The 71,608-nt window shown below is 45.4% G+C and overlaps 2 protein-coding genes across 4 annotated transcripts; both read right to left on the reverse strand.

Annotated features, from left to right (window-relative positions):
- Positions 1-10,255: 10,255 nt before the first annotated feature.
- RBM28 (RNA binding motif protein 28) lies at positions 10,256-52,031 on the reverse strand (the record flags this gene model as incomplete). Of its 2 annotated transcripts, XM_080701646.1 has the most annotated exons (19): positions 10,256-10,390; positions 14,504-14,603; positions 15,209-15,468; positions 18,412-18,486; positions 18,861-19,010; positions 21,202-21,360; positions 24,245-24,309; positions 26,126-26,261; positions 27,483-27,556; positions 31,153-31,262; positions 34,766-34,838; positions 37,723-37,865; positions 38,037-38,247; positions 40,152-40,223; positions 41,007-41,099; positions 41,525-41,600; positions 42,259-42,353; positions 42,859-43,017; positions 51,914-52,031. In XM_080701646.1, 19 exons carry the CDS (start codon positions 52,029-52,031, stop codon positions 10,256-10,258), a joined length of 2,304 nt encoding a protein of 767 aa, XP_080557772.1. The 2 variants fall into 2 exon arrangements, with proteins under 2 accessions (XP_080557772.1, XP_080557773.1); XM_080701647.1 differs by lacking the exons at positions 41,007-41,099; positions 41,525-41,600; positions 42,259-42,353; positions 42,859-43,017.
- Positions 52,032-59,593: 7,562 nt separating this feature from the next.
- On the reverse strand, positions 59,594-70,634 carry PRRT4 (proline rich transmembrane protein 4; the record flags this gene model as incomplete). 2 transcript variants are annotated; one of them, XM_080702018.1, is made up of 4 exons in its annotated part: positions 59,594-61,413; positions 69,334-69,459; positions 69,809-69,913; positions 69,998-70,634. In XM_080702018.1, 4 exons carry the CDS (start codon positions 70,632-70,634, stop codon positions 59,594-59,596), a joined length of 2,688 nt encoding a protein of 895 aa, XP_080558144.1. The 2 variants fall into 2 exon arrangements, with proteins under 2 accessions (XP_080558144.1, XP_080558143.1); XM_080702017.1 differs by having other exon boundaries at positions 59,594-61,434.
- Positions 70,635-71,608: the final 974 nt, after the last annotated feature.

Genomic DNA, 71,608 nt, shown 5'->3' on the forward strand with positions numbered 1-71,608 from the left:
ACTTTTGTGACTATGGAAAACAGCCATTATCTGACCTCCAGGGGAATGGAGATGTCTGCGGGTTCCGGATTCTGGGAAAGGCAGTTAAAAAAGTGAGGCCAATCCACCCCTGCCATGTATTAGCAACTCTGTCTCAAAGCCAAGGTATGGAGGCCGGCTACAGCCAAGAAAACCACAAAATAGATATATTTAAGGCTCAGACTCTCTTCTGACCTATTTATATTTATGAGTGCATTTGGCTTGATTCTGGGTAGTGCGGGAGAGGGAGGAAGGTAGAGAGAGAGAAGGGGGGGGGCAGCACATGTAAAACAAAACAAAAAACAAAAATATTGGTGACCGTTTTCTTTTGCCCTGGAAGGAAGAGGCAGGGAGCTGGCCAAGCAAAGGACTTACCTTTTTTTTTTTTTTTTTTTTTTTTTTTTTTGGTGGTACTGGGGTTCCTGGAAGCCCTTCTACCTCCAGGCTACACTCCCAGACCTATTTCACACTTTTTTATTTTTGGAAACAGGGTCTCTTAAGCCAGCACGGCTGGCTTCAAACCTGCGCGATCCTCCTGTCTCGGCCTCCCAAGCGCGGGGATTACAAGCATGCACCACCATGCCCGGAGTAGGACTTACCTTTTTGCATTATTACATGAGGAAAGTTTTCAAGGGTTTCAGCACCCAAAAAATGTTAAAATAAAAATATTTTTCCTTTTTTTATCTCCTGACTTGAAAAAGATAAACCATTTCTGTATCCTAAGAACATCTGGTGTACCTAGCAAAAATGTTTTCAAATACAAGATCGTTTCTTAACTCGTCTCTGGAGATAGCACTCCAAGCCAGGTAGGAGCCCTGATCTGCTCCTAGCTCGGGAGGCCGAGGGGGTCTCAGGAGAGCGGGACTTCTCTTGGATTGGTTGTCACACAGGAAGGTCAGGCCAACACCTCAATGACCTTTGCCAGACTTGATGTAATGCTCATCTGAGACAGGAGATATGAAAGGCCTTTCTTGGTGGTGCTAGGAATGTGCATGCTAGGCAAGCACGCTGACTGAGCTAGGTCCCCTAGAACCTGAGAGCCTCCTGCCTCCTGTTTCAGCCTCCCAAGTACTGGGATTACAAGTGTGTACCACCACACCCAGCCCTGCCTGGTTTTTTTTTTTTTTTTTTTTTTTTTTTTTTTTTGGTGGTACTGGGGTTCCTAGAAACCCTTCTACCTCTGGGCTACACTCCCAGACCTATTTTTATACTTTTTTATTTGGAAACAGAGTCTCTTAAGCCAGCGTGGCTGGCTTCAAACCTGCGCGATCCTCCTGCCTCTGCCTCCCAAGCGTGGGGATTACAAGTGTGCGCCACCACGCCCGGCCCTATTTTTTATTCTTTATTTTGAAACCAGGTCTCACTGAGGTGCAGAGGGCCTCACTAAGTAGCTGAGGCTGTCCGTGAACCGCAATCCTCTGGTGTCAGCCTCCTGAATGCTGGGATTACAAGTGTGCGCCACCACGCCCGGCTCTGGTTAATGTTAACAAGGGCTCTCTGGAGTAAAAATATATACATGAGTGTAAGTTTATTACAAATGTCACTGATAAAAAGCATGTGCAAAACTGAGGCAAGAGGATCACAAGTTCAAGGCCAGCTTCAGCAACTTAAGAGACTCTCTCTCAAAATAAAAAATAAAATGTGCTAGAATGTGGCTCAGTGGTAGAGTACTCTTGGGTTCAATCTCTAGTATTGCAAAAAAAAAAAGCAGAATACATAATTTACAAATAATAAAGTATACAGTGCTCTTTATTGCAATTCATATAACCAGTCTTTATGGAACATTTTTAATGAAATGAATCTTATTCAAATTTTATTTATGCAACAAATTTCTCATTCAAATTTAGTTGTCTCAGAGGAAGAGTTTGCAAAATTTTTCTCCCATTCTGACTAGAACTTTTCAAAATTTGCCAACTCCTGTATCTGCAGGGAACCTGTGATTGTGTTTCACCTGTGACTTAGCACAACTGGACTCCAGATAAATGTCTGATTACTCTTGGATACAGTCGGCATCCAAGTCATCGAATGGATGTGGGCTATTTGTCAGCGGGAAGACATGTGAAATGATTCAAGGTCAACATGCCACCTGACGGGAGTTTCCTCCTAAGTTTCCTGAGACTTAGGAGAGCCATCCAGGTGGGCAGAGCTGGCCCTGGGACAGTGCCTCACAGCTGCTATCCTGAGAAAGACAGAACCTGGCTTCTAGGGGCCCCTGCTGACACGGGAGGTTTCTCCTCTCATGGATTAGGAAAGCCACCTTTGGAATTCATGTGGACTCTTCAGGCTTGCAAGGAAACAAAGTACTCTGCTTCCAAAAGCTATTCCTCATATTGTTTGTGTTGTTACCTACCTCTGATATAACACAAGGCTGCTCTGCTCCCCAGAGCCATGCTGCTGAGCTGTGGCGTCCAGGGCTGAACCACTTCACTACGGCAACCAATGGCCACTGTGCTGCTGGAGGAGGGAAGTCTATCATGGCACTTTAAGAAGTATTTATTATTATTATTACTACTACTACTACTACTATTATTGTGGTATGGGGGTTGAAACAAGGAACATTCTACCTCAGACCTACACCTCCACCCCTATTTTTATTTTTGAAACAGTTTTGCTAAGTTGATCAGTCTCACTACTTGCTGAGGTTGTCCATGAGCCTGTGATCCTCCTGTCTCAGCCTCCTAAATATTGGGATTACAGGAATGCACCACTCCATGCAGCTTTAAAATAGCATTTTATTAATTGGGCACAGTGACGTATGCCTGTCATCCCAGCTGCTGAGGAGGCTGGGGCAAAAAGATCACATGTTCATAGCCTGCCTTGGCAATTTATCAAGACCCTGCCTCAAGATAAAAAATAAAACGGGCTTGGGGCAGCCAGGTGGTGCACACTTGTAATCCCAGTACTAGAAAGGCTGAGACAAGAGGATTGCAGATTCACAGCTAGCCTCAGCAACTTACTGGGACCCCATTTTAAAAAAAGGGCTGGGGTGAGGGTGGCTCAGAGGTAAAATGCCCTGGTTCAATCCTCATACCACATAAAGTGTATGTGTGTGGGGGGTGCAGCTCAGTGGTAGAGTGCCCCTGGGTTCAATTCCCAGCAACACACACACACACACACACACACACACACACACACACACACATAAAAAATGGTATTGCAACCAAGGCACACCTTAATCCCACCCCCTTGTAAATAGCATGGGAACAATGTTCTGAGTCTCTCCACCTGGGGTACCAAGAGTCACGATAGGGTCTTCTCCACCAAGGACCATTCAGAATACAAAGAGAGCATGTTTCCTATAGTAGCCCCCAAAGGGAGAGAAGGGCTTTTGCCAGGTACAGTAGTACATGCCAGTAACCCCAGTACTTACCTCAGAGGCAGAATGCAGCGGGGTTCAATCCCAATCCCAATAACAAACAAACAAAAAACATGGCTTGGAGTCTCTTTCAGCTGAAAAGCAATGCTGACAAGGGAGAGTCAGCCCCTGGGTAAAGGAGCGGAGGGCAGGCTGGAGCTGGGCTAGGGCACCTGAGTGCTCCTGCACTGTGGTCCTCACTACCCAGCCCTGTGCCCAGGCTGGGAGTCCCCTAGGTGGCAGGGGGCAGGACTGGGTTTTGGCCACCAAGGCAGACTAAGCAACATCAGAGGGGAGAGGAGTTGCTGGCGAACTGAGGCCCAGACACTAAGACAGGAGAGAAAACGGAGTAGGAGAGTGAGGGGAACTGACATTTTTTTTTATGTCCCCTATAATGGAAGGAATGAGGCTCATCAAGAAAGAAAAGAGAAAAATACTTGAAATAAGGACAGGTTGAGCACAGATCACCGCGATGGCTGCCTGGGATGTCCTTCACCTCCATCGTAACCAGTCACAAAGGACAGAAATGGGCCAGGCCCTTGGCTGGGCCAATAGGGAGCTCGGAAGGTGGCAGGCCCTAGAGAAAGGACAGGACACCACAGGACGTGCCACCGAGTGAGAGGGTGCCAGGAGCTCAGGAGGCGTCAATGCGCTGGGTGACCGAGGGACAGATGGTACTTAAGTGGAGAGGAGGGCAGAGAAATTGTCCAGACTGGCATAGACAAGGCACAGAAGAAAAGATCTAGTTGGTACATTCAAGGCACTGTGAACAGCAGTTGATTATTTTTATATATCTGGGTTTGTCCTTCACAAACCCAGCTATGAACCGGAAGGTTCAATCGCATCACATGAACTTCTACTATGGGTAAGTCAATGTTAGGTGTTGTGGGATTTACAGGAAAGCATGAAACGTCGTCCAGGTCCTTAAGGACAGAAAGCACTTTCCTCCTGTCAGATGCCGTGAAGGAGACTCCACATGGCTCCGCAGCAGTGAAGTCTCATGTCTGATAGAGGCAGTGGGCTTAGCAGGGTACAGGGTACACATCTGTAATCCCAGTACTTGAGAGGCTGAAGACAGGAGGATCATAGGTTCAAGGCCAGCCTCAACAACTTAGCAAGACGGCTTCAAAATAAAAACTTAAAAATAGGGCGGGGGCTTAGCTCAGAGATAGAATGCCCCTGGGTTCAATCCCCACTACAGGGGGAAAAAAGAGAGAGAGAAGGTGCTGCTGCCACCCACACATTCAGAATTCATAGCTTATTTAAAACAACCATTTCACATCTAAAGGCTCTTTCCCCACAAATTAAGCACATGCTTCTAATCCCTGTACCTGGGAGGTTGAGACAGGATCACAGGTTCACAGCCAGCCTCAGCAATTTTGTGAGGCCCTCTGCAACTCTGTGAGACCCTGTTTCAAGACAAAGAATAAAATAGGGCTGAAGGTGTATAGGGCTGAGGGTGTAGCTCAGAGGTAGAATCCCCTGGGTTCAATTCCCAGTACCACCAAAAAAAAAAAAAAAAAAAAAAATCACCCCATAAACAAACAAACAAAAGAATATGGCAGTAGGTTCTAGCCACATGGACAAGTCCAAGTCAAACTAGAGGATTAGGTGTGTGTGTGTGTGTGTGTGTGTGTGTGTGTGTGTGTGTGTGTGTAAGAGAAAGAGACAGAGATTATATACCGGGGATTGAACCTAGGTTTGTTCTACTTCTGAGCTACACCCCCAGCCCTTTTTATTTTGAAACAGGGTGCCTCTAAGTTACTGTTGGCTTTGAACCTATGATCCTCCTGTCTCGGCCTCCCAAGTATTAGAATTACAGGTGTGTACCCAGCTGGGCTTGCCATTTATCAAGATGCTCCATTTGGAGGTGATCCAAAGGTCTTGAGGTAACTCAGCAGTTTTCTTTTCAGAATTCGTTCCCAGGTTGTGTCCAACAGTCAGAAATATATTCCTTCATCAGCACAGAAGCTTGTATGCAGCCGATCACCAGTCCAGACTCAGAAGCCAATGTAATCACACACCATACGTGAATGTCGCCTTTGTCTGTGCTGCTGAATAACCCAAAGGGCTCCCTCACTCGGCAAATAATCCTGGAAAGGAAGACTCAGCAGGACAAGAAGGAAAGAACCAAACCAACTCAGCCCATGTAGACAACTTCTACACTGGCCACGCTGTCAGAGAAATCTCATCCTGGTCCTTAAAATACCAGTCAGAAGTGAGTTAAGGCCAGGCGTGGTGGTACACACCACCACGATCACAGGTTGGCAGCCAGCCTCAGCTACTTAGTGAGGTTCTCAGAAACTTAGCAGGACCCTTTTCAAAATAAAAAACAAACAAACTAGGGCTGGGCATGTAGCTCAGAGGTAGAATGGCCTTGGGGTCAATCCCCAGCACCACAAAAAAGTGAGTTGAAAATAGGAGTTGAACATCACCGAGACAAAATGAAATACAAACTCGCCTGTGCCCCACAGCACAATGATGTGTTCTACCCATGAAGGAGCAATCTATGAAGAAGTGCAGAAATGTACAAGGTTGTGTGGGCAGAACTGCCCCTTATATTACAGAACTGGAAGACGCCGTCAGTCACTTCATAAACAGTGGGTAGCAGGAATACTGAAGGGAGCTGCCTATTGGGCTCAGCTAGAGAGCTGAGACTGCAGATTCTGGGGGTGGGGACTCTGTGGCCCATTTGACACCCTGCCTCCTCAGCAACTAAAGCCAAATGAGAAGAGATCTCTGGAGCTTTGAGGCTTCAACTCTGAATTTCTAGTTGGAAAACCTCTTCCCCTTTCCCTTCGCCCTTTCCTTTCTCTTTATTTTGTGGTGGTGGTGGCAGAACTCAGGAGTGCTCTACCACTGAGCTACATCCCTAACCCTTTTTATTTTTTGATACACAGATTTGCTAAATCCCAACGCTTAAGAGGCTGAGACAGGAGGATCGCACAGGTTCGAAGCCCACCTCAGCTACTTAGTGAGGCTCTTAGCAATTTAGTGAGACCCTGTTTCCAAATAAAATATAAAATAGTTCTGGGAGTATATCCCGGAGGTAGAAAGCCCCTGGGTTCCACCTCGAGTACCACGGGGGGGGGGGGGGATAAAAAACAGGACAGGGATATAGCTCAGAGGTAGAATGCCCCTGGGTTCAATCCCCAGTACCGGGGGGGGGGGGGAGCTGGGCATGGGCATGGTGGCACACACTTGTAATCCCTGTGCTTGGTAGGCAGAGACAGGGGGATCATACAGGTTCTGTTTCCAAATAAAAGTATAAATAGGTCTGGGAGTATAGCCCAGAGGTAGAAGGGTTTACAAAAACCCCAGTTACAACCAAAAAAAAAAACAAAACAAAAACAAAAACAAAAAAAAATACTGAAAGATATTTGGAAGTATAGCCATGTGCTACTTAATGAGATTTCTATTAAGGATGAACTGCACATACAGTCAGTGGTGGTCCCATTACACTATAATCTCTAGTGACATCATGGCCATCTTAAGTATACTCTGTAATGTTCTCACAGTGACAAAATGACTACCCAAGCCGGGTGTGGTGGCGCACGCTTGTCATCCCAGCATTCGGGAGGCTGGGACCGGAGGATCGCGGTTCGTGGACAGCCTCAGCTACTTAGTGAGGCCCTCTGCAACTCAGTGAGACCCGGTTTCAAAATAAAGAATAAAAAATAGGGCAGGGGGTGTAGCTCAGAGGTCAAATGCCCCTGGGTTCCATCCTCAGACCTGAAAAAAAAAAAAAAAAAAAAGACTACCCAAGCAGGTCTCAGAACATGCCCTGGTCATTCAGAGACTTCTGACTACATTTCAAAGAAACAATCATGTGCTTTAACTTTATGAGAGGAAGCCACAGTTTTCAATAGCTAATACATATTTCTTGCCACAGCTAACTCTGAAAGAAGGAATGTACAAGCTGGAATGGAGCATTCTTCACTACTCCCCACTAACCAAGGAGAAAGCAAGGCAAAGAAAAAGTTGCAGCCCTCTTTATTTAGAGGTCTCCTTTCTGAGCCAGGCTACTGTGCAATCAGGCAGGAAAATGCCACTGAAATTCAATGGCTTTGATTGGAGCCTTCATCTTTCTTTTTTTCTTCCTTCCTTCCTTTTTTTTTCAGTACTAAGGATGGAATCAGGGACATTTGTACTTCTGAACTACATCCTAGCCCTATTTTTTTTTTTTTTTGTCTTTTTAAAATTTTTTAAAACTGGGTCTCACAGACTTGCAAAGGGCCTCATTAAGTAGCTCAGGCTGTCCGTGAACCGCGACCCTCTGGTCTTAGCCTCCCAAATGCTGGGATTACAAGCGTGCACCATCACGCCCGGCTGGTGCCTTCATCTTTGATGTTAACCAAAATGTTTGCTATTGTTATTAACTAAACGGTTTATAACTCAACCTTCCTGTTAATTCAGAAACCGTCTTTCCTGAAACATCAGGCTCTGAAGTGAAGTAAAAGTGAGCACGACTTTTGCTGCGTTAGTCCCCCATGGTAAGGGGTCAGTGAGCCGGCCAAAGAGCCCATGGGAAGGCGTCCCAACGGAGGACACCACATATGGAGCCTGGTTGTTGAGAAAGCAGCAATCCGTCCTCACATCACTCTTTTAAAGAACTGTGCAATAACAACTTTCTGAGCAACTCACTGATGTTTTAACACACTGGGCTGCTAAAGCTGTGAGGAGAAATATCTGGATCTAAGAACATCTGGCAATGCTATCTGAAAGAACACCAATTTTTATCTATCCTAAATGTTAAGATATATTTTTGAATGTTAAGGAATGGGGGAGGAGTGGCGAGTACAGTCAGCTAAGGGAAAACAGATCAACTGGCAGGCTGTGGCTATTCTGACACCCTTGATAAAGTATCCCACTTCCCCCACACCTAGGACAGGTGTGTTGCCGGGCTACCGCAAAGTGTCACCACACGGTATCACGGGAACCCTGGAGACAGCACCCATCCTTCTGATCTCTTCAAAAGATCCAGAGATTTTCACGGTCTCTCTTCCATTCGCCTCTAGACCACTGAAGGCATTTTGGAGCACTTAACTGTTTTCCCAAGATATTTCTGTCCCTAGCTCGGCAACTAGTTAGGACTGAGGAATCAAGAACTCTGGGCTGTGCGCCTAACTTTCCGTCTTGTCAACTGAGTACTGTTTCTTTCTTTCCTCCCTAATATTTCTGTTCAGTAAACATTTATTGGATACCTACTATGTGCCAGGGTCAGTACTGGGTGCTTTCTCTATAGAAGCAAACAAGAGAAAGTCCCTCTCACTAAACAGACATTCTAACTGGGGAGACAAATAACTTCAGATAATGATTAGTGCCAGGAAGAAAACAAACCGGGTAGAAGAATTCAGTGTGAAGTAGGGTAGAGGGGAAGGAAAGAGAAGCCCTACTTTGGTGGTGAGGGAAGCAATCCAGGAGGTGACAGCTCAGCTCCCCCACTTGAGACCATGCGCCTATTAAGACAGCCTGGCAGTCCTGTTGCACGTGTGGTGGCCACACTGTCACCTCCTAACATAACTCTCCCACCAGAAGCTGTGCAGCCAGGCCTTTAGATTTCAGAGCCGAGCCTGGGGACTCGTGTTTGTCCCCAGTGATTTTCACCTTTCAGACTCAGCCATCAGGATCCTGTGGACCTGCACTCTCTAATATGCAAGTTCCCTGGCCACCAGCCATTCTTTAGAAAGAGCTTCAAGCTGGGAAGGATCAGAGAGAGTGTCTAGTTAAGCTTCTTATTCTACAGATGATGACACCAAGTCCCTGAGAGAACCCACACGGTGATGCGCCTTTACACTGCTGCCTGGGCCTTGTGCTCACCGCTTTTTCTGCGACTCCTATGAGCTCCGAATGCTCAGCAGGGGGTACTCCGTGAGAGAAATGGGCAGGTCATCACTGGCCAGGTGAACATCTGCGTTCACTGCACACTGACCTCGCCAGCTACCGGCCATGACCCTCTCACAAAGAACACACCAGGGCTGCTCCGTGCTGGGCCTCTGCCCTCACTGCTTTCCAAGTCAAGTGTCTTCCACCTGCAAAATGAGGTCAGTAAGCATTTCTCTCTGCTCTTACTTAGCCAATTTCTGCAGGATACTGAACTATGTAACTCAATTAGTTAGGAATGTCATAAAGAAGTTAGGGGCATATGTAACTCAGTGGGAGAGTGCTTGCCTAGCATGTGAAATGCCCCGGGTTCAATCCCCAGCACTGGAAAAAAAAAAAATGTTCATAAATAAAAAGGATTGCCAGGTGATGTACACTTATAATCTTATTACTTGGGGGGCTGAGACAGGAGGATCACAGGTTCGCAGTCAGCCCCAGCAACTGAGCAAGGCCCTCTGCATCTTAATGAAACCCTGTTTCCAAATAAAAATAAGGCTAGTGGTATACCTTAGAGGCAGAATGCCCCTGGTTTCAATCCCTAGTACCACACACACAGAGAAATATTACTACTACTAAAGGATTTAAGAGATTAGAAATGAGACAGTCTGTTATTCAAAAAGCCACATAATTTATCATTTAGAAGACACTTAACAAATTATACATCTTAAAAATTCAGTACTCCAGAATGCTTTTTACAATTATTTCCATTTGCAAAACAGAATAAAAATGAGTATTAGTCACAGACACAACTTCACACACTGTTCTGGATGATATGAAGGTAACACCATGATGGTTTTTGGATATTTCTTTGTGGCTAATTTAACCACACACAGAAAGAGATAACAGAGTTCAGATGTATTCGGCCGAGGAAGCTTCCTAGCAGAGGGGGTGTCCTTGGGAATCTCCTTTCCCCCAGTGAAAGGCCTAGGTCATGGGCCTGATGTCGGGGGTTTCACCAGAAAGTATGTACCTGGCTTCTTACCCAACCTGCTGGTAGCATCAGCTATCAAACCATTTGCTCCTCTTTGCCAGAGGGGTTCCTTTGGAAGGTCCCAACAACTTCTGCTTATATTGTTCGACCAGCTGGTTGAAGTGGTTTTCTGCTTTATTTCCCTTAGCCTTTTTCCTAGGTGCCTACAAAGGAAAGGAAAGAAGATAATCAATTTCAAACACTACACACCACCTTACTCTCAGGCCACGTGAGACACAGCAAGCAGGGAGAGAAATCACATCTACTAGGAAGAGGGGGACTAACAGAGTAACCCTTAGAGAAAAGCCCAAAAGGACAGGCGCGCTGGTCAGGAATCTGGCCACGAGCACATGGGCGCAGGGCCTAACTAAAGCACTGTTCACTGACTGTGTCTTAGAGGCTGCTTTTCCCATTCCAGCTCCCTAACACTCACTTTGGGTTTTTTGTTGTTGCTGTTGTTGTTTTAACCCAGGGACATTCTACCTCCGAGCTATACCCCCAGCACTATTTTTTTTCCTTTCTTTGAAACAGGGTCTCTCTGAGTTGCAAAGGGCCTAAGTAGCTGAGGGTGTCCATGAACCATAATCCTCCTGTCTCAGCCTCCCAAATGGTGGAATTAAAGCATGTGTCACCACGGCTTTTTTTTTTTTTTTTTTTTTTTTTTTGCAGTACTGGAGATTGAACCCACGGGCATTCTACCTCCAAGCTACAACCCCAGCCCTATTTTATTTTTATTTTGTTTTTTTTTTGTTTTTTTTTTTTTTGTGTGTGTGTGTGGTACTGGGGTTCCTGGAAGCCCTTCTACCTCCGGGCTCCACTCCCAGACCTATTTTATATTTTTGAAACAGGGTCTCTTTTTATATTTTTGAAACCAGGACGGCTGGCTTTGAACCTGCGCAATCCTCCTGTCTCCGCCTCCCAAGCGCGGGGATTACAAGCGTGCGCCACCACGCCCGGCTTTTTATTTTTATTTTGAAACAGGGTCTCGCTAGGTTGATGAGAGTCTCACTAATTGCTGAGGCTGTCCTCAAACCTACGATCCTCCTGTCTCAGCCTCCCAAGTATGGGGATTACAGGTGTGTGCCACCATGCCCAGCTCCAAACACTCACTTTAACCTCAATGCAGCCCAAAGTTTGGAGTGGCTTGATCCTGACCTCACTAAGAATACCTCCGATGGGAGTTCAGAGACAGCTGTAACATCGTATGGTATAGTCAGAATTTTCCAGGAATAGATTTCCTAAACCTTGAAGGAAATGAAGTAGGGAAGGTAGAAGAAAGCTTGACCTCAAATGTTCAAGCATATAGGACCATTATTTTCTACTAAAAAACTACGGCTAGTGTACAGACTGGGGAAGAAGCGTATAGAATAAATATGGTCATGTGAGGACTTCAGAGCCCATCTGAAGGGGCTTCTGCCAGCCTAAGAAAGGACAAGAATAATGATGCAGCTGATGAAACAAATCAGTATAAGGAAACTAAGAATTTCATAATACTAAAAAATCTTACTGTTCACCACTGGAAGTAGGTAGGGCAATAGCTCAATACTCTGGGAACTAAAACGGAGAGGGGGAAACCCAAGCATTTCCTCTGCCTTTTTAATATAAAAGTATGTTGTGGCTCTCTGTCTCCATGTGTGTGTCTGTGTCCCTCTTTCTGTCTGTCTTTCTCTCCTCTTCTTGGCTGTATGAGCTGTGCAGTGTCCTCTACCAGACCCTTCCACCGTGACATTTTACCTCACCTCCTCAGGCCCAGGGCAATGGCCAGCTGAATATGGTCTGAAACCTCAAAATCTGGTGGATAAAATGATTCTACCAAGCCCATGGGAAAAGAAAGCTTCATAAAGAGGAGGAAAGCCGAAGCTCAGAAACTACACAGAGCAGGAGCCTTGAGGAGTAGGAGGAGCAGAGCTTTAGTGCCAACACACAGAGTAGACAAAAGCTCCAATACTTAGCCTTAACGTGACTCAAAACAACCTCTAAATCTTATTTGTAAAATGAGGACATCTACACCTATTTTAAAATCTTGGACACATGCAATAATGTCTATAAAGTGTTTGATAGGGCCAGGCGTGATGGCACACACTTGTAATCCCAGCATTTGAGAAGCTGAGACCAGGGATCGCGGTTCACGGATAGCCTCAGCTACTTAGTGAGGCTCTTTGCAACTCAGTGAGACCCTGTTTCAAAATAAAGAATAGCTGGGCGTGGTGGCGCACGCTTGTAATCCCCACGCTTGGGAGGCAGAGATGGGAGGATCATACAGGTTTGAAGCCAGCCTTGTTGCCTTAAGAGACCCTGTTTCCAAATAAAAATATAAAATAGGTCTGGGAGTATAGCCCAGAGTTGTAGAAGGGTTCCATCCCCAGTACCACCAAAAGAATAAAAAATAAAAAATAAAAAATAGGAATGGGGGTGTAGCTCGGAGGTAGAATCACCATGGGTTCCATCCCAGTACTGCAAAAAAAAAAAAAAAAGTGTTTGACAGGAACTCAGAAATAATTAGATTATTTGAATCTCCTTCCCTCTCTCCATTTTTTAATTTGTTTTTTATTTGTTTGGGTTTTTTTTGGTGGTACTGGGGGTGGAACCCAGAGGCTTTCTACCTCCGAGCTATACTCCCAGACCTCCCTCTCTCCATTTTTTTAAAACAAAAAAATGAGCATCTCTCATTTTTAATTTTTGCTTTCCTTTTAAGTTAATATAATATCATGAATATATTCCATGTTATTAAAATTCTATTACAAAGCCAGGCATGGTGACACATGCTTGTAATCACAGAACTTGGGAGGCTGAGACAGGAGGATTGCAGTTTGCAACAGCCTCAACTACTTGGTGAGGCCTCCTGCAACTTACTGAGACCTTGTTTCAAAATAAAGAATAAAGCTGGGCATGATGGAGCTCGCTTGTAATCCCAGCGCTTGGGAGGCTGAGACAGGAGAATAGCACAGGTTCGAAGCCAGTCACAGATACTTAGTGAGGCTCTCAGCAACTTAGTGAGACCCAATTTACAAATAAAGTATAAAAATAGGTCTGAGTGTATAGCCTGGAGTTAGAAAAGCCCCTAGGTTCCACCCTCAGTACCACAAAAACAAACAAACAAACAAACAGGGCTGAGGATGTGGCTCAGAGGTAGAATGCCCCTGGGTTCCATCCCCAGTACTTCAAAAAAAAAAAAAAAAAAAAAATCTGTTACAGCTGGGTGCAGCGCTACATGCCTATTGATCCCAGTACTTGGAAGGCTGAGATAGGAGGACCACAGGTTTGAGGCCAGCAGCATGCAGTAACTAAAAAATACCCTGTCTCAAAATAAAATAGGGCTAGGAATACAGCTCAGAAGTTGAATGCCCCTGGGTTCAATCACTAATAACACACACACACAAGTGCAACTTTAAAATTTGTACATAGACAATGAAAAGCTAAGAGGAGTCTATTAGATGCATATACCAAAGTTTATTTAACTTTTTCCATTTGGGAATATTTATGTTGTTTCTAACTTATACTATCAGCAATCAAATAACCAATATCCAAGATGATGAGCCTTGGTATGTTTCTGTATTTTTTTTATTTAGTAAATGAAATTGTGGGATCAATCGTATGTGTGTGTGTATATGTGTGTGTGTGTGTGTGTATGTGTGTGTGTGTGTGTGTGTGTGTGTGTGTATTTTTTTTTTTTTTTTTTTGCGGGTCTGGGATGGAACCTAGGGGCATCCGACCTCCGAGCTACACCCCCTTCCCTATTTTTTATTCTTTATTTTGAAACCGGGTCTCCCTGAGCAGCAGAGGGCCTCACTAAGTAGTAGCTGAGGCTGTCCGCAAACTGCGATCCTCCGGTCTCAGCCTCCAGAATGCTGGGATTACAAGCGTGCGCCACCACACCGGGCTCGTACGCACATTCAATTGTTCTTCAAGAGGCTGGTACTGTGGCCCTCACAGAAACAAGGGGTGAGGGTCCTTGCTTTCCTACATCCTCACCAATGAGGATATTACTTTTACTTTGATCTCTGCAAACTGGAATCTTGTTGCATTGATTGTTACTGCCTCTTTGCCAATGAGTATGTTTTATCATGACTGCCATACATGTGACAGAAACAGGGGGTTCACTTTCCTTGTCTCCCCACTTTCATGGTTGTTCCTCAACACCGTCTACAGAATCACAACTTGGCTTGGAAAAGCAATCCAGAAGCACTGTTGCTTGCTCAGCTAACCAAGGTATGCAGGTGCGCTGGCTCAGGAGCACCTCGCCACACCAAAGCCATTCGCCCTCAGCCGGAACTCACCTGCTTGGAAGATGACTGCTTTTTGTCTTGCTTCCCCTGGTTCATCTGGGGCTTTGGTTTCTTGGAAGGGAGAGGCTTCACTCTGCCTTTGTCCCGCAACCTGGAATGAGACGGCCAAGGAAGGTCACTGAGTCCTCCTTTAGCTGGATGCTTAGGTTCCTCGGCATGGGAGATAAGGTCATTTTTACACTGGCACTTCTAAGTCCAAGTCACTCTAAAATAGAGTCCTGCAACAGACAATCCTAAGGCTCAATTAACATTTATGTACTTTAGTGTGTGTGTGTTGTTACTGTTTTTGCTTAGAACTTCATGGGAATCACAGAAACCTTCATTTACTTAACAAGTATTTTATAAAGTTCTACTTTCATACATAGCACTAATCTATTGTACCACATTGAAATAACAAATGAACTTTAAGTATGTGGCCTTAGCTGACAGAGCTGGCTACTGGGACAGGAGGAAGGCTTCAAAAGAGAAAAATGACATCAAAGTCTGGCCTGGAAGGCTCCTGCACAGCCCCCTGGCATTTGATCCAAGAGTAACATCTCTGCTGGTGTAGAAAAGACTCAGGTGTTAATCCCTCTGTGAGACCAGCACAGCACTAAGAATCCTCTCATCCAAACAAACGCCTCAAAGAGGGAAAGAGCTACACAAAAACAAGTGTGCTCAAAGCCACTCCTGCTGCATGCTGCCCCGGGGCCTCACCTTATTTTGGGGCCTCGGTGTGAGGGGAGCACCAGGACCTTTCTCCGCTTCTTCCCATCGGGCAGCTCCACCTGCTCCACCTCAGCCTTGGTCTGGAACCCGGTCCATGCGGTGGCGCCTGCCTCCTTCCCCTTCTGCTCTGGGGGCACCAGGCTTTGTCCTTGTGTGTGATTTGGGGCTGCCTTCTGTTGCTTGGCTTTCCCAGGCTCTTTTTGCTCCTTTTGGGGTGTATCAGTTGCAGGCTTCAATCTTGTTTTTTGCTGCGTAAAACAAGAAAATGCCATCTGGTTTCTGGAAGAGAGGTTTGTTCACTGGAAATACTCAGCAGAAAAGGAGCACTATGTGAGCTTGAAGAGAGGATTCTTCCTTCATACGCTTGGAGAGCACTTTTCACAAGCCTTGCCATAGTAACAGATGGTCACTGGGTACGGGACGCAGAATAATCACGCCCCTTGCCATAACATAGAAATGGGCAGACAGTACTCTCCCAAAACTCAAAAGCCAGTGGCAGGGGAAAATTACAAAAGGAAGGGGATCCCAAGGGGAAGAAAAAAAGCAATGAAGAAATATTTATTAAAGGTTAACTAATGACAGAGACTAAACCACAGATCTAGGAGCTGAGAAAAAAACATGAAGAATACAAAAAAAATCTACATCTAGGCATATCATAGTCAAACTGCAGAAAATAAGAAAAAACAAAAATTTAAAAGACAAAGGATAAGCCAGGAGTGGTGGTACATGCTTGTAATCCCAGTACTTGGGAAGCTGAGACAGGAGGATACAGGTTCACAGCCAGCCTCAGCTACTTAGTGAGGCCCTCCACAACTTAGTGAGATCCTGTTTCAAAAAAAAACAATAAAAAATAGGGTTGGGGATGTAGCTCGGAGGTAGAATGCCCCTGGGTTCAATCCCCAGCACCACAAAAAAAAAAAAAAAAAAAAAAAAAACAGAAGAAAAATTTTACCCGGAGAGGAAAAAAGAAAGATTACACAAGATTTTCTCTTCAGAGACCATGTAAGCAAGAAAAAGATGCAATGGGATATTTAGAGTTTTGAAAGAAAAAAACCTTACCAGCTTAGAACTATATATCCAATGAAATTATCTTTTTTTTTTTTTTTTAGTGGTACTGGGGATGGAACCCTTCCTTCTACCTCCAGGCTACATTCCCAGACCTATTTTATATTTTATTTGGAAACAGGGTCTCTTAAGCCAGCGCGGCTGGGTTCGAACCTGCGTGATCCTCCTGTCTTTGCCTCCCAAGCGTAGGGATTACAAGCATGCGCCACCACGCCCGGCATCCAGTGAAATTATCTTTAAAGGTGAAACATAAATAAAGACTTTCTCAAACAAAACTTGAGGAAATTGAGCCGGGCATAGTGGCATACCCGGTACTTAGGAAGCTGAGACAGGAGGATCACAGGTTTGAGAACAGCTTCAGCAAGTAGTGAGATTCTCATCAACTTAGTGAGGCCCTGTTTCAAAATAAATAAATAAAATAGGGCTGGGGGTATAGCTTGGAGATAAAATGCCCCTGGATTCAATCCCCACTGACTGACTCACAAACACACACACACACACACACACACACACACACACACACACACACACACACACACACTTTTGAAGAAATTGTGGAGACCTGTTGTTTAAGAAATACTAAACAAATGTCTTCAGAGAAAATGACACAGGTCAGAAACATAAAGAAAGCAAGAGCTATGAGAAGGAAGAAATGAGGAGAACAAGACAAGGAAAAGATGTTAAAGATTTATTTGCAATAAAGTAAAAGGAAATAAAGATTAAAGTGAAATTAATGCAACCACAAGTGTTTATTACTTTGTCCTTTCACCTTAAAGAATCAGACAAGTGCACCAATGTTTATTATTATGCCTAGCATGTGCCAATCTATTTATTTCGTTTTTTTGTGTGGTGCTGGGGACTGAATCCCCAGAGGCATTCTACCTCTGAGCCACACCCCCACACCTATGTTATTTGTTTATTTGGAAACAGGGTCTCACTAAGTTGCTGAGGGTGCCTTTGAACCTGTGATCTTCCTCTATGCCAGTCCATTTCTAAATGGAAGATATAGATAAAGAATAAGGTGTCTAGTCTACCTTTCAGGATTCATTGCCTGGTAGAGATTAGAGATGCATATACAAAGCCAAGTAAAAAGAGGAAACAGTTTAAGGGAGTTCACGATTGTCCAAGTGATGTGGGCTTATCTGAGAACACTTGAGGAAGGCTCACTTGATCTGTATATAAAAAGTGAGAGTACTTTTTAGAGCCAGAGTTAAGAGGGGGCATTTTTACATAGAAAGAACAGTTTGTACATAAGTGCAGGCAAAAAAAATAACGTGAAAAAACAAAGCTGGTCCCTTCAGAATCACCTCTGAGGCAATGGCTAAAGGCAACAGGCTTTATGTAACAATGCTGCCCTGAACAGTAACAAGACCCCCAGGTTCTCCAATAGAGGGTCATCCTCTCAACCTTTGAAACTGCTCACCCGATGAGCAGGTTAAGGTATAGTATCACGAGAGCTTCCAGGAGTTATGGAATGTAGAATAATCTGCCCCCAGAATAAGACATCCTAGGCAAGGTGAGCAGGAGAAAAGCACTGAGTGCATGCGGACTGCGCAGCAAGGGAGGCATGACACGGATTATCCCATTTGACCTCCTTAGTCAAGTGAGACAGATGCTGCTAACCTGAAAACAGGTTTACAGAGGCACTGACTTGCCATGCGATATGGAGTAAGAAAGGGGAAAACTAGAGTTTGAACACCGTATACCTGTTCCCAAAGTCTGCACTCTTCCCCCTGTAGCACTTAAAAACAGTACTAACACCATCAGGCATCACACTTTTGGGGCCATCTAAGAAGAAGAAGAAAAAAGAATTCTGGAAGGGACAGTGCCCCAAGCTGAAACCCACAAATAATATAAAACCCTAATATCAACCATTTGTTTTGACATATTCTACACCAAACATCACACACAAACTGCTTACTGGTTAGAACACGGGTCTGTTTCTCCTGCCCCCATCCTGTCCCCGTCTCCTGTACAGCTATCACAAAATGGGCCAGCAGAGGTGGCCTGGAGAACCCTAGGGAGCTGGGAGAAAAAGGGTAAAAAACTACTTGGGCACAGAGCTGCTCTGAGGGTGAACAAAATCCAAGTTTAATTAAATCCTTAAAAAAAATTAAGTTTTGTACCAGGCTACGCTGGATCCTTAGTTCCTTCATTTTCAGTTTCCGTCGATCTTCCAAAGAGAACTCCACTATTGGTCTCTGTGTGAGAAAGAGACAGGATATCATTCATTAGATTTGGGGGGCTGGGGGAACAAATACTGGGACCTAAAGGCCGTGAACCAATTTAGACTCTGAGTACAATAAATTGAGCTGTCCCTCTCCCCTGCACATCAGTGGTTGCTGTTCACTTCCTCTTAAAGGTAAGAGGCCAGTTCTACAAGCAGTCTCTCCAGTTTAGAGCTTCTTGCAATAATCTTATTGCCTGGAATCACCACACATTCCTCCTCCCCGGCCCCTGTCTACTTCCTATTCTCTCCCACATTTCAAATGTTCAGGGGTCACTGGACATGAACAAGACCGGCTTTCTGCAGGTGGCCCTCAGGAAACATGTCTCCTCCGAGAATGAGGCTCACCTTTTGAGTCCCAAAGATCTCTGGATTGTTGTTGATGTGGCGAAGGGCTCTCAAGGCGTGCTCGTGCTCCTGGAACTCTGCAAAGGCGTAGCCCAGGGACTGGCCCTTTACATTCCCATGGGCTCCTTTAAGGTCTCGCATCACCCTACACTAGGAGTGAAAAAGAAAGCATTAATTACTCAATGAGAAGTCTTGCCTGACACGAACTGCTCCAACAGACTCAATAAGAAATCAGCTTATGGTCTAGGGGTATGGCTAAGGGGTACAGTGCTTGTCTAGCATACATAAGGCCCTGGGTTCAATCCCCAGTAACACACAACAAAAGAAAATAAATACAAAGAGGGAGAGAACAAAATCAGCTTCTGGAAAGAGAATTTTTTCTTTTTTTTTACCTCTCTCTCTCTCTCTCTCTCTCTCTCTCTCTCTCTCTCTCACACACACACACACACACACACACACACACACACACACACACGAATGATATTTGTAAATATTTATCTAATTAGAATCTGTTTTGTGGCCACCTTCTACAACCACAAAACAGATTAAACAGATTATTTTTTTTTTCATTCCAAGAGTTTATAGACATCAACACAGCCTACAAATAAGGACATAAATACAACTTCCTGAGGAAAATTTCTATAATACATATAAGCTAAGAGGTATGTGTTACTCTAAGTTGCATAATAAGTTGTTAATGAGAATAGAGAAATGTCCACAGATCTCATCACTGAAGAAAACCCCCAGGAAGGAAATCATTGAAGAAGGCCTGATATACTTAGATGAGAAAGAGATTTCTCATGGAAAAGAGCCTCCCAAGCATAGAGCTTAGAAACACAGAAAGAAATTTCAGCTCCCTGCTTGAAGTCAGATCCTCTCTGGCATGATTTTTTCCTTATTTCCTTAAGCAGGACATGGTAGGCATGCTGGGACATATGAGAAGGCCCATCATTTATATGCAATTATTCTTGAAAGCTGTCATTCCCATGTAGTGGAGAAGCCTAAGTACCAGGGATACCTGTATTCTACATTTGGTTTATGTCCAGTATCCATTCTGTGCTTAGATTCTACTCTATGCACTGCAGGGGAATCAAGAGAAGTAGACAGTGAGTTCCTGTCCTCAAGACACTTAAACCATCGTACTGAGACAACATACTTACCCACATGAAAAAAGTCAAGAAAAAAATTTAATATAACACACATACTGTAGAGCCCACAGAGGTTTGATTATATGACAACGTTCAAATGCAGACACTTAACTAAGTATTGTGGAGGTTGATAAGAGAAATTACACGATGAACCCCTAAGTCAGTTAACACTTTAAGTAGTTTTACTAAGAGTGATGGTGATATGTTTATGCTAATACATCCTCATTCTCGCATGTCACTTCCCCATACCAACATACATGTTTTGGAAAAGTTTCACGGATTAGGAAAACAGTTTATGGTGATGAAACAGAATAAAGCAGACCCCAAATATTGGCAACAGCACTTTTTAAATAAATAATGATGAAAGACTGCTATGTGCCAGGTACAAGGATTGGGGATAATGATATAACACTTGTTCTCAAAGAGTTCAGTCTGGGCTGACAATTTCAGGCCAGTGTAATAGTAAGAACAAGAGACACACAAAGGGCACCGTGGGGCCGATGAGAGGGTTCTGTATACACACAGTAGAACCAAGTTCTGATGTGCGCTCACTGTTTTCTAATTGGGCTACTGGAAACGCGTGGCTCCCCATGCTTGCCACGGTACACTGGGGACTCATTATCACCTGGCAAGAGCCTAACTGGTAGTAAAATGTCCTAGCGACCAAAGCAAACATTATTTTCTTTGCAAGAAAATTCATGTCACAGCTGGGCGTGGTAGCACATGCTTATAATCCCAGTACTTGGGAGGCTGAGACAGGAGGATTGCAAGTTTGCGGCCAGCCTCAGCACCTTAGTGAGACCCTATTTCAAAATAAAGAATAAAAAATAGAGCTGGAAGTGTAGCTCAGAGGTAGAATGCCCTGGGTTCAATCCTTAGTACCACACCAAAAAATAAAAATAATTACATCACAGGACTTAGTATAATGCTGAGCATACAGCAGCCATTTAATAAATGATTGCTAAATTAATTCATGAAGACAGAGACCTCCTCACATTCTACCATAGTCTGGTCAGATGTGAAAGACAGTTCTCCGAAGAAGAAAAAAACAAAACCAAGAAAACTGTCATATTCAGCCTTGCATGCTGATGCGTCCATAAGAAGACCTGCCGGCATACTAGCACCCACAGCCAGAAGCACATGCTTGAACCCACCCAGGACGAGAAGTTCTGAACGCACACGGCAACCCTCACCTCCTTGATGCGCACTCCCTTCTCCCCTCTTGTGGCATTCAGCAGTAGCTTCTTGAGTTGTTTGTCATCCACTGCCTTTGGCAGATTGTGCAGGCAGAGCCTGGTCCGGGAAACAAAGATATTCTGGTCCTTGAGCTTTTGATGTTTTAGTAGCTCAAACTGAAAATAAAGGCAAATTGTTAACAGTACAACCTACACTTAGCTGGGCATGGTGACACATGCTTTTAATCCCAGTAATTTGGGAGGTTGAGACAGGAGGATTGTAAGCTTCAGGAAGCCTCAGTGAGTAAGTGACTCTCTCATCAATTTAGCAAGACCTGGTTTCAAAATAAAAATAAAATAGGATAATGCCCTTGGGCTCAATCCCCAGTACCACAAAAAAAGACAGGCTCGAATTCTGCAAAAGAAAAGACCATGACCCCCATTCCACAATCACACATATAGAAAAAGGGAACTGCCCAGCTTGCAGTCTTACTAGTCCCAGCACAGGGAAAAAAAGGTTGAAGGGGACAAGAGGTAGGTAGTGGCCGGGCGTGGTGGCACATGCTTGTAATCCCTGCGCTTGGGAGGCCAAGATAGGATCGCACAGGTTCGAAGCCAGCCGTGCTGGCTTAAGAGACCCTGTTTCCAAAAAATAAAAAAGTATAAACTAGGTCTGGGAGTGTAGCCCAGAGGTAGAAGGGCTTCCAGGAGCCCCAGTACCACCAAAAAAAAAAAAAAAAAGAGGTAGGTAGTGGTAAGATTATAGGCTCTGGAGCAGATCTAAACTAGAAAGCCATTCAACTCCCGAAACCACGCGAAAATTTTAAGACTGAATTTCTCATCTACAAGATGGAACTGCAGATGTATTACATTCAAATGTAAACACAATATTAGCCGGGCGTGGTGGCGCACGCTTGTAATCCCTGTGTTTGGGAGACAGAGACAGGAGAATCATGCAGGTTCGAAGCCAGCCTCGCTGGCTTAAGAGACCCCCGTTTCCAAATAAAAAATATAAAATAGGTCTGGGAGTATAGCCGGAGGTAGAAGGGTTCCATCCCCAGTACCACCAAAAAGGAAAAAAATAAATAAATAAACAAATGTAAACACAATATGAATCTCTCAGCACTGACATAAGACCAAAATGAGATTATATACCAAAAAATCCTTGGTTCAAAATGTGCCCCAGAGCCAGGAGTGGTGGTGCTGGAGGGTAATCCCAGTACTTGGGAGGCCAAGGCAGGAGGATTGCAGGTTCACATCCAGGCTCAGAAACTTAGTGAGGCCCTCTGTAACTTAGTGAGACTCTGTTTCAAAATTAAAAATTAAAAAAAAAAAAAAATCTGGGCTGGGGTTATAATCCAGAGGGAGAATGTCCCTGGATTCAAGCCCCAGTACCAAAAGAGGATGGGGGGAGACCTGCTCCTGAGCAAAAAGAAATAATATTGTGATTAACATCTAAGCCCTGTATTCATCTATCTAGTGCTTCCTTCCGAAAGGAAATGAAACTTATTTGAAGAATACTTGATAGAATGTGGGGTCTTGTCTCAACTCTGCCACCCAGAGGCAGACACATCCATGATTACAGAGGCATATTCTGCTCTTAGAGCAACTCAGCTCCCTCAACAATTCTGCCACAAATACCAGTTCCCTGAGCAACCTGTCTATGAAACAAAATGAACGATGACATTCTCCTAATTTGTTAAAACTAGGTCAAGTAAAAAAAAGCAAGTCTCATCAGCCCTGCTACTTGTTTATATATACAAATTGCAAAATAAATGCTCTGAAAATGAATATTAAAGGCACATTTAAATAGGCTATCATGAGCTGGGTGTGGTGGCGCACGCTTGTAATCCCCCCACTTGGGAGGCGTAGACAGGAGGATGGCACAGGTTCGAAGCCAGCCACGCTGGCTTAAGAGACCCTGTTTCCAAATAAAAAGTATAAAATAGGTCTGAGAGTGTAGCCCGGAGGTAGAAGGGTTTCCTGGAACCCCAGTACCACAAAAATAAAAAAATAAAAAAATAAAAAAATAAAAAATAATAATAATAACAGGCTATAATGTCTAAATTCAACAATTTTTCTTCCAAGAAAAGCTCTGCCTACTGGGAATTTATAATGCACACATAGAATCTGGTAAGCTTTTTGCTAGCAAAATTTGCACTAAAATTTAATATGTCATTCCTGCATTGTGGTCAGAAAAAGACATACAATGTTCCCCCAAATACCATGACTTCCAGATGTTCACTACCAAAGAAACTGAGAGCACTAGTCAGAACATGTGCACACCGAAAAGAGAAACACTCCCCTGGTTGTCCTTACATTCGCAGATGTTCCCCATCTCCTGAACTTTAAGGTGCTATAGCTAAATCTGTTAATAGTTACACATCTTTACCTAGAATTCTAGGCTGGCTTTTTGAAAGTAAGCTACATGGACTGGGCATGGTGGTACATGTCTGTAACCCCAGTACTTGGGAGGTTGATACAGAAGGATTTGGGGTTCATGGACAGCAACAGCTACTAAGTGAGGCCCTCGAAATTTAGTGAGACCCTATTTCAAAATAAAGAATAAAAAATAATGCCGGGAGTATAGCTCCAAGGTAGAATGCTCCTAGATTGAATCCCCAGCATTACAAAAACAAACAAACAAACAAACAAAGCAAGCTAGCTAGCTACATGGGCAAAAGTAAAACTCACTGGGAACTAACATTACCAAGAAGCAAGGAAACTTAACGTATCAGTTATCAGTGGAAACTAACCCCTCCCAACTGACAGCTACTCCTTCCAAAACTCGAGTCTCCTCCCTAGCCCAATAAGTCTAACCCACACTGAACTTTCTTTCTGATGTTTTTCTGTTTACACTGACAAATATACACAGCCCTGGCCTCTACCCGTCTACTGCATGATCTAGTTAGTAGCATGATACTTAGCCTTGTTTACTGATAAAAATTAGAGAAACAAAAAAGATCCGGTTCTTATACCCACATATAAGACTGCATTCAATAATCGTTCTGACTGACCTATAAGCACAGAGATCCAGCAGGCTGGCGTCTAATCTACTCACCCGCTCTCGCTTGGCCATGTCAGCAGCACTCACACCCTCGGCAGCCTTCGTCCCAGCACGGATCACTGCAGAGGGAGGGAAAAAGGCCAAGACATCACCAAGGGAATTTTCACTGAGCAACAGGAGGAATGTGATTTGAATGATGCAAACTCTTTGTACAGGGCCCAGGGGACTCTGTTGACCAGGACATGCTAGCACTTGGTCAGGTCCAAAAATAGGCTACAGGGCTAAATTCTGTGCTTAGACTTGCTCTCAAGGACTAAAACTCTGAATATTCTGTGATTTTGTTCTTCTCTTCTTCAAAGAAGCTTCTTCATACACACACAATGATAGGTGAGAAAGCCTGTAGGAGGTTCTGAAAATAAGTATAATAAGCATGTGGAATATAAAATGTTCTACCTACAAGCTGCCCCTGAAACTTAGGTGCCCCTCAAGTACTTGGGGCCCATCACTCATCAGTTGAGATAAGCCACCCTGGAGAACAGACTTATTGCCACAGAGGCCTAGGATCAAAGACTGATGGCCTAACATTACTAGTCGGAACTGTGCCGCTACGAAGGAGGCAGGTTAGTAAATACTATGACCTAGAAGAAAGGATTTTTAAATTCAATTTAAAGCTAATTTCTGATTACCTTTCTGACATAAGGGGAAAGCACTAGGTACACGTTTTAAATCCATGAATACAAAAGAGTAATTTTAGTCCTAATTTTCAACTTCTGCAACAATTTCTTATTAGATATGATGATAGCCGGGCGTGGTGGCCCACATTTGTAATCCCAACATTCGGGAGGCTGAAACAGGAGGAAGATCACAGTTCGAGGATGGCCTCAGCTCTTAGTGAGGCCCTTTGCAACTCAGTGAGACTCTGTTTCAAAATAAAGAATAAAATATAGGGCTGGGGGTGTAGTTTGAAGGTAGAATGCCCCTGGGTGCCATACTCAGTACCAGAAAGAAAAGAAAAGAAAAGAAAAGAAAAGAAAAGAAAAGAAAAGAAAAGAAAAAAGAAAAGAAAAGAAAAGAAAAGAAAAGTGAAAGAAAAAAAGAGAATAGCCAGGCATGGTGGCAAACACCTATAATTCCCGTACTTGGGAGGCTGAAGGCTGAGGCAAGAGGACTGCAGGTTCGTGACCAGGCTCAGCAACTTATTTAGCAAGGTCCCTACAACTTAGTGAGACCCTGTTTCAAAATTAAAAAATAAGCCAGGCATGGTGGTGCATGCATGCAATCCTGGTACTTGGGCAACTGAGATAGGAGGATTGCAGGTCTGCAGCCAGCCTCAGCTACTTAGTAAGGCCCTCCACAACTTAGTGAGACCCTGTTTCAAAAATACAGAAGAAAAAAAAATAGGGCTGGGTTGGTTGTAGCTTGGAGGTAGAATGCTCCTGGGTTCAATCCCCATTACTGCAAAAAAAAAAAAAAAAAAAAAAGTAAATAAAATAGGAAATAGGGCTGGGGGTGTTGCTCAGTCCCTGTATTCAATACCCAGTACTATAAAAAAAAAAAAAAAAAAAGAAATGATGACAATAGACTGAGGGTACAGCTCAGAGGCAGAGCACTTGCCTAGCATATGTAAAACTCTGAGTTCAATCCTTAGCATCTAAGAAAATCTTAAAATAATGTCAAGAAGGAAAGATAATTGGGGTTTTTCCTTGCAAATCCTCTAATGAAGTCTAAAGGCAGCAAGAAAACATTATTGATTTATTCACAAAATGGTTGAAGGTTTCCTAACAGAAAGCCACATCTACTAAAGTAGACTAATAACATAACACTGCTAAGGAAAAACTTTTATATAAAACATCCCCCAAACCACAGTTGCTTGGATCACCGTCATGGCAGAGGCCAGCTACTTAGAAGCCTGGTTCACAACTTTCCACTACTCACAGCCTTCTCGGGCCAAATAGAGGTTCCGGGTGCCGGTTGGCTTCTTCACCTTCTTTTTCTGAAGCTTTGCAGCCTCATCTCGGGTCACAGCCAAGTCAACCTTGAGCTGCCGGCCATCCAGTTTAAGGCCACCACCCTGTAACAGATTGCAACCCTCTCTTAAAACACCTAACGAGAAGTTAAGGACCTGACAAGGTACACCGAAGAAGGGAAATCAGCAAACCCCAAGTATGCTATGAAAGCCGAGCCCCAGGATGTGAGCTAAGAGTGGATACTTTATCCTCACAATTTTCTTTTTTGGGGGGGCCACAGGGGAAGCTGGGGATTGAACTCAGGGGCATTCTACCTCTGACCTATACCCCCAGCCCTATTTACTTTTTTTAACTGGAAACAGGGTTTCACTAAGTTCCTGAGGTTGGCTGAGAACCTGTGATCCTTCTGTCTTAGCCTCCCAAATACTGGGAATTACAGGCATGTGCCACCATGCCCAGCTGACCCTCACAATATTTACTACATCTGTGCAAAAGTTCATGTGTGTACTTAGGACAGTAAAGAAATACTTTATAATTTCTTAGCAGTAAAGAATTTACTTTATTGCAGTTGATTACTACCAAAGTAGGCACAATCTGTAAACAGCAAGTTTTTAGTAATTTAAAGAAAGCTAATGAAATAACAAAGTGCTAATTCTACTCAAGAGAATTTGAGGTAATGACAAAGATAATTTATCTCAAAATAATGTATAGTTGCATAAAACACACAGAAAAATTCTAAATTATTCACATACTTTCTCTAACATATTCTACTTCACAGATGGTCTTAATACTTCCTTGACCTAGTCTTTCATGTTATCAGCTTAGGATAGGGGCTGACGCACAAACAGCAATCAATATTAAAGAATTAGTATACCTATCTCCTCACCTAAGAAATAGGAATAATAATTATATCTAGCTCATAGAACTGATACAACACCTAAATAAGGCAATTCATGTAAAAGTTCAGTGCCTAAAACACAACAAGTGCTTGACAAGCGTTAGCTTTATTATTAATATTACAATTACAAAAATAGCCGAGCATGGTGGCACACGACTGTAATCCCAGTACTTGGGAGGCTGAGACAGGAGGATCACAGGTTTATGGCCAGCCTCAGCTATTTAGTGAGGCACTCTGCAACTTACTGAGCCCGTTTCAAAATAAAAAATAGCTCGGAGGTAGAATGCCATGGGTTTAATCTCCAGTACTACAAAAAATAATTGATTAAATTTTTAAAAATAACAAAAATAAAAGTTTGTGTGAACATTAGATCTTAACTCTAGAAGCCATCATCTCCTATGGAAGGTAAAAGAAGAGCTTTCCTCACCTCGGTCTCCACTGAAGCAGCTGCAAGGCATTTCTGAGCTGCTTCTTGAGTCATGAACTGAGCAAATGCACAACCTGCATGAAGACACAAAATTAGGTGAGACCCAAAACTCCCATGGCCCATCAGTAAGCCAAAGACAATCCTACAAATGGCCACAACCTTGACACAGAGTGGAAAGGGTAAACAGCACCCATTTATTAAGTATTATGAGACAGGTACTATGTTAGGCAGTGAAAGACAATGAAATTTTATTACTTCCTTCATTTTCTCTAATGTCCCTTAGAACTTTAATCTCTTAATAATGTCCACATGAAATGGTAGAGAAATTCTAGCCGAACATTGAATTCAGCATCATTTCCTGAAGGCCTATTAGAGGACTAAAAGATGAGGCAGAAACATTTAACCCTGCAATTAATTACATCTCACTGTCTAGAGTCTCTTGGAAAGCATCACGTAACAGCAGATCTGCCTCGTGGGCAAAAGAGGCCTCTAGGACATGAACACTGCAGGAAAATAGAAAGCCATGAGCTCAATTCTTGGTTCACGTTCTCCAGTCTCCACAAGGCATCCCTTTTAAAACAGGGTCAATCAGCCAAATACATTTCTGCAATTAGTAAAAAGCAAGAGACGCCGGGCGTGGTGGCGCACACTTGTAATCCCAGCATTTGGGAGGCTGAGACAAGAGGATCACGGTTCGTGGACAGCCTCAGCTACTTAGTGAGGCTCTTTGCAATGCAGTGAGACCCCGTTTCAAAATAAAGAATAAAAAATAGGGCTGGTGGCATAGCTAAAGAGGTAGAATGCCTCTGGGTTCAATCCCCAGTACCGCAAAAAAAAAAAAAAAAAAAAAGCAAGAGAAAATGTTTGCTTTAAAGTAGATTCCAAAAAAAGGAATGTACAAGTTTCACAATTTTTTTTTAGTACTTCATGAACTTTCAATATCCTCTCATATATGAAAACACTACCACATCACCTGGAGCTAAGAGACAGTACCTTCTGCCTGTTACCGGAATGAATGGCAGCAGACAGACTCAAAAGACAGAGTCGTCAGGCAGCAGGACAGTCACCGAGGGGCGCCTGCTCTGCCTCTCCAGGCAGGGCTAAGTGCTCCTACTTCTGGGCCCCACCCCCAACCTCCACTCACATCTCTCTAATAGCACCGGTCAAACAGCACTTTCTCCAACAGAATGAATGCCTCAGGATATGGCATTAACAAATACTCAACAAAGAAGCAAATGGTCACAGCTCTGCACCAATGAGTCCTTCATCAGTGGATTCAACCCATCATGGAGCTATGGAAAACAACTGGGGAGAAAACTATCTATACTGAATACGTGCAGACTTTTTTTGCTTGTAGTTACCTAAATAGTATAGTTTAACACCTATTTATACTACATTAGGTATTATAAGCAATCTACAGATGACTTAAAGTACACTTGCAATGCAAAGGTTATATGCAAATTCTATAGCACCTTTATAAAGGACTGTGAGCACTTACAGATTTTAGTAATTGCTGTGGTCCTATAACCAATCCCCCATGAGTACTACAGGACTGGGGTTTTTGTTTGTTTTTGCAGTACTGGGATTGAACCCAGGGGCATTCTACCTATTAGATACACTCCCAGGCCTACTTTTTATTCTTTATTTTGAAACAAGGTCTCACCGAGTTGCAAAAAGCCTCAAAAAGTAGCTGATGCTGTCCTCAAACCGCATCCTCCTGTCCCAGCTTCCCAAATACTGGGATTACAAGTGTGTGCCACCACGCCCAGCTTCTACAGGACAATTATAATGAAATATTGGGGGAAAGTTTTTTTTTTAATAGGCAAATTAGCCCCATCATCCAAAATGAAGAAAATGGATACTTCTCTGTAATGAGTATAAATTTATTACTGAAATTTCCAGATCAGTACTGGGTTCAGTTTTAACATTTCCAAAAAAGTCTGTAGGTAATATTTAGCTCTTCTACTCAATGAAATGGCATGCTGAGTGGGATGAGAAAAACTAGGCTTCAGGATAGGCATAAGAGATACCAGAAAAATTTATTATGAGCTAGGAAAAGACAATATACCAGAAAAAAATAATTAAAATTGTGCTTTTAAAATCATTAGCTCTTCTTACATTCACTGACCAAGATAACTAAAAAATCAAATGTAGACTACATCCTGAAAATATCATCCCAGTATACAACTGCACTCAAAAGGGACTGCTAGATATCATCAATGTAAAACAATATCACTCCCATATTTGCGACATCCTAAGCAATTCCAGTTGCCCATTTTTAGAAAAACATAATAGAAATGAAGCAGGTACAAAAAGCATAACTGAATATTAGATCGGAAAATACATTAAGCCGAGCATGGTGGCACATGCTTACAATCCCAGTACTTGGAAGGATGAGACAGGAGAATCACAGGTTCACAGCCAGCCTCAACTACTTAAAGAGGCCTTCCACAACTTAATGAGACCCGGTTTCAAAATGTAAAGAATAAGCTGGGTGTGGCGACACAAGCTTAATACTTAGAAGGCTGAAACAACAGAATCACAGATTTGTGGCCAGCCTCAGCAATTTGTGAGACCCTCTACAACTTAGTGAGACCCTGTTTCAAATAATAAAGAATAAAAAATAGGTTTGGAGGAGGAGCTTAGAAGTAGAATGAAAAAGTAGGGCTGGGGTTGTAACTTGGAGGTAGAATGACATTGGGTTCAATCCCCAGTACTGCAAAAAAATAAAAAAAAGATACACTAAACAATTACTCTAGCTGTACTCACTCACTTCATAGGTAAGAAACTGAAGCATGCACCCTTAGAATGGGGGTTTTTAATCCATAAATAAGCTACGATGCATTCATAAATCCTCACATTTTTCTGAGGAGAGGATTCCTTCCTTTTGCTAGATCTCAAAGTAATCAAGAATCAGAATAAATTAAGAACTCAGTGCTTTAAGAGAATGAATGTGGTCCATGAAGTCCGAGATCAGACTGGGTTGAAAAGATGCTTTAACAGCAGTGTATAGAATAAGGACTGGTTAGCCCTTGGATACAAAATAAGTAACTTTAAAGGAAGCACTTGTGCTACACAGTTTTTCTTCTGACTTTTACCTTGCAATAAAGTTTCTCTGTCAGCTTCCATCTCTAACCAAACCAAGGGGAAAAAAAGAAACCAGTAATTTCAAGCAATGTGGAATGACCCTTGACATTTGAAATTCCAAGAACAACAAATAGAATTCATTACTCTAAAGTAAGTAAGAGCTTAAAAAGATTATACAAAGCCCGGAGTGGTGGTGGCTGAGACAGGAGGATCACGGTTCGCGGACAGCCTCAGCTACTTAGTGAGGCCCTCTGCAACTCAGTGAGACCCTGTTTCAAAATAAAGAATAAAAAATTGGGCTGGGGGTGTCACTTGGAGGGAGAATGCCTCTGGGTTCCATCCTCAGGATTGCAAAAAATAAAAATAAAATTATACAAAATTATAGCTAGCAGCCCCACTAAAGATGCTGAGTTTGACGTCATGGAAGACAACCTCAGAACATCCTTGGGCTTTCATGGAAGGCCAGGGCTGGATGAACTGTGGAGACCTTAGAATGACACAATTTATATTCTCATGCACACTAGTCAATGCCCATAACAGTGGTTCCAACACTTTTAGGGTCTGATCAGCTGATAGCAAGTACCTTTAGAATGTTCTGTGTCTGGATGCAAGACGATACGGACATATTTAAGATCTCCAAACTGCTGGAGGAGCTCCCCAAGTTCTTCTTCCTCTGAATCGAAGGACAGGTTTCTAGGAAGACATCCAGAAGGTCACGAGAAAGGTCAATCACAAAGTGAGATCTTATGTTTCAGTACAAAGTAAGTTAATTAAACTTCAACTGGAGTGGTTCCCTTGCTCACAACCAGCCTCCCTGTCCAAAATAGCAATAATACACAGGGGTGGCCTCACAGTGACCAGGCCTCTGCTATATGACTTTGCCCCTTGGTCCCAACTGACCCTCCTCTATCTATCAAATTCCCTCACCCAGGAATCTGAAACTTAAATAGACATATACAAAGACTAGAAGTTGGAGATGCAGATTCACCCCATCCAAGAGAGACTTCTAGGGCTCTGGAAGTGTTCTCTATCATGACCTGGGCGGTAGATACATAAATCCATACATATGAAAGGTTTCACTTCATTGTATACTTAAGAGTAATGTAAGCCAAGCATGGTAATCCTAGTACTTGTAAGGCTGAGACCGGAGAATCACAGATTTGAGACCAGCCTCAGCAACTTAGCAAAACCCTATTTCAAAATAAAAATAAAATCGGGCCAGGGTGTAGTTCAGAGGTAGAACACCCTTGAGTTCAATTCCCAGTACCACAAAAAGAGAGAAGGGGGGGGGGGCTGGACGTGGTGGCACACACTTGTAATCCCAGTATTTGGGAGGCTGAGACAGAGGATCAGGTTAATGGTCAGCCTCAACTACTTAGTGAGGCACTCTGCAACTCAGTGAGACCCTGTTTCAAAATAAAGAATAAAAAATAGGGTTGGGAAGCCAGGCGTGGTGGCGCACGCTTGTAATCCCCGCACTTGGGAGGCTGAGACAGGAGGATCGTGCTGGTTCGGAGCCAGCCTCGCTGGCTTAAGAGACCCTGTTTCCAAATAAAAAATATATATATATAGGTCTGGGAGTGTAGCCCAGAGGTAGAAGGGCTTCCAGGAGTCCCAGTACCACCAAAAAAAAAAAAAAAAAAAAAAAAAATAGGGCTGGGGATATAGCTCAGAGATAGAGAGTACCTAGGTTCAATCTCCAGTGCCACACACACACACACACACACACACACACACACACACACACAAAGACAGTAATTTAGTTTAGAGAATACACTTTTTTTTTTTTTTGGTGGTACTGGGGGTGGAACCCAGAGGCTTTCTACCTCCGGGCTATACTCCCAGACCTTTTTTTATATTTTATTTGAAAACAGGGTCTCACTAAGTTGCTGGAAGCCTTACTGAGTAGCTGAGGCTGGCTTCGAACCAGTGCAATCCTCCTATCTCAGCCTCCCAAGCACAGGGATTACAAGCGTGCGCCACCACGCTCGGCTAGAATACACATTATAGCTTTAAAAAAAAAAAAAAGCTGGGTGTGGCGGTGCACACTTGTAATCCCCGCGCTTGGGAGCAGAGACAGGAGGATCGCACTGGCTTAAGTGACCCTGTTTCCAAATAAAAATATAAAATAGGTCTGGGAGTGTAGCCCAGACGTAGACGGGTTTCCAGGAACCCCAGTACCAAAAAAAAAAAAAAGTGGTGTTGCAAGAAAAAAACCCTATAGCCTCCAGAAGCAAGGTTCCCAGAAATATCCAGACTTCCATCCATCCCTTGAGGTCTGCTCCTTTGATTCTATGAGCTCCCCCAGTGTTCATCCAACAAACCCTCTTTTTCACTTAACATGGCCAGAATTAGTTTCCCATAATACAACCAGAAGACCCACAATAGGCTAAGGAGAAACGTCAAGTCTGTCTCTGTCTCTTCCTCCTCCTTCTCCTTCCTCTTCTCTCTCTCCCTCTCCCCATTAGGCCATTTTCTCCTCTATGTTGCTATAAAATCTAGGTTTCAGTTAAAATTTTATAAAAGTCAGGAAATCCTTCTAAGCAACACAAATGCAAACCCAGTAAAGTTTATTAGCTAAGTGCAGGAGAGAAAGAGAGTGGGAGGGAGGGAGGGAGGGAGAAGGAGGAGAGGAAGAAAGAACGAAGTTAGTTGAACATCCCTAACCTGAAAATCTAAAACGTTTAGAGTGCTGATGTGATGTTCAAAAAGTTCTGGATTTTGGAGTACTTGGGACTTCTGATTTTTGGAATATAGATATTCAACTGATAAAAGTCTATGCAAATTCTCCAAAATCTGAAAAATTACGAACTTTTTTTTTTTTTTTTTTTTTTTTTTGGTGTGTGTGGTGCTGGGGACTGAACCCAGGGTCATTCTACCTCTGAGCTACATCCTCACATCCTAAGTCCTATTTTATTTTTATTTTGAAACAAGGTCTCACGAGGTTATTAAGATCTTCACTACTTATTGAGGCTGTCCTAGAACCTGCAAACCTTCTGTCTCAGCCTTCCATGCACTGGTTTACAGATGTGTACTAACACGCTAGACTTTTTTTTTTTTTTTTTTTTTTTTTTGGTGCTGGGGAATTAGATCCAGGGGCATTCTTCTTCCAAGCTATACTTAGCCTTTTTCTTCCGTTTTTTTTTTTTTTTCCTCCTTTCCTTTTTGGTGGTACTAAGGATTGAACCCAGGGAAATTCTATCTCCATGCTACACTCCTACCCCTATTTTATTTTGTTAATTTTTGAAACAGGGTCTCACTAGGTTGATGAGAGTCTCACTATTCGTTGAGGCTGTCCTTAAACCTGTGACCCCTCTCAGTCTCCCAAGTCCTGGGATTACAGTTGTGCACCACCATGCTTGGCATGTTTTGTTTGTTTGTTTTAACCTTGAAACAAATAACTTGAGAAGTTGCTTAGAGTTTCAATAAGTTGCTGGCTTCAAACCTGGAAGCCTCCTGTCTCAGACTGCCAAGTACTGGAGTTACAGGTGTATGCTAACATGCCCCACAGGAAATTCCACAATCTTCAATACTTATGATCCCATGCATTTCAGGTAAGGGATTTTCAACCTGCACTTTACTTCTTTTGATAAGATTGCAAATGTTGGAAGATTTTATTTTCCTAAATTCTGATACAGTATAAAGATTCCTCATTTCTCCAACTATGCATATGCTTCCAGGGATAAGAAAACTAATCCCAGCCAGGCGCCGTTAGGTATGGAGAAAAAAACATTTGGGACAAATGGTCTCAACCTAGTACTCCCCCTGAAACAAGGGCTAGAACCAAGATGCTTCTAACAGGTGAAGAGTTCACTTATTCCAAATGATGTCACCCAATTACAAAGAATGAAATCTAAAGAGGACACAGTATCAAGACCCCTGTTACCACTTATGTTCTGCTTTATGGCTCTCATTCTCATACATTTTCCATGTTTGGTATGTTTCTAGGATCAGATGTGCTAATGGTCTTACAGAATTGAACTTTTGGGCTAGGTAACAAAAATAGTACCAAAATGAAGAAAGCAAGGAAGATAGGAAGGGAGAGAAGGATGATTAGAGGGGAAAGGAGAGAAGGGAGAAGAGAGAAGAAAAGGGAAGAACGGAGGAGAAAAGTGGAGAGGGGAGAAGGAAGAGGAGAAAGAGGAAGGAAAGAAGGGGAAGAGCAATGAAAACAGTTCTCAAGACAGAAGGCACACCTGATAAAAACAGTTTTCCCTTCATTCACATCAGAGGGCAACTTCCTCTTCTTTTGCTTTGAGACCAGTACATCTAAGGTAAAAAGAAAAATAAGTTGAAAAAGACTAATGCAAGCCATTATGACAGAAGGCTAAGTTCTTAAATATAAAAAGATCTGCCAGGTGTGGCGGTGCACACTTGTACCTGGGAGACTGAGACTGGAGGATCATAGGTTTGAGGCCAGCCTCAGCAACTTGTGAGGCCCTCCACAACTTAGTGAGACCCTGTTTCAAAATAAAGAATCAAAATAGGGCTGATAGGGCTGGAGGTATAGCTCGGAGGTAGAAATTCTTTGGGTTCCATCCCCAGTACAACCAAAAAAATAAAATTGTGTGTGTACATATACCCCCACACACACACACCTTAGTGTATCCCTGTGATCCCAGTACTTGAGAAGCTGAGACAGGAGGATGGCTGGCTCAAGGCCAGCCTGTGGTAATTCAGTGAGATCCTGTTGTTTCAAAATTTAAAAAAGGTCTAGGGTGTAGCTCAAAGGTAGAATGCTAGAATATCCCTAAGTTCAATCTTTAGTGCCACTAAGTAAATAAATATCTTGCAGTCGGGCCTGGTAGTGCATGCTTATAATCCCAGTACCTGAGAAGCTGAGACAGGAGGATCACAAGTTCAAAGCCAACCTCAGCAACTCAGTGAGGCTGACATCAACTTAGAGAGACCCTGTTTCCAAATAAAAAATAAAATAAGGCTGGGGGTTTATCTCAGAGGTAGAATGCCTATGGGTTCGATCCCCAGCACCACAAAAAAAGTAAAATAAAATAAAAATAAATAAATACCTTGCATAAAAAATTTTTTGTGTGTGGATCGGAGGATGGAACCAAGGGGCATTTGACCTCCAAGCTACACTCCCTGCCGTATTTTTTATTCTTTATTTTGAAACAGGGCCTCACTGAGTTGCAAAGGGCCTCACTAAGTAGCTAAGGCTGTCCGCAAACCACAATCCTCCTGTCTCAGCCTCCCAAATGCTGGGATTACAAACATGCGCCACCATGCCTAGCTCATAAATTAAATTTTTAAAAGATGGACAAAGGCTATGGAACTATATATAGAAAAAATGCTCAAACTCAAAATTAAAGAAAAATGTAGCATAGGGATTGAGGGCGTAGCTCAGTGGTCAAGCACATGCTTAGTCTGAGCATGGCTCTAGGTTTACTCACCCGTAGGAAGGAAAAGAAAACATAGCATAAGAAATAAAATACTGCTGGGCATGGTGGCGCACACTTGTAATCCCCGCACTTGGGAGGCAGAGACAGGAGGATCGTGCAGGTTCGAAGCCGGCCTTGCTGGCTTAAGAGACCCTGTTTCCAAATAAAAATATTTTTAAAAAATAGGTCTGGGAGTGTAGCTCAGAGGTAGAAGGGTTTCCAGAAACCCCAGTACCACCAAAAAAAAAAAAAAAAAAAAAGAAAGAAAGAAAGAAAGAAAGAAAGAAAGAAAGAAGGAAAAAAAGAAAGGTAAAGAAAAGAAATAAGAGGCCGGGCATGGTGGTGCATGCTTGTAATCCCAGTATTTGGAAGACTGAGACAGGAGGATCACAGTTCACGGACAGCCTCAGCTACTTAGTGAGGCCCTTTGAAACTCAGTGAGACCTTGTTTCAAAATAAAGAATAAAATATAGAGCTGGGGGTATAGCTCAGAGGTAGAATGCCCCTGGGTTCCATTCTCAGTACCACAAAAGAAAAGAAAAGAAAAGGAAAGAAAAGAAAAGAAAAGAAAGAAAGAGCTGTTTATCCACAAGAGGGCAAAACCAAAAGACTGACAGAATCCAAAGAGGTAACAGTTTGGGAAAAATATACTCCCATGTGCACGTATATCACTGCCAATATGATTTACATTATTATGTAAGACTATAATGCACTGACAAAAGTATATTAAAAATATATCTATGTGTTAGGAGGCTGAGATAGGAGGATCGCAGGTTCATGATCAGCCTCAGCTACTTAATGAGGCATTTCATGACTTAGACCCTGTTTCAAAATAAAGAATAAAGCCGGGCGTGGTGATGCACGCTTGTAATCCCAGCACTTGAGAGACTGAGACAGGAGGATTGCACAGGTTTGAAGCCAGCCTCAGATACTCAGTGAGGCTCTCAGCAACTTAGTGAGATTCTGTTTCCAAATAAAGTATAAAATAGGTCTGGGAGTATAGCCTGGAGGTAGAAAAGCCCCTGGGTTGTTCCATCCCCAATACAAAAAAAAAAAAATTCCAACCAGATAAGGCAAAGGACTAGTTATTGGCCATTTTGTATTCCATAATGACCTGCCTCTCTCAATAAGTGAGTTGAGTATATTGTCAATAAAGGTAGCAATAGGTATTGGTAATACTTCTGGGAGTATTTTAACAAAATACTAATACCCAATGTAATTGTTTTTGGACACAGGGACTTTGGGGAGGTAATTAGGACTAAGAGGGTCATAAGGGTAGAGCCCTCATTCAGGAGGTCTGGTGTCACAATATCAGGAAGGGAGACCAGAGTTCATTCCCCTGTCTACAATATTTTGTCATGGCAGCCTGAACTGACTATACAGTAGTATATCCCATCTCAACCCAAAAAAGTTGTTTAAAATCAATTTTGGTGTTAACATGCGATGATATATCCTGTTTATCCAGTTATTCATTCAACTTGGACAATCAAGAGAGTTAGTTACCCCAGCATTAAGCTGGGTTTCAGATTTCTTAAGAAAGAGTCTTAAACCTAACACCACTCCAACTCATTTTAAAACAAAGCAAACAATAAAAAGCAAGCAAACAGAAATTTCTTTAGAAGAAAGGAACATAAAGTTTTCCTTTTCAGCATTTAAACACAAATTTGGCAGAACAATTTAGAGTCCTGTTTAGAAAGAGACCTGCAGAACTGTGATAACATTTTCCAGTAGCGTACTTAAAGTGTAAGGGCACAGACCTTCATCCTCTTGCTCTTCAGCGCTGCCATTGCTCTGCGCCAGTCCCTCTCCAGCACCGATGCTGCCTCCTTCCTCCAGGTCAAGGTCCTCGTCAGAAAGGTCCTCATCGCTGCTTTCTTCAGAGGCTGCCCTCTTGACTGCTCTGTAACAGCACAATTCAGAACTATTGATTTGGGCCGACACAGACACTCTTCAACTCCGTTAGACATGTCAATTCTGCAATGAAGGGGGGCAGGAAAGACACGAGACTTTTCCCTTTTGGGGACAATCCAGTAACTTCCTCTGTTGTCTCAGAATGGGCTAAACTGCTTACCTCTTCTGAATTTGCACATGACTGGTTGCCTTTGATTCTTTATTCTCTTCCTCTTCATCTTCTTCTGTGTCTTCATCATTATCATCATCATCATCACCATCATCACCACCACCATCAACCTCGACACCTTCTTCTTCTTCCTCTTCCTTTTCCACCCTGCCATTCTTTTTAACGGATTTCTGAAGTTTAGGTTCATGACTCTTATTCTCACCTATAGAGAAGTAAGGAATTCATTTAACATGCAAAACAAGGTTATTTTAATAGGAGTAATTAATACTCTTAAGTTACTAGTTTCTTTGGTTTTTCAGAATTTCATATATTTTTCTTATTGTACAGTTGGCCCTCTACAGCTACTGGTACCACATCTTTGAATTCAACTATACACAATCAAAAATATTTTTTTCAAATTGCACCTGTACTGAACATATACAGACTTTTTTCTTGTCAGTATTCCCTGACATAGCATAGCATTATTTACATAGCATTACATTTTATTAGTTATTATAGTAATATAAAGATGACTTATAGTATATGAAAGGACTGCATAGGTTTACATCATTTTATATAAAAAACTTGAGCATACAAGGATTTTGGTATCTGAGGGGATTCTGGAACCAATCCAGAATCCTTGGATGGTTCCAAGAGAAGACTGTATATGAGAATATATAAGGGAAAAAAACAAAAACAAAATCCCCATTTTTCAGATCCCTCTGGAGTTTATCCCTTTCATCAGAAGCCTGAAGGTTAACCTGCTCAGAACAAGAGAATTAACAGCTGAGCCTCCCAAACAGCTCACGAACAGACAGCACAATGCTCACTCAGGGGCCCAGGCACAGACTTTAATCTCAATGAGTTCTAGTCTCTGAGCCCTGGTGGGGCTTAAAGCTAACGTTTTTCTAAATAAAATTCAAATCTTAAGTTTCTCTTTTTTTGTGGTACTGGGGATTGAACTCAGGGGCATTCTACTTCTGAGCTAGAGAGAGAGAGGGGGGCATTCTACTTCTGAGCTACAGAGAGAGAGAGAGAGACAGAGAGACAGAGAGAGAGACAGAGAGACAGAGAGAGAGACAGAGAGAGAGAGAGAGAGAGAGAGAGAGACAGACAGACAGAGAGAGACAGAGACAGAGAGACAGAGACAGAGAGAGAGACAGAGAGAGAGACAGAGAGAGAGACAGACAGACAGAGAGAGACAGAGACAGAGAGACAGAGACAGAGAGAGAGACAGAGAGAGAGACAGAGAGAGAGACAGAGAGAGAGAGAGAGAGAGAGAGAGAGAGAGAGAGAGAAAGCAAAAGTGGAATGAATTTGAATGAATATAGAATATGTGTGTGTGTGGTACTGGGAATTGAACTCAGGAGCATTCTACCTCTGCACTATAACCCCAGGCCTATTTGCTTTTGTTTTGTTTGCAGGGGAGCCCTGCAAAAATGGAGCCCAAGGGCATTCTACCTGAGCTACACTCCCAGCCCTATTTTTTATTCTTTATTTTGAAACAAGGTCTCACTGAGTTGCAAAAGGCCTCACTAAGTATCTGAGACTGTCCCCGAACCATGATCCTCCTGTCTCAGCCTCACGAATGCTGGGATTACAAGCATACATCACCACTCCTGGCTCTGTTTTTTTGTTTGTTTGTTTGTTTTTAATAGGGTCTAGCTAGGTTGCTGAGAGTCTCACTACTTGCTGAGGCTGACCTTGAACCTATGATCTTCCTGTCTCAGCCTCCCAAGTACTAGTACAGACATGCACCACCACACCCAGCTTTAAGTCTCTCTAGTCTTGATGTTTCGCAATTCCTATAAAAAATTGGGAAAGGAGAGCAAGTAGAGGATATAATGAGCTCAGGCCCCTCCTCACCCTGTGTTTTGGGACCAGATCACAAGATGGTTGATATGAATTGATCCACAGGTATGGGCTCATCTGTGAGCCCACAGGAATTCAGAGTTATTGAATGCTCTGTCTTGTTCTTTTGGATAATCTTACGCTTTTGCTATCTCCAGCCCAATATTCCCACTCTGACAAGCTGGTTCCCTTATATTTTTAGCATACACATAAAAGTTGTTTCCACACTCTCATTCAAGACATACAACCCTCCTATCCAACACTACCACACCTTACCTGGGGCAGAAACAGACTTTGTATCTTTATATTTATCCTTTGCCACGGCCCAGTCCACCGCTACTGTCCTCCCTGTCAAACAGAAAAGTAGCATCAGGAAGGCTTTATTTTATTTATTTATTACCTCCTAGCTACACTCCCAGCCTATTTTTTATTATTTATTTTTTCTGAAATAGGGTCTCACTGAGTTACAAAGGGTCTCACTAAGTAGTAGAGGCTGTCTGCAAACTGTGATCCTCCTGTCTCAGCCTCTCAAATGCTGAGATTACAAGCATGCACCATCATACCCGGCTGGAATGCTTTATTTTGTGTGTGTGTACATATGTGATACTGGGGAATCCAACCAAGGGCATTCTACCTCCAAGCTATAAGTCCAGCCCTATTTTTTATTGTTTATTTTGAAACAGGGACTCACTAAGTTGTGAAGGGCCTAAGTAGCTGAGGCTGGCCACAACCTGCGATCCTCTGTCTCAGCCTCCCAAGTACCAAGATTACAAGTGTGAACCACCATGCCTGACTAGGAAGGCTTTTAATAGTCCATGGATACTGAATAGTGGTCACAACCAAGAAGGCAGCAACCATGGACACCATCCTGCATCTATCAATAGTTATTTCCATGACATTCTTCATTAAGAATTGAAAAGGACATTCTCACCAAAGAATCTTGACATGGATTCTTTCAAGTTTAATCCCTAAAAAATATTACTAGAAATATTTCACTAAAACGGCTTCCATATTAGCAGCGAGACTCTTCACAGTGCAAACACTTTTTGAAAATGCAGAAATGGGTTACTGTGCTAATTCACTTAAGCACTAAAAATATCTGGGTCAATGGTATAGGTTTAGAAGGCTTACCTTTTATCTCTTTCATGTTCATGCCTTTGAGAGCTTTCCCTGCTTCTAGGAGATTTTTGAACTGAACAAAAGCAAAACCACGCAGTTTCCCATCTGTTACAAATGTACAAAGACGTTAGAGGCGGCAGGGGGGAGCCAACCAAACACTAAGGAAATGACAGCAACTCAGGCTCACAAGATGGCCCCAATCCTGCAGTCAGCCAAGAGGTCCCTTGCCCAAGGCAATACTTATATTTTTTTGCTGCTGTGAGCCCTGACTCAGGCTGGAGGAGGGAATAAGTCAATACCAATAGTAACTAAGTTTCTGAAACTAATTCCAACTAAAAATACCATCAAGAGAATAGCACTATTCTTTGGGTTTTCATTACTTACGCCTCTATGCCAGATACTTCATAAATATCCTATCTTCTAGGGCTCACAAAGAACATGACATGAACTTCATATTTTTAGTTCAAGGGCAATATGAAAAAAGACATGCTAAATAATCTGATCCCCACCAGATCAAAGTGTGTTAGTACCTGGCTTTCTCGGGATATTTACTTCCAGGACAGCTCCAAATTGAGCAAATGTTGTTTTCAAGTCATCTTCTGAACACTGAGGCCAAACGTAAAGAAAAAGATAAATATTATTATGGAAAATAACCAGGAAACATCAACTACTAAGTTCATTTCATTAGCAAGATTCCGAATATCTTCAGTCCTTTTTTTACTTTTGAGAGTAGGCCACCAAACACTTCTGAATAGACAGTATCTTACTTTGTATCGTAAGAGGCAAAAAAAAAAAAAAAAATTCCACAAATGTCTGCTCCCTTTCTCAATAGCAACTTTCCCAAAAGGGCATCTTCACACTCAGTGTCTCTTAAAGTTCTTTTTTTTTTTTTTTCCAGGTCTGGGGATAGAACCCAGAGGCATTTGACCTCCGGGCTACCTCCCCTGCCCACTTTCTTTCTTTATTCTTTATTTTGAAACAGGGTCTCACTGAATTGTAGAGGGCCTCACTAAGTAGCTGAGGCTGTCCGCGAACCACGATCCTCCGGTCTCAGCCTCCCAAATGCTGGGATTACAAGCTTGCACCACCACGCCCGGCTTCAAAGTTCTTTTATACAGGCCTCTTTTTTCAATTCAGCAGGCTGAGGTTCATTCCCAGGAGGAATTAGGCCAAATCATACCTTCTTGGTAAGCAGTTCCACCAATGAACATTCCTGGCCCCAACAGCTTTTAGAACATACAGTATTCAGTTTTCTATCACTTACCTTAAAACTCAGGTTCCGAATAATTAATCTGGCTTTCTTATCTGCCACTTTGGCTTTCTTAGGCTTTAGCTTCTTCTTTGGGGACTCTGGACTTTCTAAAACATAAGAGGCATGGAACAAGTCAGTGCTCTAAAACCATGCTTAACAGAGGGTTAAATAAGGCAGTATCTAGAAACACCAGGCTTTCCAGACTGAGATGGAAGCAAAGGATGACAATGAGTATTAAAATACACCAGATGATTCTGGGCATCCAAAAGAAATGCAGGGAGCTCTAGAGGCTACCCCCGCGCTGCTCTGGATCTCTCTAGAGGCTACCCCCGCGCTGCTCTGGATCTCTCTAGAGGCTACCCCCGCGCTGCTCTGGATCTCTCTAGAGGCTACCCCCGCGCTGCTCTGGATCTCTCTAGAGGCTACCCCCGCGCTGCTCTGGATCTCTCTAGAGGCTACCCCCGCGCTGCTCTGGATCTCTCTAGAGGCTACCCCCGCGCTGCTCTGGATCTCTCTAGAGGCTACCCCCGCGCTGCTCTGGATCTCTCTTTCATTTTCACAGTGCTCCTCCTGACTCTAAGGGAAAACACTCTTCAACTGCTGGAGACTCACCATTTTTCCTCTTTTCCTTGGACTTGCTTCTCAATTTTTTTTTGGCAACAGTCACATTGATCTTGCAACCTTCAAAGGTAGTGATCTCCTTGAGGGCCCTCTGAACATCTTCTAGCATGGAGAAAGTGACATAGCCGAAGCCTCGACACACCTTACTGCCTGGAACCAGGCAAAAAGGAAGAGAGTGTTGTTAGAGCACTAAGCCAGTAAATCCTCAGAGTGTAAGCTAGCAGACACCTGTGATCAGTTCACCAAAAGTCTTGGGATGAAAAGAAACATGGCTGGCATCAGTGGCCCATTCCCCACTTTGCTCAGAAACTCCCTCCCCTCTTCCAATTTGGAGTCTTGTTATTAGCTCCTAATCTTTCCCTTTTTCCTGATAACCTTAATAACATGGAGGATCCATAGAAACACTAGGCCCCCAAAGAAGAACTTAACATTAAACAGAAGGAAAGATCACCAGGGAAGGTAGGAAAGTAAGTATAGTACATTCAAGAATCAGAATACAAGCAGAGCATGGTGACACGCATGTAATCCCAGCATTCAGGAGGCTGAGACAGGAGGATCGTGGTTCTCGGACAGCCTCAGCTACATAGTGAGGCCCTCCGCAACTCAGTGAGACCCTGTTTCAAAATAAAAAATAAAAAATAGGGCAGGGAGTGTAGCTCGGAGGTCAAATGCCCCTGGGTTCCATCCCCAAACACACACACACACACACACACACACACACACACACACACACACAGAATCAGAATACATTATTGCAGTCCCTCCTTAGAAGAGATGAGCAACACCAGAGGCCCTGACCAAAAAAAAAAAAAACAGAACAGTAAACACTGCTTTAGGAGCCTGCATATATTATAACCAGAACCTTAGCTATTGAGTATCAAACCTTCCCACAGAGTTCTTAATCTCTGAACTCATTTTATCTTCAGAATACACCAAGGTAGGTAAAGTGAATACAACCATCGCTTCTTCCCAAAGAATAATGTGAGACAAAGGGAAATAAATGAAGGGCACACAGGACCTTTAGAGTTGAAATTCCTCCTTAAGCCCCATATTCTTCCATGAGACTCCATAGAGACGAGTATCAGGACCAGACAGGTGGACAATTATAAATATCAACTGTTAGCCAGGCGTAATGGATTATATTTGTATCCCAGCACTTGGGAGGCTGAGACAGGAGGATTGCAGTTCATGGACAGCCTCAGCTACTTGGTGAGGCCCTTTGCAATTCAGTGAGACCCTGTTTCAAATTAAAGAATACAAAATAGGGCTGGGGGTATAGCTCAGAAGTAGAATGCCCCTGGGTTCCATCCCCAGTACCGCAAAACAACAACAACAAAAAAAAAAAAAAAACAAAAAAAAAAACTCAACAGTAACTCACCTTTTTGTTATTTTTTTGTCTTGTTTTACATAGTTTGTAGAGTAAAATTTTAAGTAATTTATTGCATCAGAAAAGAACAACATGGACCAAAAAGTATGCCCACTATCTGCAGAAGAAATAGAGTTCACATGCTCTGCTTCCCTTTATACTACACCTGAATCTCCTCCAAAGTGCATACAATAAAACACGGGACGCTGGTCTGCATAAACTGGTTAAAAGCTGACACTTGGCACTAGGAAAGCTTATTGTGACAAGGAGATCAATTTCTTTTCTCTTGGAACTCCCTCTCACAAAAGCCTGCCTACTCACCTTTCAGAATGCAGGAACAAGAAAAATAAGAGCCCTTCCAGATAAATACAACCAAAAATAAAGCAGCTCTAGTGTGAAGGAGTTCAATGCCCAATAATTATGTCTGCACAAAGCATTCTCAAATACATTTACAATGCTCCCAACAGCCCTGTGAAACTACCCCATCTTAAAGAGGCTGAATGACAAGTCACTGCTATTGGACAAAACCTCACGCCACATCCTACCCCTCCTATCCAATGCAGTACAGCACTCTCTCTAATACATCTCAGCTGTCTGGACAGAAAAGTGCATTTTTTTTTAAGTGAATAAGAGAAGTTGTTAAGAATTTAGTTACACAGGCTTTAAAGTAAGATTACATATAGCCTATACTCTGATGGCTCAAAGAATTCCTATTCGATGGCCTGTTCTTCCCTGGAACATAGACACCTGGCTCGCTCTTTCTTTCTTTCTTTCTTTCTTTCTTTCTTTCTTTCTTTCTTTATTTATTTATTTTGGTGGCACTAGGGATTGAACCCAGAGGCATTCTACCGTTGAGCTAAACCCCCAGCCTGATTTCTTATTTGAAAACAGGCTCACTAAGTTGTGATGGCCTCGCTAAATTGTCGAAGCTAGCATCAAACCTGTGATCCTCCTGTCTCAGCCTCCCAAATACTGAGATTACAAGTGTGCACCACCATGCCTGGCACACATGGCACTTTATATAAAACTGAAATAACAGCTTTACAAATACTCATTCTTTACCATATATGGATATACTTCTTTTTTTTTTTGGAATTACTTTATTTTATTTTTTTAATTTTATTTTATTGGTGCACTGTATTCATACATCATAGTGGGATACAAACTTTTGTAGACATACATGCACACATCGCCCAGTCAGCCCCCACCCGATCCCTACCCCATTCTCTCCCCATCCCTCCTTCCCATGCATGGCTTAGTGGTTGACATCTAGTATTATAGCAATTTATCCAAAATTAAAAATGATAATCTCACATAACAGTTTCATTTGTCTGATACCAAGCGTTTGATGATTTAAAGATAGCATTTCAATATTTATTTTTGCTTTCTTTCTTACTAGAGCATATTTTTTCTGTTTTTTTTAGGTGAAACTATCATATATTTATATATTTATTTTTCAGAAAAAAATCTATCCTAATATGGAATATGAATTCTAGATACCCAAAACGATCTTGAAAAAGAACAAAGCTAGCAGATATATATTTTCTGATTTCAAATCATATAAAGCTACAATAATTGAAACAGTGTAGTACTGTTCTAAAGGCAGATATATAGACCATTGGAGTTAAATACAAGCCTCGAGCTAAATTCTTCCCTATATTGTCAAGTTATTTTTGACAAGGTTTCCACGAACATTTGGTGGTGGAAATAATATTCTTTTAACTAAATATTGTTGAAAAATAATAATTACATGGAAAAGAATAAAATTGGACCTTTACCTAATCCCATATACAAGTATTAACTCAAAATAGATAAAAGACCTAAATATAAATCTTAAGACTATAAACTTTTAAGAGAAAATCTGGGTCATAAAACCTCACAACATTGAAATTGGCAGTGATTTCTTGGATATGATTTCAATGGCACAGGCAACAGAAGAATATACAAACTCCCTAAAAAAAAAAAAAAATATTGTATATCCAAAGACAATGTAAACAGAGTTAAAAGTTACTAATAGAATTGGATAAAATATTTCCAAATGCTATATCTGAAGGTATATTAATATTCCAGCTAGAAATCCTAAAGATTAACAACAATAAAGGCAAACAATACAACTTAGAGATAGGTAAAAGACTAACATAAATAATGAATCTCCACAGATAACCAATCTTAGTTGTCTGTTGGATGGAAACTCTTGTTTCTCTGGTTCTGGTGAGTGTTACCTATTTCTTCTTTGTAGTTAATCTCTTTGAGTATTTTCTCTAGCGCTGGTTTTGAAGACATAAATTCCTTCAGTTTCTGTTTGTCATGGAAGTTTCTTATTTCTCCATCTAATTTGATAGAAAGTTTTGCTGGATAGGAAATTTTTGGCTGGAAGTTGTTTTCTTTCAGAGTTTGGAATATGTTACTCCAAGCCCTTCTGGCTCTCATGACTTGGTTTGGGAAGTCTGGAGTGATTCTAATTGGTTTGCCTCTGAATGTCACTTGGCCCTTTGTTTTTGTTGCCTTTAAGATTCTCTGCTTGGCTTCCACATTGGTCATTTTGACAATTATATGGCGTGGGGATCCTCTTCTCGGATCCTGTCTAAAGGGAGTTCTATAAGTTTCCTGGATCTGTGTATCAACCTCTTGCTCTATATTTGGAAAATTTTCTGCTATTACTTCCTTGAAGAGATTGTTGATCCCTTTGGTATCACTTTCTTTTCCCTCCTCTATTCCAATTATTCTTAGGTTAGCTCTCTTAAGATGGGCCCATATTTCTTCAATGTCAGATTCCTGCTGTTGGATATTTTTTTCTAGATTAGAAACTATGCATTCATTTTTGGATTGCTCATCTTCTAAGAGCGAGATTCTGTTCCCCATGTGGTCTAATCGGTTGTTTGTGCTTTGAATTGAGGCCTTTACTTCATTAATTGCATCCTTTATCTCTTTTTGGCTCTCTCTGAGTTCTTTTCGAAACACCTCTATTATTTCTACAGTTATTTTCCTGATTTGATCTTCTAGAAATCTCTGATTTTCTGTTTTATCAGGTTCTGATGTTGTGGGGTTGTGCACATTCATTGCTCCAGTGTTATTCCTCTTTCCCATGATTTCGGAGGTTTGTGCCTTCTCTGGGTTCTTCCCTTGGGTCACTATGGCTTCACTTAAGGTGCTCTGGATCTCGAGTCTGTATTATCTCAGACCCCACTACTCCTTTACTGGGTTGTATCACAGAGTCTCCGACCCAGGGAGTCGATAGAGGCTGCTTTAAACTATGGGGGGTGCCAGGTTGCACGTTCTCCTATGGTGTGATATCTCTGCCACCACCACTCCCTCACTGGGTCAAGTCCCAGGAGGCCCAATACTGCGATTTCTCCTCTGTGGCCCGCAATTTGACTCACTGTTCTTGAGTACGCAGATGTAGCTGTACTGGACTCGGTGAATTCACTGCTGCTGCCGCCGCCGGTGGCAATATGGCATCTCTGCCACGCCCTCGGCCATGAGGCTGGCGTATTTTTTCTTCTCTGGTTTTGATTTCCACTCTGAATCCCTGCAGCGTGTGCTGAGCTCAGCCACTGGGAGCTTTAAATGCTGTCTGCGCCGAAAGATCCCGCCTGGCTGTTCCGCAGCGGCTCTCCTGGCTTGCTGTAGCCGTCCGTTGAGTTCGCCGCTGCCGCCAGCAGTATGGCGCTGCTGCCGCGTCCTCGGGCGCGTGTGTCTCCTCTGTGGCCCTGAGCTCTGTTCTCAGTCCGCTTTCTCTCTGGAGCCTGGTGGTTTTTTTTTGTTTTTCTGGTGATGGTGTTTTCTGGCTATGAAAGGCGCTCTTTTTGTGGTAATGGAGATTGGTTGTTAGCGGGACTCTTAAGCCCCGCTTTTCTCGGTCGCCATCTTCCCGGAAGTTGGATATACTTCTTTATTCAATTTATTTTTTTAATTCTAGTCACAACCCTCACAAGACCTATTAATGAGTAAAAATCTACACTTATGAAACATTAAATATATTCCACTCTTGTCCTCTCATTCACTTATATCTATACTCAGAATAACAAAGACCCAGCCAAGTCCCATGGCTTGTATAGCAATTAGAGCCATGCTGACACTCCTAACTATATCTCTCTCAAAATAGAAGCTAAAGATGGGGTGATTGTTAGCACACATAAGGCTGCCTACTGACATACTCAGATATCATGGAGGTAAAAGGGAAGTCCACGAAATGCCAGTGCTTGCCAGTTGTCCTGCTGAAAGAGAAAGAGGCAGCCACCTACAGAGACAGCCTGGTAACTCTGAAGGGAGCTAAATGTATACTCTGGGTGACATCCAGTACCTATCCTTGGCCCCTTCATGGCCTAGGTAAAAGAAAGGAACGCTTCTACAATTAGGACCTTTATAATTCTCATTCTAATACATGCCAACACTGTCCCAAGTAACATCGAACAAAATGTGAAGTGTATAGCACTATTCCACAAGTCCGTAAATCTCTCCAGTAGCTCAAGCCAAAAACCTTGGAGTTAGACCTAACTCCCTGACTCCTCTTTTTTTCATAATCCATGTCTGATCCATCAGCAAATCCTCTTAGCTTTCCCTTCAGAAGTGCCCATATTCTAACCACCTTTTCCCACCTTCACTGCCACCACCCTGGGTCAACAATACAATCTCTCAGATGGTACGCAAGAGCTTGCTAACTGAGCCAAATGTGGTGGCACATGCTTGTAATCCCACACTTAGGAGGCCAAGACAGGAGGATCGTGCAGATCCAAAGCCAGCCTCAGCTACTTAGTGAAGCTCTCAACAACTTAGTGCCCTGTTTCCAGATAAAATACAAAATAGGTCTGGGAGGTAGGAAGTCCCTGGGTTCTATCCCTAGTAACACACACACACACACACACACACACACACACACACACACTCCCCTTCTCTCTCGCTCTCTCTCTCTCTTACTATAGAGCCTGATAACTGGTCTCCCTGCTTCTGTCCTAGTCTCCAAAAGTCTGTTTGTAATACAGCAGCCAGTCTATCTGTAATCCTTAGCCAGGAGGTATATTTAAAAATGTAAACCGAAGCCAGTCATGGTGGTGCATGCTTGTAATCCCAGCATTTGGGAGGCTGAGACAGGAGGATCATGGTCTGTGGACACCCTCCGCTTCTTAGTGAAGCCCTTTGAAACTCAGTGAGACCCTGTTTCAAAATAAAGAATAGCCGGGTATGGTGGCGCACACTTGTAATCCCAGCATTCAAGAGGCTGAAACAGGAGGATTATGGTTCATAGACAGCCTCAGCTACTTAGTGAGGCCCTCCACAACTTAGTGAGACCCTGTTTCGCCAGGAGTGGTGGCGCACACTTGTAATCCCTGCGCTAGGGAGGCAGAGACAGGAGGATCATGCAGGTTCGAAGCCAGCCTCTCTGGCTTAAGAGACCCTGTTTCCAAATAAAAATATAAAAATAGGTCTGGGTATGTAGCCCGGAGGTAGAAGGGTTTCCAAGAACCCCAGTACCACAAAGAGAGAGAGAGAGAGAGAGAGAGAGAGAGAGAGAGAGAGAGAGAGAGAGAAGAGAGAGAAAGAGAGGACCTTTTTCAAAAATAAAGAATAAAAATAGGGGTGGGGGTGTAGCTCGGAGGTAGAATGGTAGAATGCCCCTGGGTTCTATCCCCAGTACTGCAGAAAGAAAAGAGAGAGAGAGAGAGAGAGAGAGAGAGAGAGAGAGAGAGAGAGAGAGAAAGAAAGAAAGAAACAGGGGGCTGGGGGTGTGGCTCAGAGGTAGAATGCCCATGGGTTCCATCCCCAGTGCTGCAAAAAAAAAAAAGTAAACCAAATCACAGCTACTGCTCTCTGCTTAAAATCAGTGGCTTCACCGGGAGTGGTGGCCCACGCTTGTAATCCCCGCACTTGGGAGGCGGAGACAGGAGGATCGCGCTGGTTCGGAGCCAGCCTCGCTGGCTTAAGAGACCCTGTTTCCAAATTTAAAAAATATATAAAATAGGTCTGGGAGTGTAGCCTGGAGGTAGAAGGGCTTCCAGGAACCCCAGTACCACCAAAAAACAAACAAACAAAAAAAATCAGTGGCTTCCCATAGCAGAGTAAAAGCTGAAGTCCTTGCAGTGGCCTAGAAGGTCCTACGTGGCTTGGTACTCTACCTCATTTCCCCATTGTCTTTCCTTCACTCACCTCACTGACCTCCTTGCTACTGCTCCAGTACCCTTGAACTTGCTGTTTCCCCTGTTTGTATTGCTCTTCCCCTTAGAAACAGAAGCACACTCTTTGCCTTGGTCAGAACTTCCCAGGCCATTCCCTGGCCACTGCCTCTCCTCTCCTCACTCCTCCCCCATTGCTCACAGACTCTATTTTGTGTGTGCGTGTGTTGGTGGGTCTGGGGATGGAACACAGAGGCATTTGACCTCCGAGCTACACCCTCTGCCCAATTTTTTATTCTTTATTTTGAAACAGGGCCTCACTGAGTTGTGAAGGGCCTCACTAAATAGCTGAGTCTGTCCGCCAACCGCGATCCTCCAGTTTCAGCCTCCCAGATGCAGGGATTACAAGCGTGTGCCACCACACCCGGCTACTCACAGACTCTTTATCCCCTTTAGAAAAGTGGGGACTTATTTTCTCCTTACCACTAACTCCCACTATCACTTTATATTAGGCTTATTTGTTTACTGGCTGTCTTCCCCATCACAAAGATGTAAGAGCAAGAATTTGTTTTGTTGTGCACTGCCAAACCACCCACGGGTTCCAACAGTGCCATGGCACTTTATAGATATTAAATATTTGCTGAATAAATGTACAAATGAGCATATAGTCTAAAGGCTCTAGGTCTAATGGTCAAATTCTAACTCTACTTAGCTGATGTACAGACTAAAACCAAACTTACTGTATATCCCTAAATTCCAGATTCCTGTGTTTATAACATGATTAAGACTCTCCAATCAGTAAGATGATTGAGAAAATGTAATGAGCTAACCTAAATCAAACTTAGCACTGTACCTGGCATTCAGCTAACTCTCAATAAGCCTTGCTGATGCTTTATTAAAAAGTAGCTACTTATGCCGGGCGTGGTGGCGCACGCTTGTAATCCCCGCGCTTGGAAGGCGGAGACAGGAGGATCCCACAGTTTCGAAGCCAGCCTCTCTGGCTTAAGAGACCCTGTTTCCAAATAAAAACATAAAAATAGGTCTGGGAGTGTAGCCTGGAGGTAGAAGGGCTTCCAGGAACCCCAGTACCACCAAAAAAAAAAAAAAAAAAAAAAAGTAGCTACTTCCACAATTACCAAATAATATGTATTGTGAATACGCGTACAAAACTGAATGCGCCAAAGACACCCAAGAGGATGGCTGGTCCTGGTGAACCACGCCTGTAATTCCAGCACCTGGGAGGCTGAGTCATGAAGATCGCAGGTTCGCATCCAGCCTCAACTAGGCTCTCAATAACCTAGTGAGACCCTGTTTCAAATTTTAAAAGGGCTAGAGGGTAGCTCGGAGTTAGAATGTTCAATCCCCAGCACGGATGGATGGATGGATGAATGGAAGGAAGGTAGGCTGGTTACATGCTTTAGCTTTTGTAAGCTAACTCTAAAGCACATTGTGGAAAAAAAAACTCAATTCCCAGTCCCCTCTCTTATGGGCGGGTAAATAATACAGCTCCCTCTCCCCATTCGGCCCCCAGGAAAACCTCAGCTCTCCCCTCTACCGTCCCGCCCCATACCTTTCTCAGTCACCACGAAGCACTGTTTTACCGGCCCCACCTGGCTGAAGAGCTCTTCCAGCTGCTCACTGCGAGCCGAGGGCGGGAGGCGGCCCACAAACAGAGTCAGGCCGGCCATGAGACCGGGAAACCCAGGCACGTGAGCCCAGGAACCTAGTAGGGCCGCGCACGCGAGCGAAAACCGCAGATGACGGCGCCGAGATGCTGGGAGATCCCGGAAGTGTTCGTCACTCAAAAAGGTCCGGATGGAAAACTTGGTGGGAAGGAGAAGAAACGTTCCGGAATTTAAAAAAAAAAAAAATGATGCTCCGGGGCGGAGCTTCTCGAGCGAAACTCCACCTCCGTCCCTATACTGTCCTCAGTTTACCCTCTTTAAAAAAAGAAAAACTATATGTGATAATAATCCCAGCTGCTAGAAAAGGTTAGGCAGAAGGATTGCAAGTTTGAGGTTAGCCTGAGATATGTAGCAAGACCCCATCTCAAAATAAAAAATAAAAAATAAATGAATGAGCCGGGCGTGGTGGCGCACGCTTGTAAACCCTGCGCTTGGGAGGCTGAGACAGGAGGATCGCGCAGGTTCGAAGTCAGCCTCAGCTACTTAGTGAGGCTCTCAGCAACTTAGTGAGACCCTGTTTCCAAATAAAATATTTTTTAAAAGGTCTGGGAGTATAGCCCAGAGGTAGAAAGCCTCTGGGTTCCACCCCCAGTACCACCAAAAAATAAATAAATAAATATATATATATTTTTAACCAAATAATAAATAAAAATTCACTTCCAAGCCGGGCGTGGTGGCGCATGCTTGTAATCCAGACAGCCTCAGCTACTACTTAGTGAGGCCCTTTGCAACTCAGTGAGATCCTGTATCCAAATAAAGAATAAAAAAATAGGGTTGGGGGTGTGACTCAGAGGTAGAATGCCCCTGGGTTCCATCCCAAGTACCGCAAATAAATAAATAAATAAATAAATAAATAAATAAATAAATAAATTTTGGCAGTAGTGGGGTTGGAACCCAGGGGCATTCTACCTCTGAGCTATGTCCCAGCCCTGCCCCACAGGACATGTCCTAGTCCCACCATGCCCAGCTAATAAATAAATAAAATTTAAAAAAATAAAAATTCACTTCCCAGAGAGTGGCCCCAAATTCACGAGTACAGACAAGAGAAGTCATTTTTGCTCTAGGTCTGATCCAGGATATGATATACAATGGATGTTTTATAAGTATTTTCCAAAGTGTCTCCAGATTCCCAGATTAGGTACAAAAACCTCAGCTGGATCGCACCAGCTCAGATACAAGTTATGCCACATAAAACCTTCGAACAATTCTCATATTGTCTGAGAATATGAAATAAATGTCACTTTAGCCTCAGTGACCATTGTGGCTACACTTAGATACAGATGGTACATTTTGTGTTGGATCTGGAAGGTCTTCCAAAGACTCAGTGTTGAAGGTTTGGTCCCCAGAGCACCAATGTTCAGAGGCGGGGCTTTAGGGGAGTAATTGGGTCCTGAGGGTTCTAATTTAATCAGGAAATTTAGCATAATTTGAATGGACTGTTGGGAAGCAGTAATAATGGAACTTCTGTGACGGGCATGGGTCGTTGAATGCATGCTCTTGGGGATTGTACGTTGCCCGTGGTTTCTCCCTTTTCCTCTGCTCACCTGTTTCCTCTCGGAGCCCTTCTAACATGATGTTCTCTCTCAGCAGTGAAGACTGCTTCCATGGAGTGAAACCTCTGACGCCATGAGCCAAAATAAACCTTTTCTCCTCTAATCTTTCTCAGGTATTACATCACAGCAATGAAAAGCTGACTAACATAGGACACAATTACTCTACCAGTAAATATTTACTGAACTCCTACTATGTGCCAGGCATTAGAAATGGTCAACTAAGAGATCCTTGCCTTCATAAAATATAATCTAGTAAGAGAGACAACCATTATAAAAAAAAAAAGAAACTCTTACAAATCTATCACAGCAAGATCACATCAAAGTACACCCAAAGCAGGGATAGCACACCCAGCTTACACACAGAACCTGGAACTCAGCTCCACCTGGGGACAGAAGATCTTCCTTCAGGTTGGTTTATCACACAGACCCAAGACTGAGGAGTCTCCTTGGGAAGGAGGTCTGGGTATTCCTAAGTTCTGGAACCGAGAGTATTTGCTACCTATTGGACTCAGGAACTGTATCTGGATGCAAAACTGCTGCAAAAAGTACCCAAAGCACACGTGTGTGTGTGTGTGTGTGTGTGTGTGTGTGTGTGTGTGTGTGTGTGTGTGTTTCTGGGGATTGAACCCAGAGGCATTCTGCCTCCAAGCAACACTTTCAGCCTGATTTTATTTCTTATTTGGAAACAGGGTCTAACTAGGTCGCTGAAAGCCTCACTTAGTTGCTGAGGCTGGCTTTGAACCTCTGATCCTCCTGTCTCAGCCCCCTAAGTACTAGGATTACAAGTGTGTACCACCACGCCTGGCCCTTTTTTAATTTTTATTTTGAAATAGGGTCTTGCTAGGTTATTGAGAGTCTTCAATTGCTGAGGCTGCTTTTGAATCTGTGATCTTCTTGTCTTAGCTTCCATTGTACTGGGATTACAGGTGTGCACCACCACACCAGACTTCAAAGCACATTTTAAATCATTACTTTTAAATAATAGTAGAGCCGGGCGTGGTGGCGCACGCTTGTAATCCCCACGCTTGGGAGGCAGAGACAGGAGGATCGCGCAGGTTCGAAGCCAGCCACGCACCCTGGCTTAGGAGACCCTGTTTCCAAATAAAAATGTAAAAAATAGGTCTGGGAGTGTAGCCCGGAGGTAGAAGGGTTTCCAGGAGCCCCAGTACCACCAAAAAATAAATAAGTAATAGTAGAGCCGGGCGTGATGGCGCATGCTTGTAATCCCCACGCTTGGGAGGCTGAGACAAGAGGATCACACAGGTTCGAAGCCAGCCTCAGCTACTTAGTGAAGCTCTCAGCAACTTAGTGAGACCCTGTTTCCAAATAAAATATAAAATAGGTCTCGGAGTATAGCCTAGAGGTAGAAAGCCTCTGGGTTCCACCCCAATACCAACAACAACAACAAAATAGTAGAATGGTAGATAGAAGATGCAAAAAAGATAAAAAGTACAGTGAAAAGTAGGTTTCCCTTTCTTCTCAAGAAGAAAGAGAAAAAGTATTATATTTATGAAGCTCTAGCTCTGAGTATATAATATGTGCTTTAAAAAAAAAAAGCCACACCATACCTTTTTTTTTTTTTTTTTTTTGTAGTACTGGGGACTGAACCCAAGAACCTACCTTTGAACTATACCCCCACACCCCGAACTCTATTTTTTATTCTTTTTTTTTTTTGGTGGTACTGGGGTTCCTGGGAGCCCTTCTACCTCCGGGCTACTCTCCCAGACCTATTTTTACATTTTTATTTGGAAACAGGGTCTCCTTAGCCAGCGCGCGAGGCTGGCTTCGAACCTGCGCGATCCTCCTGTCTCTGCCTCCCAAGCGCGGGGATTACAAGTGTGCACCACCACGCCCGGCTTATTCTTTGTTTTGAAACGGGGTCTCCCTGAGGCTGGCTGCGGACCTGTGAGCCTCCTGTCTCAGCTTCCCAAGTACTAGGATTACAAGCATGAGCCACTACGCCCAGCTTAAAATACATACCACAGTTCTTTTTAAGCACATAACTCAGGACAGGAAACAGTAAAATAGAAAACAGATTGTTAAGGCTACTAGGTTAATCCTATCCAGAATAAATCGTCAAGAATAGAAAAGGAAATGAGTTGGGTTGTTTGAACAAAGTTGGTTCAAGATTCCACGTTTCTCCTTTTCTCTCCTTTCCTTCGCCCTCCCCCTCCCCACCTAAGGAATCAAAATTTCATCCCTGAAGACTAAACTGCAAGCTTCAAAGCCTTAACTGGGGGGAGGCCTTTCCAGTCCTTAACTGGGGGGAGGCCTTTCCAGTCCTTAACTGGGGGGAGGCCTTTCCAGTCCTTAACTGGGGGGAGGCCTTTCCAGTTCTTCTGGGGGGAGGCCTTTCCAGTCCTTAACTGGGGGGAGGCCTTTCCAGTCCTTAACTGGGGGGAGGCCTTTCCAGTTCTGGCTGCAGAATGTCCGGGGAAAAGAACCTTGAGAAGGTTGTTCCGACATCCCTTGGCAACACTCCCTACAAATGTCATTTTAAATACCCTAGACCCAAATTTTCCATAAACAACACAACCAAACTGTGTCCCTATGCCCATCAGGGGGCAGCAGCTACCCACAGTGTAGAGTTCCGTGCCCCTCACCGAGAACAAGGTGCAGCTTTGCACCCTGTTTCCTGCCCTGTCCCCTCCCATGCGTTCAAATGGGGGAGGGCAATTGTTCCCCAATCAGGAATATTTGCCCATCCATCTACTCAGGACACATGCCGTGTTCTTTATTAAATAGCGGGAGTCATGGAACCCCGCAGTGTGACTTCCAAGGGAAATAAACTGCTGATCTCCCCTCATCCATCACCGTGCAGGAGCCTAGAAAGGAAGTAAAACCAGCCTCTCCTGGGCCTCTGTCTCCACACCCCTTGCAAGCCAAACCTTTCAAATAGTTCTTGTTCTTTGCACGTCTCACAACTCAATGACGTGTGCGGTGGTCAGTGTTTATGTGATTAGTTGTTTAGTGACTGCTTTTAACTCAAAGAACTGCTACTTCATAAATTCAGGACTGGTGTCCTCCCCATTCACCTCTCTATCCCTAGCACCTGGCATATTGTAAGTATTCAATAAATATTTTTAAGAATGAATGAGCCGGGGGTGGTGGTTCATGCTTAAAATCCCAGTATGCGGGAGGCTGAGACAGGAGGATCACAGCCAGCCTCAGCTACCCAGTGAGGCCCTCTGCAACTTACTGAGACCTTGTTTCCAAATAAAAAATAAAATAGGTCTGGGGTATAGCCCAGAGGTAGAGTGCTTCTGGGTTCCATTTTAGTACCCCCCCCACGCACACACGAATGGATGGATGAATGAATGAATGAATGAATGAATGAATGGTGAGTTTGTCTCTCAGTCCACAATACTAAGATTTGGAACCATAGGGTATGTGTATTAGGATCCACCTGGAGTCCTCCTGAGAAGCTTGTTTGGAGTAAAGGATAAGACTTGAGGCCAAAGGGAAGGGTTGTCCAGCCAAAGCCTTGGCCTCTTTATGGACTCAGAGGGCTAGGGTAATTCGTACTGAGAATAATCATTCAACTGTGGGATTTTTCAAGTACCAAGCTAAATTCCTTCATCCTCTTCCTCACCCATCAGCCCTATTCAGAATTTCCAGACATAAAAAGACTGTGTGTGTGTGTGTGTGTGTGTGTGTGTGTGTGTGTGTGTGTGTGAAAGAGCGAGAGACAGAGCAAGAGACAGAGAGAGAGAGGTGATTGGGGGTACTCAGGCTTGGACTTCGCTGTTGAGGGATGCATGAACCCAAGGGCCCCAGTGGAGAGAGTGAGTGAGAGCACAGCTGGGGAGGGCTCGAGTGAGGGAGGATAATAAAGAGGAGATGAGTGTGAGCAGAGGCAGATGGGAGGGAAAGTCGGGGAGAAAGGGAGCGATTTCTCAGAGCAGCGAGCACTTCTTGCATGACACAATGCAGTGCTGATGCTGGGCTGCTACAGCCACTATGACACCGGTGAGAAATGCCTGTAATTAGGAGCCTGGCAGTTCCCTGGCAGAGTGGCGATGCAGCAAGAATTTCTGAGCCATGCTGAGCCAGGTGATGTAGGAAATATGGTCAGAACCACTCCAGGGCCAGCCCTCAGCCTCGCCTGCACCACCACCTCCCACTTCTCCTCTCCCCCATGACTCTCTCTCTCCTCCCAGACATCGCTGGCTCCTCCTCTCCTCCCTTTGAGGTCTGTGGCCCTGGATGCTCCTCTTGGCCAAGACAGATCTTCATCTTCAAGGAGAGCTGCTCTTGAATTCTCCCGCTAGTGCATCAGATCTGGTCTGGCTGAGGGCCCCCGCTCCTCCCCACTTCCCTGCCTGCTTCTCCCTTGGCTCCCAGCCTCCCTTCTCCAAACCCCACCTGCTCTGCTGCTAGTCAGAGCTGCAAGGAAAACCACTTAGGTTCCTGTTTTCCCACTTTGAGCCCAGCATGTGTGCCCTGGCAGGTTTTCATGTAATGTAAAGGACGTCTGCCAAAACACTGTCAGATTTTTATTATCAAACCTAATCCAAGACCCTGCTTCTGAGCCACTCTAAACACCACTACGCCCTAGCCAGATGACAAACGCACATGACATAGAGCTCCAAGTCCAATGTTTCAAACAAGGAGGGGTTACAGAGTGCCTGGCAGCCAGATGTGTCTGGGGGTCTCCGTACTGAGTGTTCTGTGTTGGGAGGTAAGCTGGGGCTGATCCTGAATTTATAGGAGATTAAAATTCTGCAGAGGAGGAGGTAGTGTGGCTGTGAGCCCAACCTGGAAGAGACCAAGTTGGTGGCTCAAGAAGGCAGTTGCCGGGCGTGGTGGTGCAAGCTTGTAATCCCCGCGCTTGGGAGGCTGAGACAGAAGGATCGCACAGGTTCGAAGCCAACCTCAGCTACTTAGTGAGGCTCTCAACAACTTAGTGAGACCCTGTTTCCAAATAAAATATGAAATAAGGCTGGGATTATAGCCTGGAGAAAGCCTCTGGGTTCTACCCCCAGTATCACCAAAAAAAGAAGAAGAAGAAGAAGAAGAAGAAGAAGAAGAAGAAGAAGAAGAAGAAGAAGAAGAAGAAGAAGAAGGAGGAGGCAGTTTCCTCTTTCTGAATTCCAGGCTGTGGAAATACGTCAGGGAGATTGCTGGAGATTCCAGCTCAAGGAGACCCTTTTATATGTGTATCTATTCTTTTGTGAAAGACTTTACCACTAACTAGGCTGAAGCCAGCCTTCCAGGAACCCGGGCATTTCCATTAAGGGTTGAAGGTTTTTTTTTACCCCACCTCTTGGGACCATGTTTCATCTCTAGGAAAAGCCAGTTCCCAGGGAGTCAAAAGGGTCTTCCAGGGGCTGTTTCCAGGGCCCTCGCTCATCCCAGTTAAGGAAAAGACTCCGTGGTTTTAGGTGAAGGTCCCTGGAGCCTGAAGCAGACTCACTTCCACTTCTGGTGAAACAACTGCTTCTGTCCTCCCATCTAAGCGTTTCTGAGAAGGTCAGACCTTTCTCCTCTGAAAATATTTTATTGATAAATTAACTCTGGACACGTTCATTTTCCACCCAGTGCCATAAGGTCTCCTGGAAGGGCCATGGACCCTTCTGTGGGGAAGGGTCCTTCGAAGGACAAGGAATCCCGCTCACCACAGGGGTAGGTTTCCTGGGCATGGCAGAGGTGGGAATGGACCCGAGGCAGGGCCCCAGGGATTCGAAGGACAGCCCCTCTCACTCAGCACCAGATAGGGAGTGGTGGTCGGAGGGAGCACCTTAGAGCTTTATTGCTGGTGAAGGCCAAGGAAGCGTGACCCCGGCCAGCATAAGATTCCAGCTGAGGGCATCAGAGTACAAGGCTCCAAAGAAGGTGGCACTGAGTCCCAATCAACAGAGCCTGACTGCTGACCCACCCACCCCTAGATGGGGAAGGAAGTGGGAGAGGTATCTGAGCCAGGCGGGATTGGAGAGGGGTTACAGTGTGCAGGTCTGGGCAGAGCAGGCGCCAGAAAGGGGCCTCGGGCAGGGCAGCAAGAGGGCTGCCTCTTCACAGGTCTATGGTGTCGCTGCCCACGCTCAGCTCGTCGATCTGTCTGCACGCATCCAGGAATTGCTCCTGCAGCAAGGCCTCCTCACTCTGCAGCTCCGGGGCAGGCTCTGGGGAGTCGCGGGAGGGTGAGGACAGGGCCTGGTAGGATCCTGAGGCCGGGAGGCTGGGGCTGCTTCCCGAAGGCCGCGGAGGGCTGAGGACACAAACCAGTGGACAGCGCGGAGGCCTGTCCGGGCTGGAACATAAGAGCATGGACGAGCTGTCCCGCGAGAGTCCACACAGGGAGCCAGAGGAGACGCTGCTGCCCGCCGGCCAGGCCCCAGGTGAGGGGAGCTCCGGGCGCGCGGGGGAGCTGGTGTCCTCCGCCGATCTTCCTCCGCTGGGCTCAGACCCAGTCTTGGTCCCTAGAGAGGCGGTGCGGTAGAGGCCGAGCCCAGGCAGGGCTTCCCCAAAGGCAGGGCCCTGGAAGAGACCGGGCGCCAGCAGCGCTTCGCAGCAGAGGGCCTCCTCGATGCTGCGCCGGAGGTTGATGGGAGAGGGTGGACGGAAGTCCACGGTGCAGTCGCTGCACGGGGAAGAGGCCGGAGACTGGGCCGCGTTGGCCGCAGCGCCTTTGAAGCCCCGGCAGCCGCCGCCCTGAAGTAAGAGGTCGGGACCTGGTCCCGCCAGGGCGCACAGCTGCAGCAGCTCCGCGTCGCCGCGCGTGATGGCGTTACCCAAGGGCTCCTTGTCCCGCGGCCCGGTGACCCAGCCGCCCGGCAGGAGTGGAGCCGCGTGGCCCGGGGACAAGCGGAAGAGCTTGGCCCAGCAGCGCGGCGGCACTCGGGGGCTGCAGAGGGCAGGGTAGAGGCCCAGCAGCGCCAGCGGCAGCGCAACGCCCACCTCGCCCAGGCGCAGGCCTAGCTGGAAGGCCCACCAGGGCCAGGGCCCCTCCAGACCCGGCTGGCCGCCGTAGCCCAGCGCGTGCAGCACCTCGTAGCCCTGCAGGGCTCCGCTCAGCAGCCCGAAGGTGCCGGCCACTGGGGCAGTGCGCGCCGCGCGCCGCCAGGATTCCCGCGGCGCGAAAGGGCTGCGCGCCTGCGGGACGGGGGTGGAGCCCTTGAAGCTAGACCCTCCCAGCGGCGCCCCGGGCCGCCGCCGCCGGCCGCCCCAGCAGGAGAGAGCCAGCAGGAGCCCCGAAAGGAGCGCAGCGAGGAAGGCGTGCAGCCCGCGCGAGGCTAGCCGCAGGGGCCGCAGCGGGTGGTGCACCGCGCTCCCCAGGGCGGCGGCGGCTGCCAAGCCCAGCCCCAGGAGCAGCAGCGCTGCCAGGCCCGCGGGGCACCGCGGCGGGCGCGGCCGGGCCAACAGCAGGCAGGCCAGCCCCAAGCCCGCGGCCAGGCAGGGCAGCGGGAGGTCCTGCAGCAGCAGCCAGGCGAGCGCTGGCAGCCGGTCGCGGTGCCCATAGGCGTCGTAGAAGAGTGGGAAGGCCCGCGTGGTCCCCGCCGAGAGCAGTAGCAGGTCAAGCAGCGCCAGGCAGGGGGCGCCAGGTGGGCAGCGCCAGGGCAAGAGAGCCAGAGCCAGTAGTGCCAACAGGGCCACCAGGCCGAAAAGTGCTCCTGCCCCGTACACATGGGCCTCCCAGGCCAGCCCCCAGCGAGCCTTGGCCTCTGTCCAGTCGGCCTCCAGGGTCAGGAAGAAGAGGGGCAGCTGGGAGGCAGGAGGCTGCCCCTCGCCTTCCGGGAAGTCTCCCACGTTGCAGGACTCAGGCCCACACGCTGGCTGCACTGAAGGACTCCCAAGGCTGGCAGGTAAGGGGTCCTCTGGGCCAGAGGTGGGGTCTGTGGGCAAAGAACATCTGGCTGAAGCAATAGTACAGCCCCACCCCCAGCTCCCAGCTACTAGCCTGAATACCAGTCCAAGAGTCCATCAAAGCAGCCAGGAGGTACTTGTCCTGCGAAGGGGACTCATGGACCTCTTGGCGTCTTACCTTTCCCTCCTCTATCCCAGCCCTTCAGGTGGGAGCGTCAGTGCTCCACCTTTCTCCTCTCCACCTGTTTGTTTCCCTCCATCAATATGCGATTCTACTGAAAGGATGTTTCAGAGAAGTCACAGAACTTTACTACAACTAGAAGGAACTGTGGACAGCCCTCCGGTCCAATCCCCCCAGCACAAAGGCAGTTTTATGAGAACCAGGATTTTTCTTCCTTTTGCTCACACGTGAGTCTCCATGCCTCAATGGTTTGGGGCACATAGCGGGCAAGGGGCAGATATTCATTGAATAAATGAATCCTCTTATTTGCCAGATGAGGATACTGAGGCTCTGCAGAGAGGGCAAGGTCATAGGTTGGCAGAGTGCAACCAGAATTCAGGTCTGAGCAGCAGCCTGAGCCCTCTGCATTCTCAAACCTCTTGATGTTACCAGTCTGTGTATCTCCCGTTCTGCACTCCTGGCTTCAAATCCTATCTTGGTTCCTCCCTTGCTTGCCCTTTTCAAACTGCTCCCCCTTGTCCCTGTGTCAAGGAACACACACACACACACACACACACACACACACACACACACACACACCAAGGGAGAAGGCTGCACTCTCCCCAGTGCTCTGGGGAAACACTTTTACTCACTGCCCTTCCTGCTGGGTATCCCCCAATCCTCAGCCTCCCCATCCTGGCTCACCACAAAGCCACTGGCCCAGGACTCTGGATGTTGATGCCCCTTTGGTCCCCTCCACCCCCATTTTATAAAAGGTGACACTGAGTGATCTAACTCCGAGCAACTGAGGCGCTCGCTTACTCCGCTTACTCCGATGGCATCTTATCCCACTATGAGCTCCCTGACTGTTTCTTTCTGGAAGTTCAAGGGTAGCCTCTGAGCCCCAAGGGGGACCACACAGGAAGACCCTGGGAGTACTCTCACACACAGGCAGTGTCTGGGGATGGGCAAAGCACAGAAGTTATAAAAAGCCAGGCGTGGTGGCACACACCTGTAATTCCAGTACTTGGGAGGCTGAGACAGAGGATCACAGGTTTGCAGCCAGCCTCAGCAACTTTATCGAGGCCCTCTACAGCTTAGTGATGTGTCCTGTTTCAAAATAAAAGGTATTTTTAAAAAACAGAGCTAAAGATATAGCTCAGAAGTAGACTACTCTTGGATTCAATTCTGTTTGTTTGTTTGTTTGTTTTGTGGTACTGGGGGTTGAATCCAGGGACATTCTATCTCTGAGCTACATCCCCAGCCCTATTTTTAACTCTTTATTTTGAAACAAGATCTCACTAAGTTACGGAGGGCCTCACTAAGTAGCCAAGGCTGGCTGCAAACCTATGATCCCTGTCTCAACCTCCCAAGTACTGGGATTGCAAGCGTGCGCCACTATACCCAGCTCAATAAAACACACACACATACACACATACTCTTGTGCGCTAAGTTATGAAAATAAATAAAAGGAATGAGGGGCTAGGCAGCTCTGGAGAGAGAGGAGAGGATGATGCAGTCAGAAAATTAAGTACACACAGCACATTAGCATCATATACCCTGGTTCCCATTGTGTGTGTGTGTGTGTGTGTGTGTGTGTGTGTGTGTGTGTGTGTGTGTATGTGGTACTGGAGATGGAACCCAGGGGCATTTTACCTCTGAGCTGCTCTTCCTCCTATTTTTTTTTTAAACAAGATCTCACTAAGTTGCAGAAGGCATCACTAAGTAGCTGAGACTGTCCATGAACCGCGATCCTCCTGTCTCAGCCTCCAGAATGCTGGGATTACAAGGGTGCACCACCACATCCAGCTCCCTGGTTCCCATTCTCCCACATACCTGAAATGAGTGCAAGTGTCTACAGGACAGTTATGATGACAAATGAGATACATAAAACTCTTTGGAGTACCTGGTGAAATATTTATTAATATATGAGTGGAGTTGGTATCATTATCATTGATGAGTGTTCGTCACTGATCAATCATCAGTTTGTGTGAGTGTGACCACTTCTTGTCTCAGTGTTTGTTTGTTTGTGCAGTACTGGGAATTGAACCCAAAGGCATTCTATCTCTGAACTACACTCCCAGCCCTATCTTTTATTCTTTATTTTATTTTGGTACTGGGGATGGAACCCAGGGGCTTTTTACCTCCAGGCTACACTCCCAGACCTATTTTATATTTTATTTGGAAACGGTCTCACTAAGTAGCTGAGGCTGGCTTCAAACTTGCATGATCCTCCTGTCTCAGCCTCCCAAGTACGGGGATTACAAGCGTGTGCCACCATAGCTGGCTTCAAAGTAGTTCTGGATTTAACTAACTAGCTGGCTGGGTGTGGTGGCACACATCTGGAGATCCTGGTTCTTGGAAGGCTGAAACCAGAGGATTGCAGGTTCATGGCCAACCTCAGCAACTTACTGAAGTGAGACTCTCGGCAACCTAGGGAGACCCTATTTAAATATATATATATATATATATATATATATATATATATATGTATATACACACACATAAATATATATGTATATACACATATATACATATATATACAGTGTGTGTGTGTGTGTGTGTGTGTGTGTGTGGTATTGTGTATGTGTGTGTATAGTGCTGGGGATGAAATCCAGGGGCCTTCTACCTCTGGACTACACTCCCAGACCTATTTTATATTTTATTTGGAAACAGGGTCTCATTAATTTGCTGAGAGCCTCACTAAGTAGTTGAGGCTGGCTTCGAACCTGCATGAACCTCCTATCTCAGTCTCCCAAGTACTGGGATTACAAGCGTGCACCACCACGCCCAGCTCCACAAAAAAAAATATTTTTAAAAGGGCTAGGGGTGTTGAGTGTGGTTGCGCACACTTGTATTCCCTGCATTTGGGAGGCTGAGAGTGGAGAATTGTGGTTCACAGACAGCCTCAGCTACTTAATGATGCCTTCTGCAACTTAGTGAGACCTTGTTTCAAAATAAAAAATAAAATAGGGCTGGATTATAGCTCAGTGATAAAATACCCTAGGTCCCATCCCCAGTACTGAAAAAAAGAAAAAAAAGGGCTAGGTGGTATAGCTCAGAGATAGAATGCCTCTGTGTTTCAGCCTCAGTACAAAAGAAAAAAAAAGACAAAACAAAAACTGTTGTCTGGGTTAAGCCCCTACATTTTCTTATAAAGACAACAATCAGTCAAAGGAGTGAATATCAACATATCATCTCAGTTTATGAACTCTGTGGACGACCACCATGTCAATGGCTCAACATCCCAGAACGCACATAAAAACAGCAGCCATCAGTTACATGAGAAGCCATCTAGCTGGGAACAGATAGTTTGCTGATGGGGGAGGGAGTCAGTCTGGCAGGATTAAATAGACACACTCCATCACCCCTCATTTCTGGTCCCCTCTGGTGCCCTGGTTGGGGCAAAGTGATCGAGTTAGCTCGCTTTTTCTTTCTCCCATGTGGGCTCTGCTGAGAGGCACATAGTTTTGCCCAGGAGCCCACACTCTGTCCCAACCTGTCACCCCTCACCACTGCCCCGTGCTCAAGGGACAGATGGTACAGCTCTCAGAGGTCGGCTCCACTTCACCCTCTCCCATCTTCACCTCTTACCTGGGGGCCATGAGAAACCTCAGCTCTCTCCTCTGCACTATCGCACTATGGCATTTAGAGAAAACTTTAACATTCGTAGCAATCCAGGAAAGGAAAAAAGGCCAGAAAATAGGCAAAGCATGGGAACAACTCAAGTGTCAGAGAGGGAGTTCTGAATTAGGAGCAGTATTCCCAGGGTTCACACTCTGCCTGGTGAGCCCTGCACCAGCCAGGTGAGAGTGGGAACAGGTAGGAGGAAGCTGGCTTCTGCCTTTGAAGGGTTCAGTTGACCTCCTGTCTCCCCATTTGTAGCTTCTCCAGAAAGAGCCTTCAGTTTCCCCCAAAAGATAGTTACCTTCTGATTCCTCCCTTCCCAGGATCCCTCTCCTGAGCAGGGCTCCCCTCCAGGAAGACCCAACTCTGGCCCTGGGGCCCCTCCTGACCTCAAGGGTTAAGGAGAAGATAGGAGTCTGGCTGGGGCGGGCTGGGTGTAGGGCAGATCGTTCAGGGAAGAGTCAGGCTTGTTTATCCAGCAGCTGCCCAGATCAAAGGGCTAGAGAATCTTGTCTCCACTGATGGAAGCTACAGCCTGTTTATTGGTCTGGCCCCATCCCTCTCCCCACCCCCACCTCCAGGATCATGGAGGACTGTTACTCTTTGTAGCAGTGACATTCAAAATAATTAACAACTGAGGCGGATGTGGTGGTGCACGCCTGTAATCCCAGTACTTGGGAGGCTTAGATATGAGGATCGAAGGGTTGAGGACAGCTTCAGCAAACAGTTAAGATTCTCATCAACAGTGAGCAGGGCATGGTGGCGCACGCTTGTAATCCCAGCATTTGGGAGGCTGAGACTGGAGGATCATGATTCACAGACAGCCTCAGCTACTTAGTGAGGCCCTCTGCAATTTAATGAGACCCTGTTTCAAAATAAAGAATTAAAAATAGGGCAGGGGGTGTAGCTCAGAGGTTGAATGCCCCTGGGTTCCATCCCTAGGCCCACAAAAAAAAAAAAAAAAAAAGATTCTCATCAACATAGTGAGACTCTGTTCCAAAATAGAAATTAAAGAGCCAGGTATGGTAGGGCATGCTTGTAATCCCAGTACTTGGGAGGCTGAGACAGAATGATTAAAGGTTTGCAGCTAGCCTCAGCTTCTTAGTGAGGCTCTCTACAACTTTGTGAGACCCTGCTTCAGAATAAAGAATTTTTTAAAAAAATAGGGCTGGGTGTGTAGCTCAGAGGTAGAAAGCCCCAGGGTTCAATCTCCAGTTCCAACAAATAAATAAATAATAAAATTTAAAAATAGGGCTGGGGACCTGGGCATGGTAGCTCACACTTGCAATCCCAGTACTTGGAAGGCCGAGGCAGGAGGATCACACAGGTTCAAAGCCAGCCTCAGCTACTTAGTGAGGCTCTCAGCACCTTAGTGAGACCCTATTTCCAAATAAAATATGAAATAGGTCTGGGACTATAGCCCAGTACCACAAAAAAGGTGGGGGCTGGGGATGTAGCTCAGAGGTAGAATACCCTTAGATCCAACCCCCAGTTCCACAAACAAGCAAGCAAGCAAGCAAACAAACAAACAAACAAGTGAATGCCAAAAGGTCTGGCCAGTCAGACAGAGACCTGCCAGGGTAAGGAAGAAGCTCAGGGGACTGAAGGCAGAGGGTGCTCAGCAACTGGTCTACAAGTCCTTTGATATGTCAGGCAGGACCCATAGACCGTTAAGGTCGTACTAGTTAAACACCAGCCCTGTCCAAGGTGAAGAGAACTCAATACAAGGAAGTCCAAGAGTCCAAGGTCCACGGTTAAGGGCACCTAGGTGGGAATGACCCTAGAATTGACACAGAGAGACTCTTTTTGTTCCCTGACTGTTCAGCAAGCCCATGGTCTTTCCTTTAGGAGGCCTGTTTACCCAAGAGGGGCATCCAGGAAGAGGCCGGGTCCCTGCAGCCACTGGTGGGGGAGGGGGGCTGCCAGCCCGCCAAGCGAGGCTGCCTCTGACACTGTCCAGACTCATTAAACCTGCCTGGCTGGCGCTGTCACCCAGGCTGACAGACTGCCAGCCAGCATCCCTCCCCTGAGGCACAGAGCTGCCCCCCACCCACAGCAGATCCTGGCCAGACGGGGGTGGCTGGCCCCTTACCCACCACTGAGGAAGGGCCATGCCAGTGCCTGGAAGGAGCCAGAAAGTCAGGTGTCATGTCAAGCCTGGGGCTGGAAGAAACTGAAGGCCCAGGGATGTCCTTGGCTCAGCCTAGAATGGGGTGGCTGAGGGGTTCCACAGGCACAGTAAACCCTTTGCAGGGCAGAGCTGGGCCTGGAAGTCCTTCCCTGGGTCTTCCATGACCTCGTCTGCCAGAACTTCTCCCAGAACACCTGTGCCGTCCGCCACATGGTTTACCTGTGGTCCCATAATTGTCTGGGGTCAGGGCTGGGATGCCAACAAGGCAGGCTCTGGAAGTGTGTTTAGGGTGCAGCCAGGGAAAGGAGCAATGTTAATAGTTACTATTTAATGTGCTTCTACTTCCTGCCCAGCATCATTATCTGAAAGCTTTAGAGCAGGCAAAATGAGTATTATTATTTTTTGTTTATTTCTAGTACTAGGGATTGAACTCAGGGACATTCTATTTTTGAGCTATACTTCCAGCTCTATTTTATTTTGTTTTTGTTTTGTTTTGTTTTTTGGTGGTACTGGGGGTAGAACCCAGGGGCTTTCTACCTCTGGGCTATAATCCCAGACCTATTTTACATTTTATTTGGAAACAGGGTCTCACCAAGTTACGGAGAGCCTCACTAAGTAGGTTAGGCTGGCTTTGAACCTGTGAGATCCTCCTGTCTCAGCCTCCCAAGCGCGGGGATTACAAGCGTGCGCCACCATGCCCAGCTTCTATTTTATTTTGAAACAGGATCTCATTAAGTTGTGGAGGGCCAGCCAGGCGTGGTGGCGCATGCTTGTAATCCCAATTTGGGAGGTGCATGCTTATAATCCCAATATGGGAGGCTAAGACAGGAGGATCTAGGTTCTCAGCTAGCCTCAGCTACTTAATGAGACCCTTTGCAACTCAGTGAGACCCTGTTTCAAAATAAAGAATAAAAGAATAAAAAATAGGGCTAGGTGGTTGTAGCTCAGAGGTAGAACGCCCCTGGATTCTATCCCCAGTACTGCCAAAAAAAAAAAAAAAGTTGTGGAGAGCCTCGCTAAGTTTCTGAGACTGGCCTTGAACCTGCAATTTTCCTGTCTTAGTCTCTCAAGTATTGGGATTACAGGTGTGTACCACCATATCAGACTATGGGTATTATTATTAAGCCCTGGATATATGAGAAAACTTAGGCTAGAGAGGATAAATAACGTGCCCAAGTTTACCCAGCTAGTAAGCAAGTGAAGGTACTGGAAGCCAGGTGTCAGGATGCCTGTGGTCTCCCCCCTGCACCCCCCGCCTGTCTAGCTGCATGTTCTGAAAGGCTCCCTTGAACAAAGGCGGCATCTGTCTGCTCATGGCCTCTTCTTCAACATCTTCCCAGTGAGGGGCCCAGCTCTGCCCCTATCTGACAGCATGTCATGTCGTATCAGAATGCAGAGGAGTGAGACCCAGGCCAGGGTGGGGTGTTGCTGGGGAGGCAGGCCAGGCCGCCCAGGTAGAGGGTGGGTGGGTGGCCACGCTGTGGAAATCATGACCGAGCTCCTGTGCAGTTGGCCCAATCCACCTTTCTCCATAGTGCTCTGCCTGTGACTGCAAGCCTCTCACAGGCCTTACTGTGTGTGTGTGTGTGTGTGTGTGTGTGTGTGTGTGTGTGTGTGTGTATGTGTGTGTGTGTGTGTGTGTGTTACTGGGGATTGAACCAGGGGCATTCATCCTTCAAGCTACACCTTTCAGTCCAATTTTTTTGTTGTTGTTTTTAAACAAGGTCTCACTAGATTGATGAGAGTCTCACTACTTGTTGAGGCTGGCTGTAAACCCTCAATCCTCCCATCTCAGCCTCCCTTACCGGCACGCGCTACCATGGCTGGCCCAGACGACTGTTATTAACTCCATGTGGAACCTTCCCTTACAACACTTGATCTCAGGCCATTGGTATATATTTCTCCATAGCGTCAAGATGAAGAGCACAGTGATGACGGATAAAGGATTCAAAGTTCTCAAGCACTGATGAGTGACTATGTGTAGGGGGACCTGATAAGTCACTGTCAAGTTCAAGGGAATTGTATACTTACCATGTTGCATCGGTGTTGTCTCCATTGAGGCAGAGCTTAGAGAAGCAGCTGGGTCCAGCGGGCTTGGGCTTGCGAACTTCCTGTCCAAGAGGGTCGGGGCCGGGGACAGAGTGCTGCCAAAGAACCCTGCAATGGGAGCACGGGGCCATGGTCCCAGCAGGCTGAGACCTCTGGGGCTTCTGAAAAAGTCCTGTCCTTCCCCAGAGCTTGCCATAAGGAAGTCACTGTCCCTGGAACCGTAGTCACATGCTAAGCTCTGGGACACCTTCACCTAAGCTACCAGCATGACACCAGCGTCAACATGGCAAAGACAACACTGTCCCATGGAGCAGCGGTCCTCGTCCCAGGGCCTGGGAGAAGAGATCAATGCAGGCCTCCCTGGGCCAAAAAGGGGAGGTGTTGCTCAGGCCCCTAACACGGGGCCTGGCATGCAGAAGGCCCCACAAATGTTTGTTACAGTGACATGAACACTCACCTGGAGAATCTGACACTCGCGGGGCAGAGCTTGGGGATGTTGCTGCCCCTGGGGGGCTCGGGCCTGAGAAGTTCCGGAGCGGAGACAGAGTGGTACCAAAGAACCCTGCATAGGAGTCCGAGCTGAAACCACCCCAGCCTGGCAGGGAGGGCCCAGCAGGGGTGCTCCTCCGACGTGATGGGTACTTACCAAAGGGGCCCAGGCGCCCAGCAATCTCTGCCAGGCTGGCCCGGAGACTGGGCAGCAGAGGCAGGGTTCGATGGCCAAGCGTGGGGGCTGCCCCGGCTCTCAGCGCCACATCAAACTTCAGCTCCAGCTCACTCTGGTGAGGCCGTGGGACACTGGATGGAGGGGCTGTGGCCCAGGCCACAGTGTGCATCCTGGGCTGATAGGGGGCGGTGGGCCGGCCAGTGGGCCCAGAGAAGGGGGATGTCGACTCAGGAGGAGGGGAGGAGGCCCAGGGCATAGAGCTGCCTTCCGCAGAGCCCCACTCTGGAAGAGAGTGCCCAGGCGAGCCCACCAGCAATTCCCAAAGGGGGCCAGTCCTTAGCCCACTGGCCCCCTCTTCCCCCGACTCCTGGCCTGGCCCAGGAGAGACAGGCTGGGTCTCTGTGACGGGATTCCCCCAGACAGCAGCAGGCCCCCGAAGATGGAATTTGAAGTTTAGTCCCAGGTTGAGAGAAAGCATAGAGGCGTCACTCTGAGGTGGGGGAGTCAGAGTAGTAAGAGGGGCACCTGGGAGGGAGGATGCTGGCTGGGGGCCCACAGGAACAGCAAGTAGAACCCAGCAGAACAGGCCCAGCCCCAGGCAGCCACACCCTGCCATGGCCCTGCCTGCCCCCTGGGCCGGAAGGCTGTTCTTCAGCACCTTTTGAGCACGATGGTCCTGAAAGGAGGAGAGGCCCCGTGAGCCCTGGCTGCTCTTCCCTCTCCCAGGATCAGATGCCCCAGACAGAGGCTTCTGACCATAGAGAAGCAGGTGGTGGGGGCCAATGCAAAGTGTTCTGCCCAAAGAGAGAGAGGACGGCTCTCTTGCCAGCTCCTTCCTGCCCAGCACACATCTCTACCCCCCAGCCACCCCACCCCTGCTCGGGGCTGGGGTCTGACTGCAGCCAATGGCTGTGGTCCTCAGCCACAGCAGAGGGGATGGACCTGGACTCCAGATACAGCTCTTTCCCCACTTCCCCCTCATTCAGCCCTTCTTCCCCCTCAAGTATCTGGAGGCCTACTGGGCCACCAGCCCCCTGCTGGTAATACAGCTGTAAACAAGCAAACCCTCCCTCCTGGATTCCTCCTGACCCTGGATTCATCTCTGGCCAGTACTGAGATACCAGAGGAGCACTGGGCCGGGGAGGGACAAGGCCAGGCCTAAGGGATCTGGCAGAGCCCGAAGGCTGCCCAGAGAAGCCGGGTCCCTAGCCTGGCAGACCTTCTCCTCTCAGCCCTCCCCTCTCCTGGGGCTGCCCCTCCCTTCCCAGAACCCCGGAGTAGCTGGGGGAGGGGCATGTTGGCTTGTCTGGCTCCCAGGGAGAAGGCCGGGCAGGCAAGCTGGGTAAGGGGACAGTGGACTCTCCCCTCCCTGAACACACATGTGGGGAAAGGGAGGGTGAACCAGGGACACACGTGCACCAACACCCTTACATCACACACAACCACACCTAGCACCCTGTGACACACTCACCCACTCACCCTTTATACACCCCTGTACGTACATGCATTCCACCCTGCTGAGCAGCCCTCCCTCCTACACGGGTTCAGCTCCGAGCTCTGTAAGCTCCTAACACACACACGCGCGCGCAC

This window comes from Muscardinus avellanarius (assembly GCF_963383645.1).
Source record: "Muscardinus avellanarius genome assembly, chromosome: 9".
In the NCBI taxonomy this organism is placed as follows: Eukaryota; Metazoa; Chordata; class Mammalia; order Rodentia; family Gliridae; genus Muscardinus; species Muscardinus avellanarius.